This window comes from Rhinopithecus roxellana, chromosome 5, assembly GCF_007565055.1.
Source record: "Rhinopithecus roxellana isolate Shanxi Qingling chromosome 5, ASM756505v1, whole genome shotgun sequence".
Taxonomy (NCBI): Eukaryota; Metazoa; Chordata; class Mammalia; order Primates; family Cercopithecidae; genus Rhinopithecus; species Rhinopithecus roxellana.
The window spans coordinates 163256598-163325061 of record NC_044553.1 but is presented as its reverse complement, the minus strand read 5'-3'; the positions used below and the strand labels follow the sequence as shown (position 1 = coordinate 163325061).

At 58.5% G+C, this 68464-nt stretch overlaps 2 protein-coding genes across 4 annotated transcripts; one reads left to right on the top strand and one right to left on the bottom strand.

The window, feature by feature from the left end:
- The first annotated feature begins 12308 nt into the window (after positions 1 to 12308).
- TMEM179 (transmembrane protein 179) lies at positions 12309 to 25811 on the top strand. Its single transcript, XM_010376940.2, has 4 exons — positions 12309 to 12626; positions 20557 to 20694; positions 22847 to 22925; positions 24654 to 25811. Exons 1-4 carry the CDS (start codon positions 12322 to 12324, stop codon positions 24831 to 24833), a joined length of 702 nt encoding a protein of 233 aa, XP_010375242.1. The 5' UTR covers positions 12309 to 12321; the 3' UTR covers positions 24834 to 25811.
- Positions 25812 to 29101: 3290 nt separating this feature from the next.
- On the bottom strand, positions 29102 to 39509 carry C5H14orf180 (chromosome 5 C14orf180 homolog). 3 transcript variants are annotated; one of them, XM_030931750.1, is made up of 5 exons: positions 39105 to 39509; positions 32388 to 32514; positions 31050 to 31179; positions 30625 to 30660; positions 29102 to 29835 (listed from the first exon to the last, which is right to left on the bottom strand). In XM_030931750.1, exons 2-5 carry the CDS (start codon positions 32496 to 32498, stop codon positions 29645 to 29647), a joined length of 468 nt encoding a protein of 155 aa, XP_030787610.1. In that variant the 5' UTR covers positions 32499 to 32514; positions 39105 to 39509; the 3' UTR covers positions 29102 to 29644. The 3 variants fall into 3 exon arrangements, with proteins under 3 accessions (XP_030787610.1, XP_010375243.2, XP_030787609.1); XM_010376941.2 differs by having other exon boundaries at positions 29102 to 30356; positions 39105 to 39438; XM_030931749.1 differs by lacking the exon at positions 39105 to 39509 and adding an exon at positions 37566 to 37927 and having other exon boundaries at positions 29102 to 30356.
- Positions 39510 to 68464: the final 28955 nt, after the last annotated feature.

Sequence of the window (68464 nt, the reverse complement as noted above, 5' to 3'; positions counted from 1 at the left end):
TGGAAATAGAATGTATCTATTTCAAAGACAGGCCAGGAAAAATGGAATAAAATAAACCTAATTTCTAAAATAAGATGAGAAAGGGGAAAAACAAAAACACCCCAGGAAATATAAAGTAAGATTTTATTCGATCAGAAATCATAATAAATGTCAGTGAACTAAACACATGTGTTAAAAGACAGAGATGCTCAGATTGAACAGAAACAAGTAACAAATTCTAACGGAAATGTTGCTTACAAAAGACATACTTAAAGTAACCTAGAAAGTTAAAAATTAAAGGAATAAAAAACTATCAAAAATGCCAAAAATATGCAAGCAGTCCTAGCAATATTTATGTAATACAAGATAAAATTTAAGGCAAAATGTTTAAAAGGGACAAAAGGGGACATTTCATATTGACCAATGGAACAACTCATAAAGAATACATGAGGCCAGAGGCAGTGGCTCATGCCTGTAATCCCAGCACTTTGGGAGGCTGAAGTGAGCAGGTCACCTGAGGTCAGGAGTTCGAGACCAGCCTGACCAACATGGTGAAACCTTGTCTCTACTAAAAACACAAAAATTAGCAAGCCGTGGTGGTACACACCTATAGTACCAGCTATGTGGGAGGCTGAGGCAGGAGAATTGTTTGAACCTGGGAGGAGAGGCTGCAGGGAGCAAAGATCGTGCCACTGCATACTAGCCTGGGTGACACAGTGAGACTCTGTCTCAAAAAAAAAAAAAAAAAAAAAAAAAAAGAGTCCATGAGAGTCATAAACTGAAATATATAATGAAAACATACATTAAGCAAAAATAGAAAATTATGAATCCATAGTCATGGTGGGAGACCTACCCCAGAAACTGAATAATTTAATAGACTATAAATAAATGTAAGCAACTAAAGCTTGATCTAACAGACACACAGAAATACATACTCAACAAATAAAAAAAATTTTTTAGCACAGCAAGAACATTAAAAAAAGTGTACTAGATGACTAAGATAATTTTGACAACTTAAAAATTAACATGTAAGGCTAACTTCAGTGACCACAAATCAATAAAATTTGAAATCAATGGCAAAAAGAAAGTCCATCAAAATGAGTATAGCTGGAAATACACTATTAATTATTTTAGTAGGTATTAAAGCAAAAATGGAAACTGTTAACTATCTGTAGCCAAATGGCTATGAGAACATTTCATGTTAAAACCTATGGGTTATGGTCAAAGTGTTACCAACAGGAAAATGTATAGACTTAAATTGATTCATTAAAATTGAATATGAATAGGTTAAGATTTTAAACTGAAGAAACTGGAAAAGCAACAGAATAAACTCAGGGAAATAACGTGTTAATCATAAGGGGGCATGATAATCATAAAGACAGCCATGGGATCACAGAAAAAGGGAGACATTGTTGACATGCCCTTCCCAGTACTGTCCAGAGAGAGGGAGCCACTGTTTTAGACCTCAAGTACTTGTGGTCACCTGGACAGGTGGATGTTATTGGGAGATGCAAGGCAGCTCCTCTTAGCTTGAGCTCATTATCATGAAATAATCTTATTCCCCGTCTGATTCCATGCTCTTCAAGATGACTTCTAATCATGCCTTCCCAGATAGCATTGCTGATAGCAAATACAGTTTGAGTATGGACGTTGGTGTTCTAGTCTTGTAAACAGTAACTTCTCAGGGTAAATCAACACATCAACATTCTGATTTCCTGTATCAGCAATTACCTTGCCAGAATCAGGCTGCTGGTATTTTTCAAAATATGGCTGTAAGAATTTGTTAATCGTTCTTCACCCCTCATCTCTACACAGATCACTCCACCTACCCACCTACTCACACATTCATCAATGTGTGAGTAATAAATCAATACATTTATTTATCCTTCATCCTTCATCCTCCCTGCCACCCTCCCATCCATCCATCCATTCGTCCATCCAAACATCCATCCATCCCTTCATCCATTTATCCATCCATCCATCCATCACTCAAACATCCACCCACCCTCCCATCCATTCATCCATCCATCCACCCACCCACTCACTCACTCATTCATCCATTCAACCACCTACCCATCCATCTACCCACCCACTCATCCATCCATGCACCCAAACATCCATCCACCCAACCATCCATCCATCCATCCACCCATCCATCTATCCATCCATCCATCCATCCATCCATCCATCCATCCATCCATCCATCCACTCACTCATTCATCCATTCATCTACCTACACATCCATCTACTCATTCACTCATCCCTTTATCCACCCAAACGTTCAACCACACAACCATCCATCCATCCACTCATCCATCTCTCCATCCACCCAAACATCCATCCATCCATCCATCCACCCAAACATCCATCCACCCAAACATCCATTCACCCAAACATCCATCCACCCAAACATCCATCCATCCACCCACCCACACATCCATCCATCCATGCATCCACCCATGCATCCATCCATCCATCTATCCATCCATCCACCCATCTATCTATCCACCCCTCTATCCACCCACCCGCTTATTCATCCATGCATCCATCTATGCATCCATCTACCACCCACTCGTCCATCCACCCATCCATTCATCCAGCTAGTCACCTACCCATCCTCTCATCCATTTATCACTCTCCTACTGATGTATGAATTCATTTATTCATCCTCTTATCCCCCCTGCACCCAACCACCCTCCACCCATTCACCCCTCTGCAAGGGCCTTCATTTGGCAGTTCTTCTGGAGTGGTTGGCACCACTCATTTCTCTCCCATGCATGGATGACTCCGTTGTGTCATACTCAGGTAGAGTGCAGTGAGTGAGATGATGAACAGTGCCCCTCGGTCATCTTTCGGATGGAGAGCAGTCTTCTTTATATAATCTTACGTTTTCCCTCAGTAGGAGCCAAGAAAATGGAGTGAAACATGAAGACATTAGATGTTTTGTGGTTTGCTTTCTGAGTCTCCACTGACCCCTTCCTAGCCCCAATCTTTTTCAACCTTGCTTCTTCCTCCAGCCATGTCCCTCCTCCCCTTCCACCAGAGGCCTTGCAGTGCCATCCCTGGGCCCTGCTTCAAGCCCTAGGGCACTGCCTGCTGGCCTGGCTGTTCTACCTGATCCACAGTTTCCCTCATATGGGATGTGCTGGGAGCAAGGGAGTGCCTGATGAGGAGACTCTTTCTGGAGTGTTCTATTTACACCCTCCTGCTTTAGAGACATTCCAGGTGCACCTGGGCGCTGTACCACATATTTCTGGACTCTTTCCCACACCAGGCCAAAGCCAGCTGTCCTGGATCCTACCGGGCCTCAGGCAACAGGACAGACAGGCCCTGACTGGGAGCTGGCAGGAAGGAGAAAAGAAAAGCATCCCTGAGGTGGGGGCGGCACTGTAGCAGAGGACAAGGATAGGAGGCAGCTCTGCAGCCTGGGGGTCAGTGGGGAGAGCCAGACCACCCCTGAAGTTCCAGGTGGACATCCTCTCTGTAGAGGGATCTGGGAGTGTCCTCCCCTAGCCCCAGTGACAGCGGCTGGACCACAGCGTCTCTCTCCCCTCACACATGTATGCAGACAGTAGTCACAACCTGGTGAGGCTGTGGAGAAATAGGAACGCTTTTACACTGTTGGTGGGAGAGTAAATTAGTTCAACCATTGTGGAAGACAGTGTGGCAATTCCTCAAGGATCTAGAACCAGAAATACCATGTGACCCAGCAATCCCATTACTGGATACATACCCAAAGGATTATAAACCATTCTACTATAAAGACATATGCACACGTATTTTTATTGCAGCACTGTTCACAACAGCAAAGACTTGGAACCAACTCAGATGCCCATCAGTGATAGACTGGATTAAGAAAATGTGGCACATATACACCATGGAATACCATGCTGCCATAAAGAAGAATGAATTCATGTCCTTTGTAGGGACGTGGATGAAGCTGGAAACCATCATTCTCAGCAAACTAACACAGGAACTGAAAACCAAACGCTACACATTCTCACTCGTAAGTGGGAGTTGAACAATGAGAATGCATGGACACAGGAAGGGGAACATCACACACTGGGGCCTGTCAGAGGGTGGGGGGTAAGGGGAGGGAGAGCATTAGGACAAATACGTAATGCATGAGGGGCTTAAAACCTAGATGACGGGTTGATAGGTGCAGCAAACCACCATGACACATGTATACCTATGTAGCAAACCTGCACGTTCTGCACATGTATCCCAGAACTTAAAGTAAAACAATAAAAAGAATTATATCAAAAAAGATGAAATAAATAGCTAATGTCCATACGAAAAAAATGTGCTATTTGTATAACACACCAAAGACAAAAGGAAGAGTAGTTCCAGAAGCAAATCCACTTATATGTGAATTTAAAATATTTTAAAGGTAAAATTTTTAAAAAGTAAAAGAAGTTCAATATATAATTTCCACCCATATAAGAGGAAAAAGTTGATCACCTTTCACAATATTCAAAGAATTGAACTGAAAGTTATTCAAACTTCAAAAGAGATTTTGTAAACAGCAAAAGTATTAAATTTTTAAAGATTATAAAAAATAAATGGGATAATACAAACACATGAGTTTACAATTTGCTTTTTTAAATATAGCACTAGACAGATAATCCTTCAAGCCGGTACCCACAGACCCGACTCCTGTTTAATAGCTCAAAACTTTCCATTATAAGGAGGTGCTAGAATTTATTTAATTGCTCCCTGGTTTATAAACATTCTGGTTGTTTTCCATTTTTGGCTGGTACAAACCGTTGTAATAAACATTCATGTACACATGTCCTTACGAAATGAGGCTTTTCTGTTGAGCCCCCATGTTTCAGAAGTGTTGGAGCTGGGTCTAAGCAGGTGCGGCGATCTGAGCTTTTTTTTTTTTTTTTGAGACGGAGTCTCGCTCTGTCGCCCAGGCTGGAGTGCAGTGGCACCATCTCAGCTCACTGCAAGCTCCGCCTCCCGGGTTCACACCATTCTCCTGCCTCAGCCTCCCGAGTAGCTGGGACTACAGGCGCCCGCCACCACGCCCAGCTAATTTTTGTATTTTTAATAGGGACAGGGTTTCACCATGTTGGCCAGGCGGGTCTCGAACGCCTGACCTCATGATCCGCCTGCCTCAGCCTCCCAAAGTGCTGGGATTACAGGCGGGAGCCACCGCACCAGTGTGTTTAGTTTTTTTTTTGTTGTTTGTTTGTTTTGTTTTTGTTTTTGTTTTTGGAGACAGAGTCTCGCTCTGTCGCCCGGGCTGGAGTGCAGTGGCTGGATCTCGGCTCACTGCAAGCTCCGCCTCCTGGATTCACGCCATTCTCCTGCCTCAGCCTCCCTCCTGAGTAGCTGGGACTACAGGCGCCCGCCACCATGCCCAGCTAATTTTTTGTATTTTGTTTAGTAGTAACACGGTTTCACCATGTTAGCCAGGATGGTCTCGATCTTCTGACCTGGTGATCCTCCCGCCTCGGCCTCCCAAAGTGCTGGGATTACAGGCGTGAGCCACTGCGCCCAGCCGATCTGAGCTTCTGCCGACTGTGCCAGGTCCCTCCAGAAGACCACAAGGCTCCCTCCTCCCTGGGGTCCCCAGCTTTGGCAGGCCAGGAGTGGGCGTTATCAGCCTTTTAAAGCTTTGGGATTTAATTTTGGAGGCAGCCTCGGTCCAATGATGGGTCAGTGTAGGGGTAGAAAGATCCAGCTCTTGCTCCTCTGTGGAGCTGCTCTGAAGGGGCTGTTCCCAGGGGATTGCCTCTGTGTCACCGAGCATTTCTCCCTTGGCTCAGTCCTGCTGCTCTTGGTGGCTCACAGGTGTTGCTCCTGAGAGGAACCCCCACCCTCAGTGCTCCAGTCTACAAACCTCAAGGTCCAGCATCTGTTCCCCTAACTTAGGGGTGGCCCTGGGAAGCAGACACACATAGGATTTGGGGCTAGATTAACCACTGGCAGTCACTGGCTGTGGTCCCTGTCGCTGTGGCTAGTGCAGAAGTGATAGCCCTGCAGTGTCAGGGACCCTCTCACCGTGGTGCCCCAGGTGCTGTATCGGGTAGGGGAGGAAGTGCACTGGTTGGTGCCTTATCTCAGAAGCACGAGAGGCAGAGGCAATGCAGGAATCACAGAACCATGGATCAGATGGCTGTTGCTCGGTGCTACAAATTTCTGGAGAAAGATGATGGGAGCCGAGCTTGACTCGTCTCCACTCCAGGCTGGGTGTGGGGGCAGTGGGCCTGCTTGGCAGCCTGTCCCGAGAGTCTCATCCCCTACGGCTGGAGGCAGGGAAAAGTGGAGGTCCAGCCCAGGGCTTAATTCTAAGGGCAGCATAGCTCCTGAGGTGATGGGACCCTCAGCCTTGGCAAGGCTGCCATGCCAGCCTCAGGCCTCCATGGTGGGCCCCTTTAGGAGAGAAGAACTTATTCCCCAAACTGCCATATGAGCTGCCCTCGATGGCTCCTGGCTGCCAGCCTCTTCTGATGCTGCCTCACTCCAGGTCACTCCCTGTCCCAGGCCAGCTGCTTCCAGTGACTGGTCCACATGTGCTTACAAAGGCTCAGGGCCCTTGACTCTGGGGTCAGCTGAGCCACCACTGAGACTGTCTCGGCCAGCAGCCTCTCTGCCCTCTTCTGTTTTCATCTTTTCTTCCCCACCTGTGGTCACAGAGCCCTTCCAACAAGCCTCTCTGGGTACTTCTCCACCTTAGGGTCTGCTTTCTAGAGAACCCCACCTGTGACGACATGCCCCGAGGTTGGGGCTCTCCCATACCTTCTGGAAGCCTCTGGGCCTACACAAGGGGCTTGCTCCTCCACATCAGAGACAGGCACTTCCTTGTGTGTGAGTTTTCTGGGACTGCTGAGTCTAAGTGCCATAGGTGGGGGCAGCTTAAACAACATTCGTTTTCCCACAGTTCTGGAGGCTGGGAGTCCAATATCCAGGTGCCAGCATCTGCCGAGGGCCCTCTTGCTATGTCATCTCATGGTGAAAGCAGAAGGGCAGGAGAGCCCACACACGCAAGAGAAACAGGGGCTTAATTCTTTCTTTATAAGGAGCCCTTTTCCAAGGTAAATAACCCACTTTCCCAGTAAGGGCAGTAATCCGTTCATGAGCCCTCCTGACCTAGTCACTTCTTAAAGGCCCCACCTCTCAGCATTGTCACACTGGGGATTAAGTTTCCAACATACGAATTTTGCGGACACATTGAAACCCTAGCAGGAAGCATCATGCCAGTCTCTGCCTGCATCTTCTTGTGGCATTCTACTTCTATGCATGTCTGTCACCAAAGTTTTTACAAGGACATCAATTACATCGGCTGAGGGCCCACCCTAATGACCTTCTTTTAACTTGATTACCTCTGTAAAGACCCCATCTCCAAATGAGACCACATTCTAATGTGCTGAGGGTTCGGACTTCAACATATCTTTGTTGGGGTCGCAGTCAACCCATGACACCTTGTTGGAAGATGATCCATAGGTTTGCTTTGCAAGGAGAGTGCATGGCCATCTAGGGAGGGGCAACTCCATCTCTCCTGCTGGTGACCAACGTCAAACAATGAGCTCTGCTGAGAGAGGGAGGCCAGCGTGCCCCGACGGCTCTGCAGGATCTGAAGACCATGCACCAGCAGGAGGCAGGGATATGTGTGTGCCTGGACCAGAGTGTGCTGGATCCGGGCAGGGGAGTAGAACATAAATGTTGGGTAAGAAAGAATTTATCCAAAAGGTAGAGGTGTTCTGGAATACAAAGGTTTAACACCAGGCAAGAGCCGTGGGAGGCAGGGCTAACTTGTTCCTAGGATGGTGGGGCAGACAGAGTAATGCCCTGAAGACGTCCACATCCCAATCCCAATTCCTGCAACCCATGAGTATGTTACCTTTTACGGAAAAAGGGACTCTGTGCCTGTGATTAAGGTTGAGGACCTCAGGTTGGGAGGCATCCTGGATTTTCCAGATGGGTCTAATGTCAGCATAGAGAGTCTTCTAGCTGCAGAAACCAGAGGGGTGGAGCATGAGAAGGGCTGGACTGGTGTTGCTGGCTTTGAAGATGGAGCAAGGAGGCCAGTAGCCAAGGAACGCAGAAACCTCTAGAAACTGAAAAGGCAAGGAAACAGATTCTCCCCTGAAGACTCCAGAGGGAACAAAGCCCTGCAGATGCCTTGATTTTAGACTTCTGACCCTGGGGTGTTCTGGCCTCCCAGAACTGTCAGATAATCCATTTGTGCCATTGTGGCGATTTGTTGCAGCTGTGACAGAAAACTCATCTAAGTGGCTCTAAGAAGCTTGGAAAGTGGATGCTCACCCCTGTAGAATAGAATGGCCAGGACAGATGGCGGGAGAGGGGGTAAGGGCTCAGGGACAGGGGCGTGCTCGAGTGGCCGTGCTACAAAGGCTGCAGCACCCACCGAGGCCGCATTCCTGGGTGGCTGCAGGGTGGCTGCAGAGGAGTCTCCATTTACCAGAGCAAGAAAGTTGCACTGGGGAGGGGGCAGAATCACTGAGAAGCTCAGTGGGATGATGGTCGGAGCTGCCGTCACAGGACTAGGTGCCCTGAGAACAATGCGGCTGGTGGGATCCCCAGATAAGACAGAGCGGGGGTGCCACCTAATCGTCGGGAGCAAGGTGCACAGTCAAAGAAGGAGCCAGTGTATCCTGACCAACAGAAAGCGGAGGAGATGGACAATAGGACTGGGCACCCCTGGAGGAAAGGCAGAGGCATTGCTCACTCTGGTGCACTTGACACCATCATAGGACGTGAACGGGAACCGTCCCAAGGGCAGCCTGACATGAGACGTCAAGACACTTGGCCCAATTTCTGGACCTAAGCGAGGTTTCAGACTCAGAACAAAATTAACTTGCAAATTCTAATATTTTTATAGAGTATCTTGAGATTCCTAGGGATAGAATCATATTATCCTCCAGTAAAAACAGTTTTGCCTCTTTGTTTCCATAGTTACACTGCTTATTTTATTTTCTTGTCTTGGTTCATTAGGTAGAATTGCCCCCAAAATGGTCAATAATAGTTGCAACAGTGAGCATTCCTGTGTTGTTCCTGATTTGAATGGGTGCAGATTTATAATGTGGTTTAAGGTAGTCTTGACCACATTTAGGTAGTTTTATTTTACATAGAGGTTTTTTCTTTTGATATTCCTTGATACGAAAAGGTGAGTTTGTCTCCTTTATTTGTTGATGTAGCATATCATTGATAGATTTCCCAAAGCAAAGCTGTTCTCTCATTTGTGGACTAAAATCTACCCATTCTTGTTTTCTTGCTTTCTTAATACATTGGGTTGTGTTCAATGTCCCAATATTTTATTGGAAAGTGTTCTGCATCCATATTTGTAGATGAAATTTCCTATTTCTTTCCCCAACAATTTTGATAAGATTTTGGTATTAATGTAATGTTGGCTTTTAAAAGTGAATTTTGGAGTTTTCTACATTTTCTGTAGATTGGAATTTCTTCAATAAAGAGATGGTTAATTTTATGTGTTAACTTGGCTGGGCCAAGGTGCCAGCTATGTGGTCAAACATTATTCTGGATGGTTCTGTGGGGGTATTTTTGGACAAGGTTAACATTTAAATGGTGAACTTTGAGTAAAGCAGATTGTCCTTCATAATGTGGGTGGGTGCCTTAGTTGGTTTTCTATTGCTAAAACTGAATACCAGAGACTGGGTGATCTACAAAGGAAAGACGTTTATTTCTCACAGTTTCTGGAGGCTGGGAAATCCAAGGTCGAGGTGCTGCATCTGGTGAGGGCCTTCTTGCTGGTGGAAACTCCCTGCAGAGTCCCAAGGTGGGGCAGGGCATCCGTGGTGGGGAGGCTGAGTGTGCCAGCTCCTCTCTCTTCCTCTTCTCATAAAGCCATCAGTACCAGTCCTGGGACAACCCATTAATCCATTAGGCCATTAGTCCATGAAAAGATTCATCTATTCATAAGGACAGGACCAAATCACCTCCTAAAGGCCCCACTGCCACATTGGGGATGAAGTTTCTACATGAATTTCAGAAGAGACAAACATTCAAACTATAGCAGTGACCCCATCCAACCAGTTGAAGGCCTGAATAGAACCAAAGACTGACCCCACCTCCCAATCCCCCTCCCCCACCAGTAAGAGGGAATTCTGCAGCCACAGCGTTGAACCACAACATTGACTTTTCCTGGGTCTCCAGCTTGCTGGCCCACCCTGCAGATTTGAGACTTACCAGTCTCCAAAATCACATGAGCCAATTCGTTAAAATAAATCTCTTTCTTTCTCCATCTTACTTGTTCTGTCTCTGGAGAACCCTGACTAATACAAACAAGAGAAGTCTTTGATTTTTGAAGATTAAATAGAACTAATCACAGACATGCCAGAGTCTTACACCTTTGACCTTTGAAAATGGCAGATGTTTAATCATCTTTCCAACCTAGTCTGCGGTTTCCAGTGCTGGCGGTTCCCTGTCAGCTGTCGTGGTCTTCTTCATGTTGGCCAAAGCCTAGAAGTGTAACACCCCCAGATGTGTTCAAATTGGTCAAACTGCTGGATAATGAATGGATGGGACTTCCACGCCTGCCCAAGTCAGGGGAGGGGGTGAATTTCCTAAGTGGGCTCCCTGGGGATACTCCAAGAGTGGTGAAAACCCTGAGTGGATTCTCCAAGAGAAGAGTGGCCATTGCCGACCTCGTGGCTGGCCTTCAAGGCCCGATTTCAAAGTGACTGCAAAATGAAATGCAATCCACAGAAAAGAAGAAGTTGCAAATGGCAGCAAGTGTAAGAAGATATGCTCAGCCTCATGATGCCAGAGCAAGTCCAAGTTTGCAGAGCAACGAGCACATTCTGTGAAAACTGGCAGGATTTGAATACAACTGCTGTTTCTCAGCCATGGAGGGGGAGGGGTCTACAACCCAGATGTGAGGGTAAATTTGAACAACATTTTTAAAGCCAGTTTGGCAATTTTTGTCAACATTTTAAATGTGCATACCCCATTACCCAGCAATTCCTCTTCTAAGAATTTCTCTTATAAAAATGCCTGTGCAAGCTCACAAACATATGTGTACAACGATGTTCACATGACAGCATTTGAGACAGGAAAAACTGGAGACACAAAACATCCACCTTAAGAGGAATAGTTATGCAAATTGTGGAATCATCATTATAATGGAGTTATGCAGTTATTAAAAACAACGAAATAGGTGTATGTGTAGGCAGGGAATAATCTCGTTGACATTTTGTTGAATAAAATATTCAGCCTTCAAAAACTATGTATAGTATGAAGCATATTTGTTAATTGTGTGTGTGTGTGTGTGTGTGTGTGCTTATGTGCTTAGCAAAATGTCTAGAAAAATAGATGTCAGGCTATTAAAGTGGTCACCCCTGGTAGTGTGATGGGGTAGGGAAGGGGGATGAGGAGAAGGCTTTCTATTTTATTGTATACATATCTCTATTACTTGACTTAAGAAATGAGCATATACTACTTAGTCAATAAAACAAAAAGATTTTTTAGTGCTTGCAGCAAAAATGCTGATGTAACTTTAAACCAGGAGGAGCAATGTTAGGGCTTCCTCACTTGGGAAATTGGACTAAAGGTGACTTAGTTTTAAAGGCAACTAGAAAAGGCATTAATTCTATTAATTAATGCATCAGCGGTTTCCATCTCAGCAAAGATGTCTTAATGAGGCGCTCGGGGCACCCATTATTTATCTTACAAATGCAGCTCCAGGGTCCTGACCGTGTCAGGCAGTGTAACACACGTCCCCGCGGAGGGCTGGCGCTGCAGAAGCTCACGGCCCACCCCCTCCTGCCCACACCCGGCCTCACCCTCCCCTTCTCTTCGAGGATGACCTCTGTCCCAGTCCCACGGACCCCGACTCCTCCACGATCTGGCCCCTCCCCCCATACGTTGCATTCCAGGACCCCCGCAAAGGAATTACTTCAGCCTGGACTGCAAACCGCACTCCTACACCTCACTTGGGGGTGTCCTCCAACATCCCCGCCCTCTCTCTCCTGGCCTCCTTTCTTTCGAGCTGATGAGGAACTGGGAATCCAGAGTCGGCCTGTGTGAGGTCCGTACAGGTGGCTCCCGCAGTCTTTAGAGGCACAGGGTCGGTCTCCCCAGGCCGACCTGGTAAAATTCCTGCATCTCCCGCAGGCCGCCCTTCTCCGGCTTGGCCGGGACCAGCCTCTGGACCCCGCGCTCCTAGCCCGCGCGCACCAGGAGCTGTCCGCGGTGCTGACCGCAGGCGCTTCCCGCGCTCGGCCGATGCGCACGCGTCCCGGGAGGGGCGCGCGGGACCCGCCGGCGCCGCCACTGCGCAGCCTCCCGCGGGCTCCCCGCCCGGCGCAGCCTCCCGCGGCCTCCCAGCCGCCGCTCTCGCCCGGGCCGGCCATGGCGCTCAACAATTTCCTTTTCGCGCAGTGCGCCTGCTACTTCTTGGCCTTCCTGTTCAGCTTCGTGGTGGTGGTCCCGCTGTCCGAGAACGGCCACGACTTCCGCGGCCGCTGCCTGCTCTTCACCGAGGGCATGTGGCTGAGCGCCAACCTCACGGTGCAGGAGCGCGAGCGCTTCACGGTGCAGGAGTGGGGCCCACCGGCCGCCTGCCGCTTCAGCCTGCTCGCCAGCCTCCTGTCTCTGCTGCTGGCCGCCGCGCACGCCTGGCGCACGCTCTTCTTCCTCTGCAAGGGACACGAGGGGTAAGTGGGGGCCGCTCCCGGCGCGGCGCCCCTTCCATGCCCACAGCGCCCCCAGACCCGCCTCCCCAGGGAGGCGCGCGAGTCCCTCCGTCTCTCCGGTAGCTCCGAGGCCCGCAAATGTCAACAATCGGCCCTCACCCCCTCCAAGCAGACCGCCCTTTGTCTACACACACATCTAGGGACCATGACGACCACTGGTCCTGCATACAAGGCCAGTGCCTCCCTTCCCCAAGTGCGCATCACCTCCCGCTTCCGGACATCTGCCCACTTGGGTTGCAGATGTTGCACCGTCATCACCGAGCAGGCCTGGACCTTCCTGGGCGGGCTTAGCCGGGCCACACTCACCAGGACGGGCGACAGCTCCCAGCCGGGTCTAGGGCTTGCGCTGGGCTCTCCAGGTCCCAGTGACAAGACGTACTGGGGAGCCCCACCCGGCACCATCGCCCCAGGGAAGGGACGGCAGACGGCTGTCTGGAGGGGAGCCACCCAGGCACACCTCGAGCTCAGGCCTTGGTTCATGGAGAGAGACGGCAGGGTGAGGGCTGTGCCTTGTGGGCTCAGCGCCTTCCTCATCCTGGCCTCCATTTTCCTCTTTCTCTTTCCTGCTCCGGCAGGATACTGGATACTGGAGCCTATACAACCTGGTTCACCTGGGGTGCAGTGGCACCCTTAGCCAGTGGCGCCCTGGGGGCCCTCTGGGGGCCCACCCACTGCCTCTGTAGGGGCCCTTTGCGGGCTCACCCACTCCCTCTGCAGGTGCTCTCTGTGAACCCTCCGACTCCCTCTGTGCGGCCACCCGCCCCCTCTGCGCTCCCACCCGCCCCCCCGTGTGCCCACCCACCCCCTGTGCGTCCACCCGCCCCCTCTGTGCTCCCACCCGCCCCCTCTGTGCGCCCACCCACCCCCTTATGTGGCTGTCCTCTGTGGGCCCTCCCACTCCCCTGGCGGAGGCCTGCTGTGCCCAGGAGCAGCCCGAGATCCTGCAGAGGTTCGGGGAGAGCACTCATGAAACCCAGGCCCCTCCCAAACTCTGCCCCCACCCCCATCCTTTGTTGTAGGTTTTCACTCCCTGCCGGCACGTGGGAGATGAGAAGGACTCAGAGGGGTGCGGGTGGCAGGAGTGGGGAGGCCCTCCTGTTGCCCACCCCCTGTGAGCCCACCGCTTGGTTTTGGCTGAGAGAGGGGCCAGAGAGGGGAAGAAGAGGGGATCCAGGGAGAAGGGAGGGAGCCAGGGCTATGCCGAGTGGGGCTGTAAAATCTGGAGGAGGGGTGAGAATTCCAGCGCCTGTGGGTAGGAGCGCCCTGGGGCTGCTGCAGCAGAGTTCCACCAACTGGACTTAAACCCACTTGTCCCACCACCCGCTGCCTCTGTCCACACAGGGCATCTTCTCTCTGCTTCTCTGTCCTCCCTCTTTTTACAGGGACACCAGTCACTGGATTCAGGGCCCACTCTAAACTCAGGGAGATCTTATCCTGAATCCAGAGCTTAATTACACCTGCAAAGATGCTATTTCCAAATAAAGTCACAATCACGGGTACCAGGGGTGGGACTTGGGCATAACTTTTGGGGGACGCCATTCAACCCACGACACTAAGGTTCTGGGTGGCCGTCAGTAGCAAGCTGGCTGTCAGCCTGGGAGGACCCAGGTACTGTGGGGGCATGGACCCAAATTGTGTGACTGCAGCCCTGCTCAAGGTGGGGTCAGGCGAGGCGCAGGGTGGTGTCCTGTCCGTCTGCAGCCGTCCTCCTCCCTTCAGCCCACTCCAGGGCTGGTGTCCCAAGAAGAGGCTTGGGACATCATCTGCACCCATGTTGCCAGACCCGAGAGTTACCCAGTGTGTGCTGTGTGTGCAGGGCAGGCAGGTGGAAGTCTCCCTGAATGAGACATGGCGTGAAGAGGGAGTGGGACAGCCAGCGAGTAGGGTCAGCTTCCCAAGGCTTGAGGCCCTTTAGTCTCGGAAGCTGAGAGTGAAGCAGCAGGCCAGGTGGGGCCACAGTTGGTTCATTGCTCATGCGCATCTTCCCTGGCTCCTGGGTGTCCATCAGGGTGCCTGTGGTCCAACTGGGGCTGAGAGGGGGTGGCTGTCTAGATAGGCCCCGGCCATGTGGTCGGAGTGATGTGAGATTTCCTAGGGGGCTCCACCAGAGGCGGGGGACAGGGAGAGGGGAGAAAAGAGCCCCAGAGCTTGCAAGACGGGAGTCCAGGTCCAGGTCGCACAGGGCGTGGTCTATTTTGCTCACACTGGGCAGCAGACCCAGGGATGCCATAACAGCAGCTCTGCTTCTCGCTGTCTCACGGAAGGTGTCTGTCTGTCAGCCCTGGCAAACTGCCGGCACCATCTCCTTCCAAAGGCAGAAGACAGGTTCCTGGGGAGTCTTCAGGCCTTCCCAGCACTCTTTGTGGCATTCCATCCTCCCACGGGGTGGAGCCGACTGGGATGCAGGCCGACTGTGCGGCCTCTGCCGCAGCCCTGCTGACCGGCCCATATGGGATTTAGGAAGCCTTGGATGACCTGGTGTGCTCAGGGCCTGTGGGGGTTAGGGTGAGGGTTAGGGTTGTTGAGGGGGTCTACATTGTGGAGGCTCACCATGGCCTTGACCCCACTGGAGGTCAGACCCGGGCAACTCCTGCTCTCAGGGAGGGGGCCTGTGGTGGAGCATTTCAGGTTCAGCCCCTTTGCTTCAGTTCAGGGGTTCACTAATCCTCCCACCACTGACCTCTGCCCAGCCGGCTCTTTTCCAGGGACATGTGGTGCCCGTGTCCTTCTTGGCTATCAGGAATTAGTGGCTCAGGTCATGTGGTCATGTGGCCACCTGTCCCCCACCTCATGCACTGCACAGTCCATTGGCAGACAGCTTGTGCGATGACATCTGTCCAAAGTGTCAGCCCTCCATTGAGTTCTGGTTGTAGGCGTAGGTTAACGCTCTCAAGAGCCATCTCAGGCCATAGGTTCCCACCCTAGGGGACCTACGGCTGGGTGAAACCAAGGCAGGCATGCACCTTATTCATCTCTGTGTCCTTAGGGCTGAGCACAGGGGATGGTGCATAGGAGTCACCAGATAAAGTTTGTTGAATGACTGACAGAAAGATGCCTGGGTCCTGAGGCCTGCTGCCTTGTGGTCACTCACCTGGCCCTGATACCTGTGCAGACTCAGTTGTCTGGCCAACAGGTCCACCCTTCAGACTTGCCATGTCAGGAAATTCTGGACGCCTGGGAAGATTGGGTCTGCAGGGCCCAGTGACAGAGTGGCCAATTCCAACTCAGTTGTTGCTCCAGCTACATAGACTAGGCGAGCAAGTCCAGGTCGGTAAAGGGGACTCAGGACCAGTCAAGGGGCTGAGACAGGCCTTTATAGGGAGCTCCTGTGGTGGAAAAAGGCTCTCAGGGCCATCAACGGCCACTGGACATCCAGCCCATGGAGGAGCCCGCTGACCCCATCAGACTCTGGCCGCTAGAGGGCTGGGCCTGGTTAGGACGGCACACGCTCTAATCCTCTCAAGTGGACTCCACCTTCAGGGGCCACTCAGCTGCCCTCCCACCAGTGGGAGCGCAGGGCCTGTTTGAGGTCTGTTTGAGGGTCACATGGCAGGTCCAGAGCTTGTGGAGCAGAGGCCATGTCTCAGGTGCCAGCTTCTTCTTCCTACGGAGGTGTCTTTCGTGCGGAGTCCAGGCCCTGAGAGCTCGTGCCCAGAAGTGTGAGAATTAGAGTCTGGAGGTAGCTTTTTGCAGAGTGGTGTCATCTTGATGCTGCCTTATTGGCTGCTGGTTGAATGAATGAATGGGTGGAGCGGCACCTGTGCTTCAGGGGGGCTTGCCAGTTCGGGGCAGAAGGGTTTGCTGAGGCAGCCATGGGCCTGGGGCAGCTGTGCTGAGAGGGAGCATTGAGGATGTGGGCTGGCAGCAGTTTGTGGTTGGCAGGCCAGAGGGGCACTCATCTGCCTGCCTGGCTGAGCCTTCACATTGCTGGGCTTTCCAGGACAGTGGTCGCCATGGAGATGGCACATCCTGGCAGCGCACCCTGAGCGGCAGTGAAGAGAGAGGGTTAACCCTGTGTGTGCTGGGCTCCTGTTCCTGACCACTGTCCTGGCCTGGCCTTGGTGAGGGAGGGGCTGGGTGGCCCTGTGACCTCTGGGGAGCTGGATCTGAGGAGGCTCTGGACACATCCAATTCTTCAACAACCTGGAGAGCCCGGGCAGGATCCCTGGAAACCGAGCAGAAAGGAATGAGAGGAGCAGACCGAGGCTGTCAGCCGGCAGCGGCCCCAGCCTGGCGTCCCTTCCCTATCTCGTGGGGAACTCCTCCATCTGGTCATGGGAGAAGACTCCAAAATCGGGCCCATTTCATAGGGATGTGGCTGGATGTCTGAAGTCTCCAGATAATTGGCTTTTCTGTCTGTTGGAGGTTGTGTTGTGGCCCGTGCTCAGCAGTGGGAAGGGGACAGTGGGTCACCTGGGCCCAGAGCCTCTGCCGTATCTCAGGTGCGCTGGGCCAGGTATTTGCAAGCACTGGGGTCTTTCAGGGAGACCTTGTCCTTAGGGAGCCCGGCCACTCAGGGAAGCTTAGGCCGTGCACGTGCCTGTCTAGAATTTGGTATACTATAGATGTGGAGGGTGCTGCCCCACCCTCCCGAGGGGGATTGGGATGTGGCACTGGGTAACAGGCCCTAGCCCGACCTCACTGTCTGCACTGTGGTCAGCCTGGCCCTCCAGGGAGGTCTCTGGGATGGCCTGTCAGGGAAGTCTAGGAATGCCAGGTGCCGGAGGGTGCCCCTGCCGGACCAGGTCCCTGGGAGGACCGCAGGAAGGCTGTCCGGCGGGTGGAGGGCGGATGTGCCCTGCGGGAGCCTGGCTAGGGACTGTCCTCTGCCCCCACTCCAGCACCATCCAGCGGGCTGGGTTTGATGCCAAGCAGCTTCCTTGCCTCTGGCTGTGGAGCTGACCCTGGCCATGCCTCATCACCACCTCCTCCTTGGCTGCGGTGGAGCAGCTGGTCCAAGGCTGCAGAGGTGGAGTGGGCTTACTGTGGCCCGCTCTGTGACTATAGGCCCCTGGCCCCTCATTTTCACCCCCAGGCCAGATGGATTTTGGGGTTCAGAACTGTGTTCTCAGGGTCCCAGCAACAGCAGATGGCTCACCCGAGGAAGGGTAATTGAAGGAGGGCTGGGTGACAAGAGATGAAGTTGTGGGGTTCCTGCAGTCAGTGGAGGTGGTGCTGTCCCCATTCCTGGCTAATGGGACCTGGACGGGTGGGTCACCTGGAGAGCAGCAGTGACTTTCAGTGGAGGGACCTGTTAGCAAATTCCCACCTTGCTTCCCCACCCTCCCACCCCATTGCCTAAACCCAGCCGGAAGCCAGAGGGCACGGGGTCATTGCCATGGTCCTCACCTTTCAGCCTCCAGACAGAGAATGGAGAAGGAGACGCACTGCGAAGAGCAGGCGGGAGACACTGGTACACGGTGATTCAGGCTTGGACTGGGCTGATGGAGCCAGTCCCATGTATGACAGCTCTGAGACTCACAGCACACTGGGCCAGAGAGGGACCGAGAATGACCCCGCACCCATCCTGGCAAACTTTTGCCACTGCTCTTTCTGTCATCAGAGAGCTTTGGATGTGGCGCTGCGATGGGGGTTGTGGCTTATCTACTGGCACACGGTACCCACCCTCCAGCCATCTTTGACCGTGAGGCCTGGGCAGAGGCTCGATCACCCCCCACGCCTAGGTGTATGAGTCCTGCTGGTCCTGCCCTCTTTGGTGTGGTTGTTGGGATCACAGCTCATGGCTTTAAGAGTGTACCTGTGTCCTCTCCCCTTGTCTGGGACCCCTTGGGGTGGCTCAAGCCCTCCCGTTCCTGGGGGGTGGTTCTGCTGTCAGCCCAGCGATCACCAAAACAGTGTGGCTGGGGCTGGGCTGGAGCCAGTGGACGGGTTCCTTGGAGGCACCAGGTGTTACAAAGTAGCCTGGTGCCACCTGCTCTGAGTTGGATGCTGTGGCCTGGGTTTATCCTCAGCATGTTGGCTGGGGCACCTCCCGGGGCCAGGACTTCGTCTTTTGTATCACTCTGCCCTCTGTGCCCAGCACAGGGCAAGCGGGTACTCAGAAAGTGCCTGCTGAATGAATGAATGAATGAACAGGCAGCGCGCTGGCCTCCACGTTGCCTCATCAGCAGCTGCCGGCTTCGGATGATGGTGGCGTTGATGTTTTCTTGGCTGAGATTCCAGGGAGACCTTGTTTATCCAATGATCACTGTGAAGCGGTGTCGTGGGTCACCTACCTTAGATCCAGCGTGCTGACAGCACGCAGGCAAACATCCAGCCTGCTCGTAGGTGAGAGGCGGGAGCAGCCCCTGCTCAGCCATGCTGCTCGTGCTGATGTCTGCCTGGGAGGAAGTCCCCCTCGGGGCTCCCACTGGAGGGACAGTCCCTATCCCTACCCCACGAGCCTCCGTGTGCATTCCAGGCTGAGCCCACGCCAGGCCCATTCGAAGGACTTTGAGTCTTGTTGGAGCAATTCAGAGATGGTGGACGTTTGCATGCCAGGCAGGAGGCCCGGGTGGGGTGGGTGTCCCGACCACATGCCCGGTATCCTCAGAAGAGGAAACATGAGCCTCCTCTGAAAGCCATGGCCGTGTGCGCCCTGGCAGAGGCCTCAGACCGGGGCAGTGTGGCCCAGCCCTAAGCGAGCTCCTTCCTCATGACCCCGCCTCCTGTGCTCCCCATGCTCTGGCCCTGGTCAGATGGGCCCAATCACAGCCCGGCCTTTTAAGTTTAAATGGATAAACCAGAGTCAGCCCATCAAGCAAGTCCTACCAGGGGTCCAGGCCACGCGCTGATGACCTGCAGGTGAATGGATGCTCTCAGCACCACAGGCTGGGGGCTTGTAAACAACAGGCATTTACTGCTCACACTTCTGGAGCCTGGAGGTCTGGGATCCAGGCTGCGATCCAGGTTCGATGCCTGCTGAGGGCCCGTTCCTCTTGCTGTGTCCTTATCTGCTGGGAGCTCGGCGGGGTTTCTTCTAGGAGGGCACTCATTTCATTCGTGAGGCTTCACCCTCATGACCTCCTCTCCTCCCAAAGACCCCACTTTCTAACCCCCCAGCAGACTGTAACATAAGGATCTGGGAGGACACAAGCACCTGGGCCAGAGCTGCTGGTGACTGGGTGGGCGGCTTTGGAAGGGTGTCATTCATTTCCACCCTGGGTGCAACCTCTTTTATGAAATGATGGGGACCAGGGTTCCAGGTCCTGGGTCTTTGGGAAGGTGTGACCTGCAGCCCAGGGCGGGCACGTGGAGTTGCCCAAGGGACTGCAGGAATGGGGAGCAACCCCTCGAGGCCCCACAGGGCCCAACCCAGGAATCCTGAGGGTCTGGGGGTGCTGCTGGTGGGGGTCGCCCGGGAGGTGGCCTCCTGTTTCTGGCTGCAGCCTGGGGGCGGGGGTCTCCTGGGTGGTGGTATCCAGTGAGCCTGCCCCTCCTGTCTCTGGCTGCAGCTTGGTGGGGGTCTCCCGGGAGGTGGCGTCCAGTGAGCCTGCCCCTCCTGTCTCTGGCTGCAGCTTGGTGGGGGTCTCCCGGGAGGTGGCGTCCAGTGAGCCTGCCCCTCCTGTCTCTGGCTGCAGCTTGGTGGGGGTCTCCCGGGAGGTTGCGTCCAGTGAGCCTGCCCCCCTGTCTCTGGCTGCAGCTTGGTGGGGGTCTCCCGGGAGGTGGCATCCAGTGAGCCTGCCCCCCTGTCTCTGGCTGCAGCTTGGTGGGGGTCTCCCGGGAGGTGGCGTCCAGTGAGCCTGCCCCCCTGTCTCTGGCTGCAGCTTGGTGGGGGTCTCCCGGGAGGTGGCGTCCAGTGAGCCTGCCCCCCTGTCTCTGGCTGCAGCTTGGTGGGGGTCTCCCGGGAGGTGGCGTCCAGTGAGCCTGCCCCTCCTGTCTCTGGCTGCAGCTCCTTCTTCTCCGCCTTCCTGAACCTCCTGGTCAGCGTCTTCGTGGTCTTCCTGGTCTTCATTGCCAGCACCATCGTGAGTGTGGGCTTCACCATGTGGTGTGACACCATCACCGAGAAGGGCGCTGTAGCCCACAGGTGCGCCTGCCCCACCTGCCTCGGCCTCAGCCTCGGCCCACCTCCCCTGAAAATCCCTTGACACCCTGCCCTGCTCTGGGTGATCTTCCGTCATGACGCCCATCCTGAGTCTGCAGTCCCTGGTCCCGCTGTGCCCCTGCCTCTGTATACCTGCCTCTGTGTGCCTGCCTCTGTGTACCTGCCTCTGTGTACCTGCCTCTGTGTGCCTGCCTCTGTGTGCCTGCCTCTGTATACCTGCCTCTGTGTACCTGCCTCTCTATACCTGCCTCTGTGTGCCTGCCTCTGTGTACCTGCCTCTGTGTACCTGCCTCTGTATACCTGCCTCTCTATACCTGCCTCTGTGTACCTGCCTCTGTATACCTGCCTCTGTGTGCCTGCCTCTGTATACCTGCCTCTGTATACCTGCCTCTGTATACCTGCCTCTGTGTGCCTGCCTCTGTATACCTGCCTCTGTGTGCCTGCCTCTGTATACCTGCCTCTGTATACCTGCCTCTGTATACCTCCCTCTGTGTGCCTGCCTCTGTATACCTGCCTCTGTATACCTGCCTCTGTATACCTGCCTCTGTATACCTGGACAGCCCCTTTCCTGAGACCTGCCCCACAGCACTGACACCTTCCCACTCTAGGAGCCGGGAGCATCACACGTCACACACGAGCGATCATCCCTAGGGCTGAATATGGCTGGGGGTAGCTCCAGGTGGTCAGAGACTCCGGCTGCCCCATCCTTGCCACCAGGGCTTGCGTGACAGATCCCATGCAGCATGGCCCCAGGTCCTGGGAAGCTCGATGTGACCACACAGCTGGAGACCCTTGGGCTTCTGTCCTGTGCTGGCTGCATGCGAGAGCCCAGGGAGAGCATTAGGCTCAGGGCTTTGGTCCCCAGGGTGTGGGATTTGGAAGATGGTGGAGGGGACAGGGATGGTGAAGAACAGGAGCAGAGAAAGCTTCTGGTAGGGTGAGGGCCAGCTCCCAGGCGGGTTGGGGATGAAGGCCTTTGAGCCATGGTGGTCCCTCTGGGATCTTAGCAGGGGCATCATTTGGCTTGTGGGGGCCCCCAGAGTGGAGCACGGTGACTGCCTGCCCCCAACAGTGGGATGCCCAGCCCTGAGGGGCACCATCCAGTGCCCCAGGCCAAAACCCTGGAAGACAGGAACCCTCCAGAGTTTCCACGTTCTTCCTTTAAGCAAACCGAGACCTGAAACCCCAGCATCTGCAATAGATGGCAGCAGAGCCCAGGGGCTCCCTGCCTGTCTGTTCCGTGCCTCCACTCTGGGGTACCTGGGGCACAAACCAGAGGAAAGTGTGAGCACCTGGGCGTGTGGCCCTGCAGGGCCTCCTGTGCTGAGCTGTGTCCTGTGCCCCATCCTGCACTGTCCTAGCTCCGCCTGCTGGCTCTGGCCACTTGTTTCCCGAGAGCGTGGGCAACCCCTGGTACACAGGCAAAGTTTCCTTGGCCTCACGGACACCGTTTCCAGCCCTTCAGCCCCTCCAGGGAGTGCAGGGGCTGCTGGGCTCCCTGTCTCTGGCACCCTACTCCTGTCAATGTGTCCTGGCTTTATGTTTTATGTTGGGGGTGCAGGACACCGGGAGCCCAGGCCTGGATCACTCCCGGGCCCTCTGACGCCCACTGCCTCCACAGATACCTCCGTTAAGGGGGCAGAGCCTCTGGGCAGCGTTGGTGGGGACGCCACCTCCATCTCTGTGTGGCTGAGGCAGCCCTGCATCTCCTGTCTCTGAGACCCTGGGACCCTCAGAGTTTGGAGCATAGGGGCAGAGGGTCCGGGAGAGCAGAGGCTGAGCTGGTGTCTTCCAGCCGTCCAGGGCCAGGATGGGGAGGGGCCTGGCCTCTGAGACCCCATGACTCTCAGAGTGTGGGGGATGGGGTTAGAGGGTCTGGGAGAGCAGGGGTCGGGCTGGCATCTTCTGGCTGTCCAGGACCAGGATGGGGAGGGGTCTGGAGGTTTCCTTTCCCGAAGACTGTACTGCTCCACGGAGGAGGCCTCGAGGCCGATCCCCCGTGGTGTCCTCAGAGACTCCCTGCTGCCCCCAACCATTGTAGGGCAAAGTTCGTGCCTCTCTGGCCAGCGGCTCAGCCATGTCCTGCACTGGCTGTCCTGGTGGTCACCTTCCACCCTACGTCCTGCTGTTTTAGCTGTGAAGAGCTTCAGGACATCGACTTGGAGCTAGGTGTGGACAACTCCGCCTTCTACGATCAGTTTGCAATTGCCCAGGTAGGGGCTCTGGGCAGGAAGGGAGGCTTGCAATGCTGGGAATGCTGGGAGGGGGGCATTTACTGCTGGACACTCGCTGGGCTCTCCCCCATCCAGAGGAGGAGGCAGGCTCCTGTGTAGATAAGGTGGTTAGCAACGGGACCAGGCAGTGGGAGCACTCGGGAAGGCTTCCTGCAGGTGGGGGAGGGCTGGGCTTTTGTAGGTGGGTTTGGGGAGGAGATGGCCACAGTGGGTTAGAATCAGGAAGTGGCAAGGCCCTGGAGTCTGGAGTGAGAAGTGTTGGAGGAGGTGGTGTCAGAAACGAAACCAGGCATCAGATCCTGGGGGTCCAGTGCAGGGACAAGGGCCTTGGACTTTGGTGCTAGCGTGAGGTGAGCCTGTTCAGGTCAGTGCTGGAGGCTTAGGGACGTCCCCTAGCCAGAGGGTTGCTGACACGGAGTCCAAGGACGTCCCCTAGCCAGGGGGACGCTGACACGGAGTCCAAGGACATCCCCTAGCCAGGGGCACGCTGACACGGAGTCCAAGGAAGGATGCAGGGGATCCCACTTGGGAATTCAGATTTGCCACCCTACCCTTGTATAAGCTGCGTCCCCCGCCCCCTAGGAGACTTGGTGGGGGACCATGGTGGCCCCCACTCTGAGGGACCCTATTTGCTGAAATGCAGACCTGTGGGGACACATCAGTGGTCTGTGAGGGCCGGAGGGGGAACCCTGGAATTGAGTTTGCTCCTTGAAGTCTGCAGGTGTGCCCCAGAGATGACGCAGAGGAGGGGTGCCGGGTGGGGGTGGCTGAGACCAGACACCTGGCTCCTGCCAGTACTGATCAGGGCCCGCCAGCTTCAGATCCAATTCCGGACCCCAGACTGGCCTCTGAAGGCTCTTGCTGGCTGTGGCTGGCTGAGGACGCTTCTCCTGGCCAGGAACCCTCCAAGGGTGCTGGCCGTGGCCTGAGGATGCTTCTCCTGGCCTGAATGCTCCAAGGGTGCTGGCCATGGCCTGAGGACGCTTCTCCTGGCCGGAACCCTCCAAGGGTGCTGGCTGTGGCTGGCCTGAGGACGCTTCTCCTGGCCGGAACCCTCCAAGGGTGCTGGCCGTGGGTGAGTCTGAGTGTTCTTTGCCGAGATGAACTGGATCTGTCAAAGACACTTTCGTGCAAATTTAGTGAGTGGAAGAGGCCTCAGGCCTAATTTGTGCCAATTGGATTAAGGTGTGAGTGCAGTCTGATGACAAACACGCTCAAATGAGAATCAGCTTAATGTGGCTCAGGCCTGGTTCTGATTAAATTGTTTCTCCTTCACCTGTTTGGAAACAGCGGCTAAAGGTCAATTTATTCTGGTGGTTGAAGGAGCCTCCGCTTTTACCCGCCCTCCTTAGAGCCCACAGGCCCGAGCTGCTGGAGGAGAAAGCGCTCGCCACTGGCCACTGCCCCTCCCCAGGGCCTCTGGCTGGCCTGGAGTTGGGGTGGGTCTGAGTGCCCAGGGCTTTTGCTCCAGAGTGGGTTCCGGGAGGGGCGCAGGTGCTGGAAAACGATGCTGGCTGCAGGAAAGAACTCAGAAGCTTGATCTTGGGCAGGGTCTTCAGGATCCGGCCCTGCCCCATGTCCTCAGCCTCCTCCTTCCTCTGAGTCCCCTCCTTTCCCTGCAGAGCAGAGCCTAGGAGCTGGTGGGAGGGGGGTGCGCTGACAGCAGACCCCCCAACGGCCTCTAACCCTGCCCTGCCCTCTGTGCAGTTTGGCCTCTGGGCCTCATGGCTGGCCTGGCTGGCTATCACCACACTGGCCTTCCTGAAGGTGTACCACAACTACCGTCAGGAGGACCTGCTGGACAGCCTGATCCATGAGAAGGAGCTGCTGCTGGCCCGGCCGTCCCCACGCACCTCCTTCCACGAGGAGAAGAGCGCCATCATTTAGGCACAGCGCGGGCAGGGGAGCTGGCCCCTGACCTCCCGGCTGCGCTTGGGGGCATGGGCCTGCCTGGGGAAGCAGCTGGGGGGCTCTGCCTGGGCCCTGGCCACATGCAGCCCTGCGTGTGTCTCCTCGAGCGTAGGGAGGTGAGCACCCCAGTGCCCACTTGTGAGCCTAGCAGTGGACTGGGTGGGTGCTGGCTCCCTAATGAGGATGGTGCAGAGAGACTATGGGTGTGGGGCGGGGGGTGGGGGGGCACCTCCAGGCCTCGCACAGGGCCCCATGGCTGTCCCAGTAGGACCTGACTGGCCAGCCTCGGTGGAGGGCGTCCAGCTGGTCTCCCCCAACCCTGGCCAGATGCTGTCTTCATGCCAGCTGGCCCAGGGGTGGCCAGACGTCACTCAGCCCTGAACGAATTCTGCATGAATTCTGCCATCCAGGCAGAGGCTACGTGTGGGGAGGAGCTCACAGCATCTTCCAGCCTCTGACCCCGGGTTGGCCCCTCCCCGGCTGAGTCCCCCTCCTGGGTGGGTGCCATAGGCCTGGGAGACCCCGCGGCCGGGCTCAGGGAGGCTTCTAAGGTCTGTGAGTTCGCCTCACTGTGTGTGGGTCCTGTCTGTGCTTGGCTGAGGGGCAGGGAGGTGGTAATCTGGGCTCCACAGAGTCAGGGGCATCATCTGGTTGGGGATTTGGGGGGCACACTTACCACAGAGAGGATTGGGCCAGGAGCCATGGCAGGGGCCTGTGTGTGGGTGTGTATGGGAGGATGTGATTCTGTGAGTGCCTTTGTGCATGGGAGGGTGTGATTGTATATGTGAGTGCATGAGAGGATGTGACTGTGAGTGTGCATGTGCACGTGTGACTGCATGTGTGGGTGTGACAGTGTAGGTGTGACTGTACATGGGAAGGTGTGACTGAGTGTGCATGGGAGGATGTGGGTGTGCATGGGAGGATGTGGGTGTGCATGAGTGTGCATGTTAGGGTGTGACTGAGTGTGCATGTGTGGGTGTGACTGAGTGTATGTGAGGGTGTGACCGTTTTGCATGTGAGGGTGTGACTGCATGTGAGGGTGTGACTGTGAGTGTGCATGTGAGGGTGTGACTGCATGTGAGGGTGTGACTGAGTGTGCATGTGTGGGTGTGACTTGTGCATGTGTGGGTGTGACTTGTGTGTATGTCGGTGTGACTGTTGTGTGTGTGAGGGTGTGACTGTTGTGTGTGAGGGTGTGACTTGTGTGTGTGAGGGTGTGACTGTGAGTGTATGTGAGGGTGTGACTGCATGTGAGGCTGTGACTGAGTGTGCATGTGAGGCTGTGACTGTGAGGGTGTGACTGAGTTTGCATGTTAGGTTGTGACTGAGTGTGCATGTGAGGGTGTGACTGCATGTGAGGGTGTGACTGTGAGTATGTGAGGGTGTGACTGCATGTGAGAGGGTGTGACTGTCGTGCATGTGAAGGCTTGATTGTGAGTGTGCATGGGAGGCTGTGAGTGAGTGCATGTGAGGGTGTGACTGTACCTGTGGCATGAGTGTGCATGTAGGGCATGTGGGGAGGAATGTAGGTGAGTGCCTGGGTGCCTGGGCAGGTGTGTCTGCACAGTGTGTGGCATGTGCGTGAGGAACTGCATGTGAATGTGCGTGTGTTGCATGTGAGCGTGTGCATGCCCGTGCATGTGCATATGTATGTGAGCATTGTGTGCGTGATGGGAGCCATGGGTGCTGTGTGGACATCCCCTCTGCCCCTCCGATGGGCTCCCACGTCCAGCATCCACCTGAGAGAGGAGGGAGCTGCCTTCTCATTCTGCAGAGTCTGTGTGCTGAGGCCCCACAGAGGCAAGTGGAGGAGCTGGAATGTGAACCTGGGACCCCAGGGTAGGGGGCTGCTTGGCTGTGGACCCTACCCCTCAGGAGAACCCAGGGTCCACCTCTAGAGGACTCGTTCCAGGGGCGGGGGCCTCCTCACCTGGGGCTCAATGAGCGGCTGTCTGTTTCTTGGCTTGAGTGCTGCCGAGTGCTCCCTGCTGCTGTGCCCGCCCTCCCAGGGAGACTCGAGCCCCTAGCTCCCTGTGTTGGTGACCCACCCCATCCACCATAAGCAGCTGGCTGGTGTCTCTGGGTGGCTGGGCACCAGCCTCCTGGAGGCCACGTGCCTGGGTCCACATGGAGGGTCCCGGTGGGGGCATCATCTTGGGTCCCGCGAGTGAGGCTGGCAGGTGACCAGTCACACTGTGGCAAAGGCAGGTTCCCATTGGGGGTGTCAAGGCTGGGGGATCGAGGCTCTGGAAGCTCAAGGGGGCTGTGGTCTTGGGGCCCAGCTGAGTTTCCAGCTGGCAGCCAGGTCCTTGAGGGAAGGGGTTTGGACAGAATCCAAGGCCCCCTAAGCTGATGGGCTTCTCTGTCTCCCCTGCCAGCCCTGACCCACTGAACAGGGGACTCTTTCCAGCCCCGAGAGCTCCTTCTCTGTGTCCCCAGCAGAAGGTGGGGTGGCTCCTGCCTCACCCTCTGCCCAGCCCTGACCCAGGCCACAGCCATCTAGGGCCCCAGAAGGAGGGGCAGGAGGCAGGGGTGGCTTCTGGAACCTGAGAGTTGGCTCCAGTTGGGTCTGTCCTTGGGGCTGCACTGCTGGATCCCAGGAGCTGGAACATGGCCAGGGTGACGGAAATCCTTGGCTGCATGCAGACACAGACCCACCCCGGACTGGGCTGTCCCTGGAGCCCAGACACATCACCCTGGGAAGGGGCAGCTGGGCCTGAAGTGTGCTGGGCAGGGGCTGGGCGCCCTGGTTGTGGGTTCTCCAGGGGGCTGGGCCTCTCCCCAGGAAGGAAGGTGGGAAGCACAGGCATGACCCGGAGTTCCTGAGGCGGGTCCGCCAAGTTGCTTCTGAGATGCCTTCGCTTCTCTCCTGGCTGTCTGATAATGGATATCTGTTCTAATTCCACTCTGGCTAAACTGAAAGTAAAGATCCTTAAGCTTACATGTGTCTACCCCTCAGAGTCAGAATAAAAACAAAAGCACCTGAGTCTCCAGCAGGCATGAGGAGTGTGTGGGTTTCTCTCTGCCCTCTCCGCCGTCGGCTGGCCTGGCTCGAGGTTTTAACCGTCTGGAATTTGTGGGTCACAGGCAGTGCCCTCGGGCTTTGGGCCTTTCATGTCTGAAGCTTTTAGGAATTAGAAGATGGCCTTCCCAAGGTTCTGCCTTCCTCTCTGTACATTTTCTACTGGCTTCGAGTCTCACTGCTCCCTGTGCTGCTTCCCCAGGTGGGAGGATCAATTTTTTTTTTTTTTTTTTTTTTTTTTTTTTTTTTTTTTGAGACGGAGTCTCACTCTGTCGCCCAGGCTGGAGTGCAGTGGCCGGATCTCAGCTCACTGCAAGCTCCGCCTCCTGGGTTTACGCCATTCTCCTGCCTCAGCCTCCCGAGTAGCTGGGACTACAGGTGCCCGCCACCTCGCCCGGCTAGTTTTTTGTATTTTTTAGTAGAGACGGGGTTTCACCGTGTTAGCCAGGATGGTCTCGATCTCCTGACCTCGTGATGGGAGGATCAATTTTGAAGGATTTCTTGGGGGTGTGGTGCCCATCTTTGAGCAATATTTGTTGAGCACCTGAGATCGTAGCGTAGGACCCCGCAAAGCCAGGCATGTCCTTGTGTTGCCTTTGCAGTGGACAGGGAGCCGCAGCTGGGGGAGATCGGCCTAGGCGGCGTTCCCCGTCAGAACCAGGGCTGGAGGGGTGGCCCAAGCACACGGAGAGAGGGCTGAGCCTGGGTCTATGACTGCCCTGAGACCCAGCCTCTGGTAGCCGCTGCTTCTGCATCCAGAATATGGGGCAGGAACCTGCCCATCCTCCTCCCTGGGGTGGGGTGGGATGGGCTGGGCCGGGTAGGTGGGGCTATGGGGGCTGTGGGGAGAGCATGATGCTGGAGGGTTCCCGGGGGAGCCCCCACCATGGTCCCTTCTGGAAACAGCCCTTTTTGTTACCTCTAACCACAACTCTGGGCTCCCTGGATTCCAAAGCTGGAAGCGACCCTGGAGGCCACTGCACCTGTTCCCTGGCACCTGGAGTTGTGGGGACACACCCTGACTGCAGGGTGAAGGGAGCCAGCCGGGCATCCCTCAAGACCTGGGGGCTTGGTTAACCCCCCACCCGAGTGGACCCATCCACTCCCAGGCCTGCAGGAGACGGCGAGGTTCCAGGGGCCCAGGACATCCACTCTGGCCACTGAGGCCGATTCCTTAGCAAGTCGGTTCTGGTTTCTCTTGTTTCTATAAAAACACCAAGACTGAAGGAAGCCACCGTGTGTTTTAATAGAGCAGTGTCTCCCAGTTAAGTGGTGGGACAGAGAGGAACCACCAGACAGGTCATCAGCCGTGCCCTTCCCTCTCAGGCTAGCCTCGAGGACACTGGTCTGATTGTCCCTGTGTCTCTCCCGGGCAGTTCTGCCTGGTCCCTAACCGTGGGCCTCCCTGCTTTGTTCGGCCCTCCCCTCACGTAGGGTCTGGAGGGGCCCCTAGTGTTTGTCACCCACAGGGCTCCCTTCAGCTCTGCAATCTGGTGACAAAGCCACAACCACAGACGGTCTTCCGGACCTACAGGCCCCAGCTGGTGGGTGGCACTGGCTGGCCCTGGGCTCAGCTGGGTGCCCCCGGCCTGCAGAGCTGGGCACAGATGGCTGTTCTGAAGGCCAGGGGTGTCTGGGCCCCTTGCTGTCCCCTCGGCTTCTACACCTGAAGCTGCCCCCGATGAGGGGTCCTCCCCTGGGGCCTCTCCAGACTCATGGGACTGAGTAGGGGGTCAGACCTGGGCTCAGAGGATGGCACCTCACATCAGAGGGACCCACCTTGACAACCAAACCCTTCCTGTGGGGTTTCGAGGTCTGGGTTCTCCACAGGCCCTAATTGCAAAAGGCTGGGTTTGCCTCCTCCGAGCAGCCCCTCGAACACAGGCAGCATGCCCCCCTCCTCAAGCGGGTGCACACGGCAATGGCTGGGCCGGGCCCTAGCAGCAGCAGGAGTTCCTGCTGGGACAAGGGAGGGGTCTTTGGGTGAGCCTAGGGAGCCCCAACTGTTAGCAGTCGAATCCTCTTTCTAATAAAATCTCACATGGACCCAACACAGGAGACAGGAGGGCTGTGCTGACTAGTGTGGCAGGGCCGCCCGCTGTGCCCCCCATGTCCAGTCTCACGCCATGGGGTCCCACTTTTCCCAGTCGGCCCCCAGGCAGCAGCCCTTCTTGGCCTTCATGATTCACCAAGCAGCAGGGCCAGGGCTCAGGCTGTCTCAGAGCCCCTGGAGTGCTTGAGCTCTCCGGGAAGCCCTGCCCGTCCTGCCCATCAGAGCCGCAGGAGGCCGTGCCAGCAGGTGAGGGCCGCGTGCTGCAGGTGCAGGACAAGGCTGAGGAGCTGGGCCCGCAGGTCCTCCAGTGCCGTTGCCACGGGCTTGGCCCGGCCGCAGTACAGGCCCAGGGCCAGCACGAGAAGGACGCACACGCACAGCCGCAGGAGCAGGGAGCCGCTGTGTGGCCTGGGCCTGCCGGGCACTGCGGCCAGAGGGCAGGCAGGGTCAGCGCCAGCCAGCCCCACCCTTCCCTGGAGGACTGGGGCTGGTGGGGAAGGGATGGGGAGATTCCGCCCTATCCCTGCCCATGGCCCCTCCCTAGCCTCGTGGGGCCTCCTTGCAACAAGAGCCCCCCCACTGGGGTCTCCTCAGAGGCCCTGGCCCTGTGACACCTCCCTTGGGGAGGGAGTGAGGGTGGGTGCACCGAAGGAGGGGGCAGTGGGGTACAGGGATGTGGGCTCGGAACTCACCCCTGACAGTGGCCGTGGTGTTCCTGTCAGCAATGTCTGGGAAGGAGAACAGAGAGTCGGCTGGGAGGTACTTGCCTCAGTCCATCGGGTGTTGCCGCCCTCTCGCCTCACCCTGCACCCCCGAGGGACCCCTGAGACTATTCATGGGTCAGAGACCCAGACCCAGCCAGGTCCTGACGCTTCCTCAAGAGGACAGTCATGATTCGAGAAGCCGCCGCCATGTTTTCCTCCTATTGCCATTTGACAGACCAGGACTGTGTGTCCGGGTGACCCCACGGGCCCAGGGGTTCTGCCACTGAAGACAGGAGGCCATGGCCCCCCTGTGTCCTGGTCCCTGCCAGAGCTGGGTGGGTGTGGCCGGAGTCCCCGCCTCCCTCTGCCCGACCCCATCCTCTCCCAGACGCTTGCTGTGGGTGCCCTCTTACAGTGGACGGTCACCGCTGGGGGTTCTCGGAACCGCACACGCCTCGCGGTCCTCTGGGGCTCGACCCCTGGGCGGTGATGCTCCGGCCGGCTCCTTTTCAGGATGGAGGGGGGGCACTTCTTGTTGTCCTCCTTGGACAGGGGCGAAAAGCAGACCGGTGAGTCCCCGGCAGGCGGCCGACGGGGACCCAGGTCTGAGCCGTGTGGGGCCCAGCAGCACCGTCCTGGAGCCTGTACCCTGTCCCAGCTGGTGTGCGATGCTGGGCCTGTCACTTCCTGTGGGGTGAGGGGCAGCTCCTGGACAGGCACTGCCGGGCAGCCAGACTCAGCCTCAGGGGCCCAGGCAAGACAGGAGCCCCTCCTGCCCCCGTCTCTTCATGCAAGGCCCCACTGAGCCTCTTCCTCTGCCCGCTGTCTCGGATTCAGTTTTGGATTCAGGGTCCCCGGGACGTGCACAGGGCGAGGGGGCTGCATTGGCAGAGGGGCTCTGGCTAAGAGGCCAGAGTTTGCAAGCTCCATGGGGCAGGGGCCGGGCCAGGGCTGTGAGGAGGGCTGGTTGGTGGCCTTGGCCTCCTTTTCCCTGGGGCCGAGCCTCGCGTGCTGCAGGCAGGGGCAGCTCCTGCCTGTTCGCCTACCTGGGCCCTTCTGTGTAGGTCTGCTCACGTGTACGGGCCCAGCCTGAGCTTGGAAGATGGAGCAGGAGTTTCAGGCTGCTGTGAACCTCAGCATCCTTGTCTGTGACATGATGACAACTGGGACTGAGGCACCCTGGGAGCCCGGCCAGCTCTGAGGTTGTTCCTGGCTGGGGCATTGCTCGCTGCACACAGCCAGCTGCTTGGCATCTGGTGAGGCTGCCCCTCGAGGGCGTGAGGTCTGTCCATGCTGAGTCTGGCCCAGCTCCTGCTGTGCCTGTGGCCTGTCCCAGCCTGGCAGTGCCTCAGAGGCTGGATGGAGCTCAGGGTCTGAGGTCTGGGCCCCTAACCCTAACACTGACCCTTGGTGACAGTCTTGACCTGTCCTCCTCTCTCCACCCTCTTCTTTCCTCCAACACCCTCCTCCCCGGGCTGCCTCTTCCACAGCCCTCCATGACTCCCACTTCCTCTGCCAAGCGGTGTGCCCCACCTGGGGGCCTCCAACCCCATCTGCCAGACCAAACCCTTTAAGGCACCCATTGCCCCCGCCTGCTCCCTCCAGCCCTCAGTGATCCCCCTGCCCTCCTCCCATCACCCCTTGATTCCTGGGGTGGAGGATGGCCTTTCCTCCTTTGTCTGCTCCCTGCCCCCTCCAGCCCCCAGTGGAAGGCCAGCTTGCAGAACCTGCGTCCCAGTGGCCCGCCTTACCCTCTCTGCCCTGCACGCCCGTGGGCCCCACGCGTCCTCCTCATTCTTTCTGGTCTGATGTCGTGTCTCTGGCCGGGAGTCAGGGCTCAAGGCTCCTGCTGCAGTCCTCATTTACTGGAACATGGCCCTAAGATAAGCAAAGACGTTATTTATTATTTACTGCACAAGTGGCACTCAGAGGAATGAAAGTAAAAGCAGAAAATTCTTCCCCGGAAGCCAGGCTGGCTGCCCGCGCCTGCGGCCGGCCACGCTGACGAGTAGACAACCCTTTCCCTCTGTGGTGTCTCCAGCGCAGATAAATCCTGCTGCCTGCTTGTTCAGAAATGCCATCCCAAGCAATTTCCTTTGCTGCCACAGTCTTCATAATTGTCATCTTTAATGGCTGCATAATATTCCACTGGGCCGAGGTCCCATAATTGAAAGTCGCCCTCGATGACTGGGTATTCAGGAAGTCTGCATTTTAGTATTGTCATTTGCAATGATTGGAGGTCATGGATAAGGCTGTAAGAAACATCTTCGCTTTGTCTCCTTTTGGTAGTGGGAAGCCCTGGGGCTGGGGACTGGGGATTGTCAGGGCTCTGAGGCTGGGCCCACAGAAAGGCTTCCCAGAGGGTCATGCCCACCTGTTTGGGCTGGTGCTGGTGGGATGCCCCTGGGCTCCTGGGAGCCCACCCCTCAGCACGGCTCATACTCTCTCTCTGTGTCTCTCTCTGCCCTCCCCTGCATTATGTGTCTCTATCTCTCTGTCTCCATCTCTCTGTTCCCCTGCCTCTCTCTGATTCTGTCTCTGTCTCTCTGCCCCCTCCTCTGTTGAGCTGGTTGCTTCCTGGCTGTGAATGGCGCCTCCTTGCTCCGCCCCTGTGTCTTTGGCGGCGGAGGCTTTGCTCTCCTCATTCTTACTCACCGGTGGAGCCCCCAAGTGTGGATTTTCTCTCATAGCCTCGGCGGGGTTCTTGACTTTTGGGCACTCCTCCTCCCTACAGAGGGGTGCAGAGCCTACCGGGCATCCGTGCAGGTGAGCTGGCACCGAGTGTCTGTCTTTCAAGGGCCCTGGGAGGGATGAGCCTGCCTCTCTCGCTGCAGGTGGGGAAACTGAGGCCAGAGGGGGCTGGGGCTTCCCTGGGAGCTGATGCCAGGCCAGGTCCTCCCGGCCCTGCTCCCAGCTGGATAGGGGGCAGTGTGGGGGCCTCCTGCTGCCCTTCACCCCACCCCAGGTTCTCCTCTGCTCTGGGGTCCTTGGAGGGCACTGCCGCCCCGCCCCTCACAGCGCAGGTGTTTGCATTTCCTGAGGTGCTTCCCTGGCTCCCGTTGGTCCTCCAAGGACCCTGCCCCCAAGGGCTGAGAAGGGGGAGGGCGAGAGTGAGGGGCCAACATGGTCCTCAAGGACAACTCCTCCAAGGGTCCCCCAAAGGGGTGGGTGCCTCAGAGGTGCAGGGCAGGCCTGTGGGAGGAGCTGGTTTGGGTGGAGACCGCAGTGACTCCAGCAGCTGTGTACCATCCTCTACAGGAGACAACAGGGTGGCCATGACCGCATCCCTGAGCAGGCATAAATACTGCAGACAAGCAGAGTGCCCTGTTAATGATGTCTGGGCGGATGCTGTCTGGATGGGTTCAATTATTTCAAAAGAGAGCAATTTTCTGCTATCGCAGGATCAGGTTTTTATTGCAAATAGGGTTGTGGCAGGAGCCGGCCATCCAGGGGGGTGGCAGGGAGGGGGCGGCTTATCTTCAGGACCTGCTCTCAGAGAGCCGCCATGGGAGAGGTTGTGCTCGCAGGCCCAGCCGGGCTGGGGCTCCGTCCCCTGGGGCCAGGTCACCTGGAATGTGGGCTCTGCGTGATCCCCAGGGTCAGGGAAGCCGCAGAGTGCCAGGCCTGTCCTGGTGTCTTGGGGATGCTGCCTGGCATGCCCCCAGGGCAACCTTGACCGCCTGTCCATAGCAGGGCTGGGGCTGGAAGGGCTCTCTGGATGCCCTTGACTCAGTTTCCACTCTGGGTGGGACAGAAACTCTGCTAAAGCCCAGGGGTGGGGTTGGGGGTGGAGCAGAGCCCTCTAGTGATCTCTTGGACCCAGAGCCTGGGCTCTCCACTGCCTGGCGGAAGGAGGCTTGTGTATCCGGGGCCATCTCCTGGGACTGCACAGCCTGGGGCTGGCTGGTGTGCCCGGGGCCACAGCCCCCTCGCCAGATGGCCCTGCAGCAGCCTTCCAGGGGGCCCAGCGAGGTTCACTCCTCATGAGGAAACAGGCCTGGAGAGGCTTGGGCCAACGGAGTCACGCTGGGATGCAGGGCTGGATGAAGTCTCCTCCAGCTTCTGCCAGCAACTCTCGCTATTCAGCCCTCCCTGGCCTGAGGTCTGTCCAAGGGATGGTGGGACAACAATGTGTGTGTGCACATGTGTGTGAGTGAGTGTGCACGTGTGTGTGAGTGAGTGTGCACATGTGTGTGAGTGAGTGTGCACATGTGTGTGAGTGTGTGTGCACATGTGTGTGAGTGTGCACATGTGTGTGAGTGAGTGCACGTGTGTGTGAGTGTGTGTGCACATGTGTGTGAGTGAGTGTGCACATGTGTGTGAGTGTGCACATGTGTGTGAGTGAGTGTGCACATGTATGTCCCTGAGTGTGCAAGTGTGTTTGCATGCAATGGAGTGCATATGCATGTGTGAATGTGCACATGTATGAGTGTGCAAGTGTGAGAGTGAACACGTGTGTCAGAGGGTGTAAGTGTGCACGTGTGGGGTGTCTGTGTGTGTGTGTGCATTTGTATTTGTGTGCATGCATGTGAATGTGCATGTGTGAGTGAGTGTGCACATGTGTGTGAGTGAGTGTGCACGTGTGTGTGAGTGAGTGTGCACGTGTGTGAGTGAGTGTGCACATGTGTGTGAGTGTGCACATGTGTGTGAGTGAGTGTGCACATGTGTGTGAGTGAGTGTGCACGTGTGTGTGTGTGTGCACGTGTGTGAGTGAGTGTGCACATGTGTGTGAGTGAGTGTGCACATGTATGTCCCTGAGTGTGCAAGTGTGTTTGCATGCAATGGAGTGCATATGCATGTGTGAATGTGCACATGTATGAGTGTGCAAGTGTGAGAGTGAACACGTGTGTCAGAGGGTGTAAGTGTGCACGTGTGGGGTGTCTGTGTGTGTGTGTGCATTTGTATTTGTGTGCATGCATGTGAATGTGCATGTGTGTGTGAGTGCGTGTGTGGGTGTCCATGCATGTGCCCATGTGCATGTGTGTGAGCATATCTGCATATGTGTGGGTGAATGTGTGTGTGTTTGTGTAGAGTGTGAGTATGTGAATGTGCATGTGTGGGCAATGTGTTTGTGAGGGTGCCTGGCTGTGGCATTAACCATCTGTCACTGAGCAGCATAACTTGGAGAGGATGTGACTTCGCCTTCTGGGGAACAGAGCTCTGCCCGAGTGTGGACAATCAGGACTTCCTATGGGACAGCACCTCCCCCTCTTCGGGTGCGGGCTCCGGAGCACCTTGTGTGACCACGTGTGACCTTAGGCAAGTCTCCTAATCTGCCTGGGCCTTGGTCTGCTCAGCTGTGAAATGCACAGACTTGAGTCCGCACCATGCCTTTGCTCTGTGCCATCAGCCACGTTGGCATCACTTGGGGAGGGGATGTGCCCAGGAACAGAGCTCAGGTAGCTCTGGCCGTGTCTGGACAGTCAGGACCTCCTATGGGATGACACCTCCCCTCCGGGAGCCCTGGGGCCCTCTCCAGAGATGCACCTTCCCCTGGGCCACGCTCTGCTCCCAGGCAGCCTCCCTGAGCCCTGTCGTCCCCTCCCTAACTGGGCTTCATGCTTCCCCTTCTGGAAGGGAGGCCCGGCTCAAGTCCGGGGCTCTGTTCTTCTTTGGCTCTGTGACCTTGGGTAAGTGGTGTGACCTCCCTGGGCCTCGTTTCCCCCACCGGAAGCAGGGGAGGAGCGGCTCTGGCATGCTCGGCAGGTGGGGGCGGGGAGGCCTGGGGCCTCTGGCAGGGACAGTGTGTAACTGGAGGCCTCGTGACAGATGGGAGATAAAGGGCGGAAAATAGCTTCAGGGCCTGGACCTGCAAGTGTCCTGCTAGGCCCGCTGCTGGGGAGGGTGTGTCCACCCGAGGGGACTCTACCCCCACTCTGGGCACAGGACCCCCATGGTGCCTCCCTTGGTGCTGGGGGGCTGGGGGGTTCCTACCAGCTCCTCTACTGAGAGAGGGCACCAAGCTCCCTGGGGGAGGGGAAACTGAGGCCCAGAGAGGGAGAACAGCCTGCCAGGTTTCAGAGCTTGGGTTGGGACAGAGGCTGGAGTCAGGGCCTGGAGTTGTGGGCGTGACCCGCCGTGCTGCTGGTGGGAGGTGGGGCCGTGAGGGCCGAGGCTCAGGACCTTGGTCTGGGCTGTGACCCTCCAACAGTCTTTGGGGGCCTAGCCCAGTACCCCAAAGACCCCACCTTATCTTGAAGCTGTTGAGAGACATGAGGGCACTGACAGAGCCCAGCGGCCCTGGCAGCGCTGAGTTCCCCCCGCCTCGAGATCAGCCTGCAGTGGGGCATGGGGGCTGGCCAGTGGTTCTCGCCTGGTTCAGTGGCTTGGAAAACACCAGGTTCTGGGGCCCAGCCACTGCTGCTCCCTCCCACTCCTGCCCCGTCCTCCAGGACGCCGCCCACCGGCTTCCCGCCTCCTCCCAGGCTGCTGCCTCTGCCTGCCCCACGCCGCCCGCCCTTTCACCCACAGCCCACCTCCTGATGTTTCTCTGTCCTCCCTGAGGGTTCCTCGGGGTGGGCAGGGCTCCCCATGCAGCAGCTGGCTCGTGAGAAATCCTGACACTCCACCCACCCCGCACGGGGAGGGCCCTTCCTCGGCTCTGAGCATGCGGCCCCAACTCTCGGCTCACCCCTCACCTGGCACTGCGCCCATTCACACGGCAGCCTCACAGCCTTCCAAGGGCAGAGGATCCTGGGGCCTGAGCGAACGCAGGCTGAGGCTGGGCTTCCTGCCTCCCTGTTGCAGGTGCAGCCTCCCCCGGGGCAACTCACCTGGGGGCTGGAGGCAGGGGGCCAGGCTCCTGGGAAGCCAGAGACCTTCCTGGGAGAAGTTGGAGACTCGCAGCCCCCAACCCCACCACTTACACACACACATACATACACACACATGCTGTCTCTCTCTCTTTCTCTCTCTCTGCCCCTGCCCACCTGGGCTCCTGCTGGTGCTGTACCTCTGGGGTGGCTCACCCGCCTGACCGGCCCTGAGATCCACTGGCAGTCAGAGCCTTGCTGTCGCAGGGTGTGAACCAGAGCTGTTGCAGCTCACAACCAGCTGAGAAGTTTCCATTACGGTGACACAGAGCAGTGGCCTCAGCGGCCCTGAGGGCCCTGGCCGACTTGCTGCTCTTGGGACAGCCCGGTCCATGGGGAGGCTGTCACCACGGGCTTGGTGGCCCCAGGTGGCGCTGGGCCTCCTTAGTCTCCCGGCACCTTGGTAGTTTGGCCACAGGCCTAACCCAGTGGCCCTGGGGCTGCAGATGCAGGCTGTGCCTTCTCCTAGTGGAAGAGGACTGGGACCGTGGATACCGCCTTGCTGGCCTTTCCCCTGCAGGGCGGAGGCAGAGCATGGCCAGGCGGGGCAGCTGGGCTCCTGGGAAAAGCCGTGGCTCCCAGCCCAACGCTCGCCACTGGAACCATCCTGTCAGCTCCCCAGACAACATGCGTTCTCGACTTAAGTAAGAAGGAGAACTTGTGGGGAGGCCCCTGGCTGGGCTGACAGCCAGCTAGGCTTGCTCAGGTGCCTGCAGGCCCCACCAGGTAGGAACAGGAGCAGGAGCTGCGTGGTGGCCCCCTGAGGCCCCTCTCTGTGCCTAGATGGGCCCTCACATCGGTGGTGCACTTAGGGCTTAGGGTGGCAGCACCACCGGGTGATGGCTGCTCACCTGCTGGGTGCAGGGGCCACCCTAGGCCTCGAGAGCCCTGGACAGACAGGGCGGGGACCTCCCAGGCCCTCCCTCCCATATGTGGAATGGGGGTTGTTTGCCAACTGTCCAGGGCACAGCAAAGCTCAGTAGGTGCCCAAGAAATGGCATCCAGTGCTAGGTGGGAGTCCCATGGCCTCACAGGGCAGGACAGGGATTCCTTCTGACTCGGCTCAGAAAAGAGCCAGTTCTCAGGGATTCCCAAATGCTGAGAACTAGGCTCCAGTTACTGGAGTAACGAACCCATTCCTGCTGGGCTGGGCCTGCGTAGACTTGCCCTCGGAGGATGCCCCACACGAAGGCCCTTCGCGGAAGGCTGGCTGGGTTCGTGCCTGACACGGATCCCTGCATTCCCCTAAGAGTGCAGCCCCTTCTCCCCCTGCCCAGGCTGTTTCGCTCAATATCAGGTACCCTTTGGAGGCTTCTGTGTGGCCGGAGACCCACACCCCTGCTGCTAGGTTTGAATTGGCCACGTTCACTGCTTCCCCCAGGGGCGGCCTGGCCTCAGTGGGGACACAGGGCTGGCCTGGGACTGTCTCCGTTTTAGGGAAACCATCAGTCCCAGGAGAAGAGGGGAGGGTGGCCACCCTGGAGCTTGTCCAGGTCACTCGGGGTCATCGGTGTGTGCTCTTGCCCAGTCTCTGCCCACACCTGCTGCCCGACTGGGGCAGGCTCCCCACCTGCGCCTGCCCTTGGCAGTCTCTGCTCTGGCAGCTTCACACCCAAGCGGGAAGTGAGCCCCCCTCTCCCTGGGGCTGGAACTCACCTGGCTCCCTCCTGGCTCCCTGAGGGACAGAAACAGGCTCTTTAGGATCTCCCTGTGGGGCACAGTCCAGTGAGGTCCTGAACCCTCTTGGCTGGCAGCACCCCTCCCAGGCCCTTGAGAGATGAGCCTCAGGCAGAACTGCAGGGCACACAGGTGAACGGGCCAGGCCTGCCCAGGCCTCCTTCCCGAGGGCTCTGGTCGGAGGCGCCACCGCCCGCCGGCGGGGCTGGGTCTGTTGTGGCCTTCGTTCCGTCTCCAGCTCTCTCTGCTGGATTGCAAAGCTGGGCCAGCTGGCAGCAGCCGGGCTATAATTACCTCTCCCCTTTGGCAGAAATAGCAGTGACCCCGAGGACAGGCCGCTGGCCCCGGAGCAGAAGGGGGTGGCTGTTTCCCAGGCCCCCGGTAGACGACAGACCAGGATTTCAGATGAGACCAGAGTTTGATGCTCTTCCTGCCCCTCCCGGCCCAAATGTGCCCCTCTCCCAGGCCAATTCCGGAGCTGCGCAGCTCTCGGAAAAACCTATGGATTGGAATTCAGGGTGGAGTGGGAGAGGGAGGGCACTGTGGGGCTCTGAGAGGTGAGGTGATCACAGAGTCCAGCCTCCAGTAAGACCCTGACCTAGCATGGGGCCTCCACAGTAGAGAGGGTGCCCTGCCCTGCCCTGGCCCTGTGCCCCTGTGAGTCCTGACCTGGGGTTGCCAGAGGGAGAGGCAAAGAATGGGTCCCAAGCTGCTGTTTTGGGGCACACTGGCCGGGCCTTGATATTGCCCGGGCAGGAAGGGGCAATGTCTGGGTCAGTGAGGGATGGCAGGGGTGAGGGATCAGCCTTTCTCAGGGTCTGTCCTGGGTGAGTATCCAACCACCCTGCCTGGCAGCTGCTGAGTCTGCCCCTCATTTGTAGGTGAAAGTGCAGCTCAGAGAGTTGAGGCACCCTGTCCAAAGTCACACAGCCCGGAGGTGGCAGTCCGGCTCAGGCTTGGCGGCCCATCCTTGCCAGCCCCCCGTCTGCTGGTGCACGTAAAAGCAGGCCTGAAAGAGGCTAGTGAGGGCACCACCGGCACAGGGCACCACCACATGTGGGCAGACCCCTGCCTGGTTTGTGGGACTTTGACCTATTTGAGGGGACTGCTGGAGGAGGTGTGGAGAGACCCATGCTGCTCTATTAGGAGTGGGGGTGCATCTCCCTTGGGTAAAGCTACAGGACCCCTGGGAGCCCAGGGTGTGCCAGGCTGGGGGACAGTGTGCACAGAGGCTGCCTGGGCACAGTGGCCTGGAACCCACCATCTGAGCATGCACAATGCGGCCATCGGGGCGGGGTTCAGGAGACTGGCACTCCCTTTGCCGCTGTCTTCAGTACAGGGCGGGGAGAGCAAACTTTTCTGGTAGAGGGCAGTATGGCATACAGTGCGCTCTGTGTTTACACAAACGGGGCGGGCCAGATTGGCAGGAGGGCCGTGGCTCACTGACCCTTGTTCCAGGGACAGCACTGAGGAAGGCTGGATGGTCCTGCTGGCAGCTTGGCTTCCTGGGAAGAGTGAGGTCCTGGAGCCAGACAAGACCCCTCTCCCGCCTGTGCCCGATGTGGGAAGCTCTCCTTGGCTTCCCAGGGCTGGAGCTGCTCCTCCTGGATTTAAGAGGTCAGGCTGCACCGCTTGAGGTCGGGGGCCTCCAGGACAGCTCCTTCCTGACCCTTCTCGTTGACAGAAGGGAGGGAACAGCCAGCCCACAGACCTTGGGTGCTGCCCCCTCTCTGTGCTCCCTGGAAAGGTGAGGTGGGCTGCCCCTGTGGACACTGGCTCCGTGTAATTTATTAGCGAGCTGATGGCTTGGCTTGGGGCTCAGGTCCCAGCAGGGTCGTATTTCTGGCCTTATCTGATAGAGCTCGGCTGCACCCTCCTTGCCTCCGTCCACAGCGCCTCACTCCAGCCTGGGCTCTGCAAGGTGAGATAAGGCCGGCCCAGGGGAGTGCTGAGCTGCCGGGTTCACAGAGAGTCCCCGGTGCCTGTGCCAGGCAGTGCCAGGAAGGAGCCCAGCTGTGTCAGTCCTGCCCGCAGCCAGCAGGTGGGCCCATGTGCCCACAGGCAGTGGTGCCAACGACGTGGTGCCCAGGTTTGGGCCCGGCTCTGTCACTGTTCAGCCAGGTGATCCCCGCCACACCTTCATCTCTCCCCGTGAGCTGGGAATGATGGGATGCCCCACCCTCCCCTGGTCTTTGTGGTGCACCCACCCTGAGCAGTGCCCCGGGGACACAGCAGCAGAGGCCAGCTGTCATTCAGTGGGAGGGTGGAGCATGTCCGGTGACCGGGCGCTCCTGAGTGCTGGCAAAGTCCAGCAAGCTGGCTGGTCTGGGCTGTTTTCCTTGGGGTGGTCCTGGAAGGTGGCTGGGGTGGGGTGGGGTGGCACGTGGGAGCGGAGACTGCAGGGCTGGTGATTGTGGCTACTCCGGTCATGGCCATGTGGTACTGGCCCAGACTCCCAGCCCTCTCTGGACCATGGTCTGGTTGGAATGCGGAGAGCCCTGGGCCTCAGCATGGCCTCATACATGGCTCCAGGTAGGGACGGGGGTGGGACTGGAAGGTGTGGAGGCTCTAGGCTGACCTAGGCCAGAGAAGAAAGGGCCGGTGGGTCCGGGAGATGGGGATGGGGTCCACAGCTGGTTGAAGCAGAAGGACCCCAGGCATAAGAGAGGCCAGCGTTGGCCCAGAGGGTAAGAGTTGGCCATGGCGCTCTTGTGCAGAGGCCTGGAGGCTGGCCCTTCCCCTGTCTGGCATATAGCCTCGGGGGAAATTCGTGCAGGCTGTGCTGACTGAAGCACCAGGGCTTGTGGTAGAAATGGGTCCAAAGGTTCTCCAGGCGTCTCCAGGGCTCAGGGCTGCACCCCTGTCAGCTGAGGCCGTCCTGAGCCCAGCTCCCTCTGCTGTAGTGAAAACACCCAGCCGAGGCCGTCCTGAGCCCAGCTCCCTCTGCTGCAGTGGGAACGCGTCTTCGCAGTGCTCGTCTCTGCAGTGGGTAGTCAGCTGCTTCATGACCGCTGGAAACTCCCTGACAGGGCTTGGTGGAGGGTCTCCAGCTGAGGGGGGATGGTGGCTGATGGGGTCCTGAGAGGCCCCATAAGCCGTGATCACCGTGAGGGGGCCCTGGAGAGAAGGCATGGGGGTGGGAGAGGGCAGGCAGGGGTTGGGGTGGCCGGTGAGTCCAGGGCCAGTGGAGGCTGCATGAGCAGGTCTTTGCTGCTGGCACACTCAGCCAGTGCTAGGTCAGGATGGACAAGGAATGAGGTCCCCACAGGATTTGCCACGTGGTGGTCACAGGTAGGCTCGGCCCGGGTACCCTGGGGGTTGATGGGAGTGAAGCGTGAGAGTGGAGTCCAGGAGAGGAGGAGAGGAAATGGGGGAAATGAGGGAGGAGAGTGGGTTTGGGATTAGAGGGGCTGACGCATGCTCTGGGTGAGAGCTGGAATCTGGGCTGGGGCTCCTCAGGCACAGGCTGCTCTGTGCAGGGGCTAGTGGGGAGAACCTCCGGCAGAGCTGCCCACAGGAGGAACAACTGACAGTGAGGTAGTGAGTTCCCCGTCACTGGAGGCAAGCAAAGAAGGACTTGTGCCTTTGGGGACTCTTCAGGGCCCCACAGACCTCAGGTTGGGAGGGAGGTAGGAGGACGGGGGAGAAGACTCTGGGCGTGTGGGGGTGACCTGTGACGCTCTGGCTCCGATGTTTGCTCACTGGCCCCTGACATGTGGCTGCCTGGAGATATGCTGCTCTTCTGGCTTGTGGATGCAGCTAGAGTCCTGCCCCAGGTCACAGCCTGGAGTGGGAGGTCCAGGCCCCTACCAGGGAGCCTGCAGCTTGTCATTCTCAGACTGAGGCGGGGCCCTTTGACAGGGCCATGTATGGTCACTCCGTCACCAAGTCAGAGCCCTTATTAAGAATACAGGAAGCATGGGCACTCCCCCCAGCCCCGAGTGTGGCGGGGGCCCCGGGTGATGACCACACTGGTCTCCGCGAGCGAGAACCATAGCTGCTGGGGCCCCTGCTGCTCCCATCAGCCGAGATAATGGGGGCCTCTGGGCCCCTTGGAACACTAACCAAAGCGGCCCCTTTCCTTCTCCTCCATTATTCATGACCTCCAAGAGGCTGTAAAAGTCCTCCTCTCTCTACAGGAGCCATTGTTACAGTGATAAATGTTATGTATAAAGTCGGTCCCTCCCTGAAAGCCAGCTGGCTGGGGGGCCGTACATAAGCCATAACTGAGCCGGGGCTCCCGGAGCTGCCTGTCACAGCTGTTTTTCCAGCAGCATCTTAGGGGCTGACTGGAGGGGCCGGGAGATCCTTCCACCACCACCCTGGCCTGCTGAGGGTCCTGTGCTCGGAGGGGAGGCCGTGTGGGGGTCTGTCTGGGCTTCAGTGGGGCAATTGCAGACATGGGCCCCGGGAGCAGCCGGTGAACCCAGGTTCCCACTGTGGGCGCCATCCCTGGTCTCCCGGCGTGAGGACCCACTGCAGGGACCTGGCTGTGGCAGGCCCGGGACCGAGCATTCCCACACATCACACACAGCCTCATTCTCACGCCAGAAGCGTGCATTCTCTGTGACGCAGGCATGCCACACATCTGTGGACATGTGCCCAGAACTGTGCAGGCCACACTGTCAGTGTGCAAAAGTGCTGCGTGCTGTAAAATAAAAATAAAACCCTAAGCCCCCCAACTCACTGAACAGGCCCCCTCTTGGCCAAAGGGACTCCTGAGAAACCGGAAAAACTGAGTTCCCAGTCATGATGGGACGGGAGGGCAGACACGCCTCGCTCTCCCGGTTCCCTGCGGAAATTCAGGCAGGGCCGACCAGTACTGACGTTAACCTAGCGATCAGAAGACTGTGACCCTGACACAAATTACAAACAGGACCGAAGGCCCCCAGACCAGGGTCAAGTCACGCACCCCACAAGCCACTGTGACCCAGTGTATAGGTTAAAAGACTTCTTAATCTTAACTTAAAACTTTTCTTTCTGTGACTCCACATTCATAGAAAAAGCTTTACTTCTTTAACTCATTGCAAATGAAAGAATCTCTGGCCCCAATGATGACCTGTCAGCCCCCTGCTTCAAGACACCCTGCCTTTCTGTGCTAAACTGATGTAGAAGCTCCTTGAATTATGACTGCCTGAAATTCTGTCACAGTAAAGCTTGTAGGAAGCAGAGCTGGGGTCTGGCTGCCTCAGGACCACCCACTCAGGGCTCCCTGGGTGTGTGCACCTTTTCCTGGGCCGTGGTCACTCATATTGGCTCAGAACAAAACTCCATAATCGACAGAGTTGGGTCTTTCCGTTAACCATGCTCTCCAAGCGCTCGATGGGCAGGATGCAGGCTTGTGTGCGACTGGCTTAGCTCCTCACAGGGCTTAGCTCCCCTTCCCTCCCCACCGCCCCCTGAGCCCCAGGCCTGGCCTCATTGGCAGATAAGGACAGGGGCTCTGTAGGAGGAAGCTCCTTGCAGGGTTGTGAGGCAGCAGCTTACGGAGTGGGCTCAGAGCCAGGGCACTGGGTGCCGCACTTGGTCGTGACTGCCCTGCACACAGCTGCTGGGACATGGGGCACAAGACACTGGGAAGAGCTTGGCACCAGAGCCGGGGGGAGGGAGGGCCCCGCCCACACCCTGTCCTGGCTCTACGACCTTGGGCAGTCAGTGCCTGGCTGAGAGCCGCTGCCTCCTGCCCCAGGGGAATGCTCTCCTTGCAGGGCCGTGGCAGGTTCTGAGGGGCTACTGTGTGCCTCCCTGTGAAAGCAGCGAGGTTAGGCTGGCCGGGCAGGCACACAGTTCTGGTCCACATGGGTGCCCACCTGGCAGTTTCTGAGTGGCCCAGAGCCTGGGTGCCCAAAGTTCCCTCGGCCCAGGTGTGCCCGTCACTGGTGCCGCCCTCCCTGGTGCCCCCCGGAGCCCTCCGGCCCGCTGGGAAGTGCAGGTTCTCCTGATCTTTCTGCCGTGTCAGGAGCAGCTGGCCTGAAAGGGCAGAAGTCAGTGTCCAGGGCCCAGAGAAACTATATGCTGGGCAGGAGACTCTCCCAATCTTTTGGGCTGTGGGTACAGGCTCTGAGCTGGTAGTGACATCAGGGGACCCAGAACACCACCGTGGGTAGAGTAAGGGCTCCCGGAGACCTGGGGACAAGCCTGCCCGGCAGTGGTCCTGGGACCCTCAGCCTCTCGTGCCCGAGGGAAGGAGCTGCCTGTACTCTGCAGTTGGCAGAGCCCACCCGTTGGTTCCTTGACCTAATGATTATGAGCCATTTGGGCAGGAAAAAAACCCAAACAAATAAGTGGAAGCTTCTAAGACCGTGGCCAAGAGAGTCATTCCACACATCCTGAGCATCTGCAGAAATTAGGACCATCCCCAAAGACTCAAAAGATACAGGCATGGTCAATCCCGCTGTCCCCACGGTCCCCACGGTCCCCACTCTCTTCACCCATATGGTCCACAAAAGCCAGCAGCATCATGGCCGATGGTGACGGACGAACCCAACCCAATCCAGAGTCAGCCCACATGGAAACTGCACCGCCAGATGCGGTACCTGGACTGAACCAAGTTGCCACATCCTCTGGCACTGGCTGTGTGCTGTGTGTCTAGGAAGCGTGTCCTTCCCAACCACCTCAGTGTAGAGGGGCCCACCCAGCTGCCTGTGACAGACAGCAGTGCTCCAGCCACTGGTACTTGCTTGCTACTCTCGCAATCCAGTGCTCTGGGACACTCCTGGTCTGCAGAAAATGATGCTCATCAGCTTCATTTGTGATGTCAAGCTTAGTACGTCATGTGGCAGGTGGTCCAGACCTCCAGGAACCCATGCGACAGTGATAGCCATGATTAGTGGACAATGGAGGAAAAACTCTAGCCCTGGTCCCCAGGTGGTTGGCTAGGGAAGTCAGTGCAACATGACATCATTGGCTGTGGCACTGGTGACCCCTCAGGGGTCCTGAGGGCAGGGATGAGCTGTGAGCACTGCCTTGGGTGTCACTGTGGCCAAGGGAAGGATGGATGCAGGCTCCTGGGCCATGGCAGCTGGCCTGGATGACCAGGTAGGGGCCTGTGGGAAGCATAGGCTTGAGGACCAGGAGGTCTGGGGGGAGGTGTGTGGGTGGGTGTGCAGGGTGAGCGCAGAGCATGTGGCTCTCTGGTCTTGTGTCTGCTGGAGAGCACTGAGGGACAGGCTGGCTGGGGGAGGGGCTGCTGTAGGACATCCTGGGCAGCAGCCAAGGCCCTGTCCTGGGACACAGAGGGAAGGGATGGGTGAGTTCTCTGTGGGGCAGTGCCTGCCTCCCCCTTGTCTCATTCTGGGGCACGTGCACCAGCAGCTCTGCGTGAAGGAAGCTGTGCAGGGCCAAGGAGGCTTAGCAGAGTCCACTCAGCCCAGGGCCCTGGGGACTCAGGAGCAGCCCCTCCCTCGTTCCCAGGGCCTGACCTCACTCAGAGCCCGCAGGAGGCCAGCCAGGGTGGCAGGAGGGCTCCCAGAGGTGGGGCAGCCAGGCAGGGACCTGCTGACCATGTCCTGTGACCGGGAGTGGGGATCTCGGGTCTGGACTCCAGGGGCCCACTCATGGGCCAACAGAGACTTTCCCTGCCCTTTCCAGAGCCTGAAGGGAGAAGCCTTGTTCCTGAAACTGGCTTTTTCTCGCCACATCCTGTTTCCATTTCTTACGCACAACAAAATGGATTGGATGTGCCGGAAGTGCCATTGCTTGTGATTCAACACCAGCTTCCCCGGGGCTCTCGGGTCTTTCTGCAATCCCACGGTGAAGCCAGCCACAAGAGGTTCAGAGGAAGTCACTAAAAGAGGCCTGAGAAAAACCCTCTCAGGAGCTGGGCCCTGGTGGCCTCTGGCGGCAGCAGCGACGGGCTCACAATGGGGCCTCCCTACCCAGCATGGGGTGGGCATGAGGGGCCAGGCTGGGGCGCCAGGCAAGGGGCATAGGACAGAGGGCACTGCCAAGTCTGCCCAGGCCCCTCCCACCACTGCACTGGGGCTGCTGCAGCTTCTGCTGGGGAGGGGCCTGAAGCCAGGGCCGCAGGAGAGGAGTGTGGGGATAGGAAAAAACAAACAAACAAAAAACCGAGAGAGGGAGGGCTGGAGAGGGCTGGGGAGGGAGGCCAGGGTCAGACTGAGGAGTGGGAGGTGGAGCTTAGCTCTGGGAGGAGCCACCGACCCCGTCCACAGCTTTCTGGTCGTGGACGGAGAGCGTGAGGCCTTTGTACAATCAGAAGTAAGGGGCCCCCGCGGCTCAAGTGTGCCACAGAAGTTCCTCTGAACCGTCGCCTGTCTGTGTTTCATATGCGCGCAGTCACATGTGCACAACCAGGCACACCGAGTCTCACACGCGTGCACACACACACACCTTCTCTCTCTGTCTCACATCCCTGGCGGGGCCCCAGCAAGCTCTAACCCTGAGAGGCTTTGTGTGGCCCCAGGCTTCAGCAGAGGTGGGCAGACGTGCTACGTGAGCCCCACTCTCCCACTTCCCTGGCACTCAAGTTGCATGCAGCCCTGTTGTCTCCTTGCTCATAAGGGGAGGACCACGACATATGCACCTCCGGGGACCCCAGAGGCTGAGTGTGGCCAAGTGCTGCCACTGCCTTGTCACCAGTGCCCAGCACCTGCCCATTTCGCTTCGACAAGGCCCAACCCGTAGAACCCACTGGGGTAAACACAGGGAGAACGCACTGTTACAAAGTCATTCTGTGACTCCTCCCGGCCCGCAGGGAGAGGAGAGTCTGCCAATAGCCATTTAGGTTGAGAATTGCCCAAGACCCCTGCAGGAGTGCTCCTCATGCTACAGATATTGAACGAGCTATCTTTGTATGCAGGAGGTTTCTGGGCCCCATGCGTGAGCCCTGCGTAGACACCCTCACAGCTGTGCTCATGCCCAGGCAGGTGTGCACACGCACCTGGCCCACGGGTGCCTGTTCCCCTAGCATCTAGGGTGCTGTGAGGTTACTCATGCTCCCTGCTTACCCTCCCACCTCCCTTGCTCTTTTGTCTGGGGGAGAAGGCGTGTGAGTAAGTGCCCGGCGTCAGGAGGCAGCAGCAGGGGCATGTGTGTGCTGCGTGTGTGACTCGTGTGTGCCGTGTGTGTGTCATGTGTAAGCTGCAGTGCCTTGCCTGGCACCACACAGGGAAGCCAGGCTCTGGCCTCTAACTTACAAGGCAGTTTGTTGGGACCCCTGAATATTGGCCATGTACAGTTGTCCAGGTTGCACAATAAGGAATTAATTTAGGTTTACTGGAGGAGTGGTCAGATGCGCCGTGGGGGCCCCTCGATGTGGAGCACCCAAGAGAGATGTCAGAGATCAAAGGGCACAAGCAGCCTCTTGTAGGAGGAACTGTGTCCGACCCTGATCACCATGTCCATCCATCTGGCCTCACCTGCCCTGGCCCTGTCCCTCACTTGTGCTCCCTGCCCCCCGCAGCTGTCCCCATTCCCACGTATGGTGCTGCTGCTGCATCCTCGGCATCTCTTCTTCCCACTGGAGTTGGAGCAGACCCACCGTGAGCCGGTACACGCGCCCACCCTGGGGCCAGGAAAACCGTGGAGGGCAGCACCCTTGCCAGCAGGGTTTGCACAGGTGCCCGGGCTTCCCCAGGAGCCCACATGGAGGTCATTCCCGAGACCGCCAGCTCCCTGATGGGGACCACGTGTGCCTGTGAGGAATGTGTATGTCCCAGTGGGAGAGCCACAGGGAGCTGGGGATTAATAACCCGCACCCACTTACAAGGCGGGAGGCCAGGAGCCCTCTGCGGTCCTGAGCGCTTCATGTTTGGGGCGTGCTGACCACGCCAGCCACAGGGACGCTGCCTCGAGATGGTCGGTGACTTCGTCATGGTGTGTGGTCTGCGGGGGCACAAACATGCCTACTCCATAGCAGCCCGAGGAGCTGACGGTGGCTAATTAAGTTCTAGACTTTATATTACACGAAATGGGGGAATTTTCTATAAAATCAGCACTAAACGAGAGCCAGGTGCTGTGTGTGCGCAGAGCCGCCTATAAAGGATTCCCTGCCTGGCAGACACCCGAGAGGCTGTGGCTGTGGCAGACATGGGGAGGGAGTTTATTGCTCACCGTATGATAAAATAATGGAGTCATTAAGAGAAAATACTTTTCAGAGCATTAAAATTAGAGGTGAATTGATTCAGTGGTAAATCAGTCCCATTTTCCTTTTTGGGGTTTATTTAGAGCTTTTATGTGACGTTCTCGCTATGATCCTGTTTGAAAGCTGCACTGGCTGACTCTGGCTGCCCTGAGGCAGGATGGCTGCTGTGGGTGGGAGGGTGGCAGCCTCCAGAGACCCTGCACACACCTTCCTGCTGAAGGTATTGGGGAGGCTGAGGATAGGAGGGGCTTTTGGGGCGTGTGAGGGGCTTTGCTGCACAGATCCTGTCACGGTTCATGTAGCACTCTGGAACCCTGTGTCCAGTGCACTGTGGCCCCAGGACAAGCCGTGGGTGATGTCCGGGCAGGGCCTGTGGCTGAGGTGTGCCTAGGGGCAGGGCAGGGGTCCCATAGGGCTCAGGGGCGCTGGGAAGGGCTGGTGCTGGGGGTGGCAGTGGGAGCAGGACAGAAGGGGCAGCTCACCAAGCTGGGGTTGAAGGGGCTGAGTGCAAGAGCCCTGGGGAAGGGCTGCAGCAGAGAAATGGGGTGGATGAGCTGGAAAGGCAGCGAGCTGGCCTCACAGTCCCCGGGGTGCACCAGGGGTGCCCTGAAGGTACAGGGCCTACACCCAGCACCACTGCAGGGCTGCACGTAACCTCCCACGTGGACCGCGGCAGCAGCACGTGCCTGACTGAGGCCTCTGTGCTCCAACTCCCTCTGCGCTTCATAAATAGTGGCCGAAGCTCATGGCTCCCAAGGGGCTGTATGTCCCCTTTACAAGGGAGAAACTGAGGCTGAAGGTAGAGCAGACGACCCCGTGGCCACAGGCAGCATCGCTGAGCTCCTGGGCAGAGGGGCTGACCACTTAGGGTGGCCAGACAAGGCCTGAACGACCTCAGTTCCTCCTGCCCCGGCCCCAGCCTGGGTTCTGTCCTCAACTTGGTGTGGTGAAGGGGAACAGCCCTGCCCCTGGCCAGCCCCATCCTTTTGTTTTTTTTCTTTTTGAGACGGAGTTTTGCTGTTGTTGCCCAGGCTGGAGTGCAGTGGCATGATCTCGGCTCAGTGCAACCTCCGCCTTCTGGGTTCAAGCAATTCTCCTGCCTCAGCCTACCGAGTAGCTGGGATTACAGGCATGTGCCACCACGCCCAGCTAATTTTGTGTTTTCAGTGGAGACGGGGTTTCTCCATGTTGGTCAGGCTGGTCTCGAACTCCCAACCTCAGGTGATCCACCTGCTTTGGCCTCCCAAAGTGCTGGGATTACAGCTGTGAGCTACCGCGCCTGGCCACTGGCCCTGTCCTTTTTTTTTGAGATGGAGTCTCGCTCTGTCACCCAGGCTGGAGTGCAGTGGCGTGATCTCGGCTCACTGCAAGCTCCGCCTCCCAGGTTCACGCCATTCTCCTGCCTCAGCCTCCCGAGTACCTGGGACTACAGGTGCCCGCCACCACACCCGGCTAAGTTTTTGTATTTTTAGTAGTGATGGGGTTTCACCATGTTAGCCAGGATGGTCTCGATCTCCTGACCTCTTGATCCACCCACCTCAGCCTCCCAAAGTGCTGGGATTACAGTCGTGAGTCACCGCACCCGGTCCCGGCCCCATCCTTTTATGGATGAGGATGCCAGGCTTGGCAAAGGCCCTTGAGACATATGGCCATCTGGCCCTGTCCCCAGGTCCCCGAACTGCAGCAGGTGGCCCTCAGGGGCTGCCTCAGTTCATTGTCTAGCCTCCCGCCCCCATCCGGCCCAAGCAAGCGTTAGGGAGTTGGGGGCCATGTAGGGGCTGGGGTCCTCCAGAACCCCTCCTCCCCAGGCTGCCCTGGGGCTGGGAGTGGGGAGATGCCCAGGGCCGCCAGCACTCTAGAGCTGCTAGGCGTTTATCTGGGGGGCGATCTCCCTGCTTCTGGGCTGAATTACGGCTCCATTTCTGTGGCTGAGGAGCGTCGGCTTCATGGGCCCCCATAACAGAGGACCGTGCATCTTAATCTCGGCAGGGTCCGGAGAGGGTGTGTGGCCTGAAAAGCCAGTGTGATGGATTTCTCTGGTCTTATCTTCATCTCACCTGCCCCCTCAAAGACGGTGTGGCTCGGCCTCCTGCACACCGCTATCTGGAAGCTGCTTGTAAAAGTGGGAATATTTGGATTCCGGACAATGCGGGGAGAATATTGGAAAAGGAACTCTGAGAGGTGGAGTGAGCGACTGAGCTGCTGTCTAGAAGTGCTGGCCTCCCCTGGTTCCCACCTCAGGCCCCAGAGGGCCCCTGCTTGCTGCACTGCCGGCTGTGGCTCCTCACATCCCAGGCTGAGTGTCACACGCACTCCCACTCCGGCACTTCCTCTCCCAGGGGCCTCCTTTGGTGCTCACGGGCCTGGGCCTCCTGTGCCAGTGTTTGTCCCACCTCACTCCTGAGCCTCCTTCTTCGGCAAGTCTTGCTTGATGGGTGTCAGGTGTGCCCCTTGCTTGCCCGTCTGTACCCCCAGGCCAGGGCGGCCCTGGCTCCCAGGACAGGGGTTGCAGTGTCTGGGGCGCTGAGGGGTTGTGTGTGCAAATGCCTGCCCGTGTGCTCCATCTTGCAGTGTGGGTGGAGGCAAGGACGCCGGGTGCGGGGAGGCTGGTGAGGTGCAGCCCCCTCTGTCATTGCTTCTGCCAGCCCCGGGTCCTCTGCTTCCGGGGAGGCAGGTGAGGTGCAGCCCCTCTGTCATTGCTTCTGCCAGCCCCGGGTCCTCTGCTTCCAGGGAGGCTGGTGAGGTGCAGCCCCCTCTGTCATTGCTTCTGCCAGCCCTGGGTCCTCTGCTTCCGAGGGTTTCCTTACCATGCCCCATACAGACCTCAACGAGCACAGGAGAAACCACGACCCTCACGAGTCAGGTGGGCCAGGAGTCACCCCCAGATTGTCCTCTGCCCTTTCTGACTTTTGCAGCCACCTGAGCCTCCAGTGACAGGTCACTCCTGAGGAACCCTGTCCCTAGCTTGTCCTTAAACCACAAACCGGCCTCTCCAAAGCCCGAGGCAAGGCCTGGGTCTCACAGGTGGGCATTTCTGACACATTTGCTCTCTGCTGTGGTCAGCGAGTTCAGGTCACGTTCACACAATTCAGAGGCAGAGAATGTGGGGTTCTCTCCATTCAGGGTCTCTGGAGCCCCGAGTGACCTGGGCAGTGCTCACCTGCAGAGCCCGCACCTGTGACTGTCTGAGCACCTGCTCGCTCACACCTTGCCCACCGGTGGTGAGTCAGAGACCCTCCTGACAGGGTCAGTCAAATGGCATGGGGGTGCAAGAAAGCCCTGGGGAACAGTCTCCAAGGCAGGGAGGTGGGCCTGTCTGCAGACAGGCCCCCCCTTTCTCAGCGTGGAGGTGGGGCAGCAAATCGCATCTTGGCCCCTCTCTGGAGAAGGAGAGGGTACGACCGCTGCTGCAGTGGAGCCCTGAGGGCCCCGAGGGGCTGAGCACCACCTGCCCTGCTGGTTCTGTCTCCAGGGCCCTGGCGCTTGTCCTTGTCCTCAAGGCTGGGCTCCTGCCCTTGGGCCAAAGCTGAGAGTGGTTCAGAAGCCGACAGCACATGTGACCTCCATGGGGACACTGGCCAGAACCTGCAGCTGGAGGGAATGGGGAAAGGCAACCTGCCTTGGAGATGTGTCCGGGGAAGGGCACTGACAGGCCAGGCCCCCACAGCTTGCACACTCATGGTGACAAACCTGCCTGCTTCTCGCAGCTCACCTGCTGCTCCTGGGGACAGGCTCCTTGGAAGCCCCGGGGCCCAGAGCTGGATTGGCAGCCTCCCACTGGGGGCCCCCAGCTCAGGAGGAGTCAGACTCCCCAGATGATGACTAAGGAGCCGTGGGGCACTGGGTACTCTGTCCCCAAAGGCTCTCCCTGAGCCCGTGGACTGCTCCCTCTGGGCTCTGAGGATGAGGGGTGCTCAGGTCACTCATGGTGCGTGGCCGAGAGCGACTCCATCCTGACTTCGAGGTGGTGCTAATCCTGGAGTACCAGGTGGGGAGACTCGCCCCTGAAATGCTGCCCTGATAAGGTTCACAGAGTGATGGTGCTGCAGGCTCGGGCCCGGTGCGCTCTAGCTCTGTGCACGCCTGGATGTGGCCCTGACCAAAGGCATCGCTGCCGTGTGTGGGGCTAGATGGTGGCCTTGAGGAAAGCAGCTGCCTGGGGCCTCAGACGCCCTGTCCTGCCGGCAGGTCAGCCTGGCTTCCCGCTGTGCCGGTGAGGCACGCGCCATGCATCGTCGAGACAGCGGGTGCAGCAGAAAGCCGTGATGTCTTGGAGGCTTCTCAGGTCTGGCGGGCTGGGGACCGCCATGTACGCCCACGACAGGACCCCCAACCTTTCAGCGCCACCCTGGCTGCCAGAGACCCTCACGTGGAAGATACTGATGTTAATAAATAACTTTTGAGTTACAAAACCATTGTTATCACTCTGACAGGTGACAAAAGCCCCACGGTTGACGGGCAGCCGCGGGGCACGAAATGGCTCATAAATGTCCCTCCCACCAGCCCCATGAAGTTGCGGAAGCAGCGCTGGGTGCTGAGATGTTACGGTTTAAGACCAATGTTGATTAGAATTTTTTATAAGTTTTTTTTATAAGAGTAATAACAGCTCTTTCGAGACAATCACATGGCTCAGGAAGGGTTTTAAAGACTTTCAGGAATGAGAATTGGATTCGCAATCAGGAAGCCCCTCCCCTGGGCCGCTGTAGCGCTGCCTGTTTGTGTCTTTTTATTGCTGTTTGCCCTCCAGGGATGGAGCCTCTTTGATGACTGATCAAGATCAAGGGCACTGCTCCAGCAATGCCTGGACGGGGCGCCTCCCCAGCCAGGACAGGGGCTGGAGACCCCTGAACCCTGCCTTCTGCCAAAGTCTGGCGAGTTCAGGTCCAGGACAGCTGCCCAGTGTCCAACCAGGAGGCGCCAGTGCTGGAGGAGCTCGGGTTGGGCGTGTTGGCGGTCCCTGGCAGTCGTGGAGCAACGGCCACCAGGTGGCGATGGAAGACCAGTCAGTGAAGAGGGATGCAGGACGCAGGGCCTGACCCGCGGGGTGGGGGTTGGCGGGACCGGGGGCCTGTGCCACGGGGCTGTCCCACACTACCCTCAGGCCCAGGAGCCTCGCTACCCAGGGGAACCCAGGGAGAGCAATGCATTTCCAAAGGATAGGAGCACCAAGGCTGGAATCTCAGGCTGGAAGGACCCACGTGGGTGTCTGGGCTCAGGGCAGCTTTTTCATTGGGACAAACTGCAAACTCACAGGCCTGCAGTGTGCGCAGCCTCGGGACACCCGGGGGAATCCCAGTGGGGCCACGTGGCTCCCCAGTGGCATCCTCATGCATGGGCTGGCTCCACTCTGGGAGCACCAGGATCCCTTCTTCCCCTACACACAGCCTCACCTGGGTCAGGGGCCCCACAGGCAAGGGGGCTGCAGACAGTTCTGGGGAGGGGCTCCCAGCCTGGCGGCCTGGCCATTGGCCCTGGTGCTCAGTGCTCAGGGAGGCAGCACACGCCTGTGCCCCTTCAGGGCTTGTGGGCCGGTAGGCTCAGCCCTGGCTTTGGGGGTGGGGTTGTGCAGTGGGCCACGCCCACACCCGTCTTTCTTTGTTGTGCCAGGAGCCAGGCTGTGTTCTGGGGAAGGGCGGGGGCTCCTCTTCACGGTCACAGCCCAGGATCAGGGTGGGTGTGCAGTCAGTCCCCTAACACCTGGGATCCCTCGGCAGGGCTGTTAGGCCGTGTGAGTCAGCACGGCCTTCCCAGAGCGTCTGGCAGCCGTGGGGGTGTTGAGTGTTGGTGTCCTGACAGCTGTTTCCTCTGCTGGGGGTGGGGTCTCCCACTGGGATTCTTCTGTGGGACAGGAAGATGGATGAGGGTCCTCTGCCCCTGCTCTGGGGTTCGAGGATAGTGATGGCAGCCTGTGCTGGGCTGAGGGACCAGGGGCCTCAGTTCCCCCGCAGCACAGGAGGAGGGGTCTGTGGTGACTCTTCCCTTGAAAGGCAGCCCCAAGGCTCACCCTACAGGCCCCTGTTCTGTGCAGCCACCTGCTCCTGGCTGGGACAGCGTGTCCAAAGGCGGCCTCGCTCTCCCTCCCTCCCTCCCTCTGGGAGCAGCCTGGGCTCATCAGGGAGACCCGGTCCCTCTGGCTGCTGGGGAGTGGTGGGGTGGTTTCCAAGCTGTCCTTCCTGGGAGATGTGGGTCTGAGCCTCAGGTTGTCTGCCCAGCATCCTTCCATGTGCTTGGACCCCGTGTGCTGTGCAGGTCCCAGGGGACCCTGGCCACCCCTTTCACTGGCTAGACAGCTGTGTCCGTAGAGCTCTGAGGGACTCACAGCCCAGACATGGGCTGCAAGGGGGGTGGGTGGCTTCTGCAGGTGGGGAAGAGCAATGGGGCCTGAGCCGCATGGACCCAGGAGGTCCACCAGCACCTGTCGCCTGCTGTGTGACCATGAGCAAGTCCAGCTACCTCTGTGAGGCCATGCCAGAGCATTTTGACTCAGCCCCAAACTGAGCCTGGATCCCAGCCCACATAGAGCCCTGACCTCACACAGAACCCTGATATTTGCTCACACTGAGCCCTGATTCCAGACACATGGAGCCCTGATTCCAGCCCACCCTGAGTCTTGATCCCAGCCCACTCTGGACCCGGATTCTAGCCCACTCTGAGTCTTAATCTCAGCTCACCCTGGACCCAGATTCTAGCCCACCCTGAGCTCTGATCCCAGCCCACCCTGGACCCTGATTCTAGCCCACCCTGAGCTCTGATCCCAGCCCACCCTGGGCCCTGATTCCTGCTCACAGAGTCCTGACCGCCGCCTGCACAGTCTGACCTAGGCAGGGCTCTGAGGGTCTGTGCTGGCTGGAGGAGTATCAAAGTGGAGGGGACACATGGTTGGGGGGGCATACCTCCTTTGGCCATGGGGTGGGGGTGGTCTTGGAAAATGTCTCCAGGAAGTATTTAACTCCTTTTATTGGTCCTCCTCGTGTGGCTCTGGGGCCCATGCCACTTGTGTGGGGCAGAGGCTGTTTGTGGCCATTTCTCTTGGTGTGGATTCCGCCGTTAGCACTTCCTTTCCATGGAGCAAGACTTGCTCTCACCAGCAAATCCCAGCTCCCCATCCCTTGGCAGGCCCTGGAGGCTCTTTGTTGGAGGGCTGCAGGCTGGGTGGTATCCCAGCCACGGGCTGGGCATCAAGGCAGGGGCTGAGCAGAGGTGACCTCAGTGGGGCAGGAGGAGCAGCCTCCGTGGCCCCTCCAACCCGAGCCCGGGTGCCTGGCTGAGCTGGAGCTGGATGCACAGGCAGCCCTGCCTCCAACTCCATAAACTTCCCTGGTGACGCCGCCTGTCAGGCTCCCAGCCCCGTGTCAGTTCATTCTCTCTTCCACTCCACCCAGGATCCTGACCCTGCATAACCACGCTGGCTGCGTGTGAGTGGTGGGGGGCGTTCTGAAAGATTACCTGCCACCGACGCTTATGTAAATCCCAGGTGATTTATGAGCATGGACGGTTTTAAGGCCACCAGCGCGCAGAGCAGGTAGTCGGCCAGACTGCTGAACCAACAGTTTCCAAAGTGAGCATGAAGGCACCGACCCAGCGCCTGCCCCAGCCTCCGTGCTGCTCAGGGCAGCTGCCTGTGTCTCTGCTGGGTCCTTGCAGGGGACACTGGGTGGGGGGGGGGATCCTGTGGAGCCTCAGGCCAAGTGGGCTGTCGAGGGGAAGGCGGTGGCTCGGCCTGGGCATGTGAGGCTCACAAGAGCTGAGGGGCGGGTCCCGGTGGGTGCGCTGGAGTCCCAGCGTTTGTGGTGGGGCCCGAGGCAGGGAATGGGGGTCCGTTTTCTTCTGGGATGAGCAGGGTGACAGCAGGCTGGGTGGCCCAGGAAGCGGAGCTGAGCATCTCTTGCTCTGTGAGTGGATGCAGGCCAGGCATGGTGGGGCAGGCAGCTGGGGCAGGGAGGAAAGAGTCCAGCCTCCACCCATCCCCACCTGGCTGGGGAGGGCGCCCCAGCCCTCTGGCCTCTGGGGGCTGGGATGGGAAGCTGGCGCGAGAAGAGGGCGGGAAGTGAGGGGGAGACCTGCCTGGTGGCGGGAAGCAGGTGGAGAACACGGGGAGGCTGAGTCCCCACTTTGCCAGCCAGGCTGGACAGGGGACACAGATATGGAACCTCCTAACTCCTGAATGCTGGTGCCCAACTCAGACCCTGCGGAGGGGGCCACATTGCCTGCTGAAGAGTGTGTCTGGGCCCAGCTATGGCGAGGACAGGTGTGAAGGGCTGTGGGCCTTCACTTCTCCTGTGGGCCCAGGAGAAGTGGACACAGACGCTGGTGGGGCCAAGGGGAGTCACAAGGCTGGGGCAGGGGGTGAGGGCGGCTGGGGAAGGCACTGCCAGGCACCCAAACTTGCAGAGCTTCTTAGCCGCTAGCCACTGGGGGACCCTGAACCAAGCCCTTTCCCTCTCTTGGCTTCAGCGCCTCTGTGCCTGAAAGAGGGGTGCTAGGAGTGGTCCCTGTCACCCAGGGGCTCCTCAGCTGGTCCTCAAGGACAAGGCACAAAGTGGCACCACTCAGTGGCTTCGGGAGCTTGCTCCTGGCCATGTGCATGTGTGAGCATGCAAGCTTGTGCCTGTGTGCAATGCACGCATGGGCGTGTACATGGGTGTGTGCGTGTGCGGCATGTATATATCTGTGTCCATGTATGTGGGTGTGGACATATGCATACACGCTTGCATGGATTGGATGGATGTGTGTGCATTTGTGTGCATGTGTGTGTGCATGTATGTGTGCATGTGTGTGTGCACCGGGGAGCAGGGCTGACCGTCCTGGAGGAGGAGGAGCCAGGCCTGCAGGCATGAAACTGCAGGCGTTGGAGGCTGAGTGAGACGCACTTCTCCCCGTCGCAGTGGGGCAGGCTGTGGATTGGCATGGCTGCCATGTCCTTTTCAGTCCTCTTAATGTGAAGTTAATTAGGTAGAACATTCAAGAAAGACATTTGGAAGTTGATCTCAAATCAGGAGAGCCCTCAGTGTGAGGAGAGGGAGGGCGAGGAAAGTCCCTGCGGCTGGGGAGCCTGTCTGTGTGAAGCAGGATGGGCGCACAGAGGGACCGGGCTGGACAGCCTGGGTCCTGGGCTGGGTGGCACTGTTGCTGGGGGCACCCTGGGTGGGGCATTCCTTCCTGCCTGGCTTCCCCTTCCCCATCTGCCAAGGGTGGAAACAGTGAATGCAGGGCGCCCAGGCAGCCTGGGGGGAGTAGGGGTGGGTTCAGGGGACAGCCCGGCTGTCGAGTCTGGGGGATGAGGAGGGAGGGGTTTCTCTGGTGGCCCCACTAGGGGTGCAGGTCCTTCCAGGGCTCAGCTCCCTCTAGTTGGCCCTGGGGTGAGTCCCGCCCAGGTGTCCCCACTGTCCAGGGAGTCAGGGCCACAGCTCTAGCAGCCTGGGGACCTGCCTCAAGAAGGAAGGCAGCACTGGATGCCTGGGTGCCCTCCTGATCTCCCACTCCCTGAACGCCCGTGGTTGGGGAACATGACCTTGTCTCTGTGGGTGAGGCAGACTCTGCGTGTGGGGCCAGTGTGGAGAAGGTGGTCAGGAGCTGGAGGCCTGAACCTCGGGTCAGGAAAGCCCCGTGCCTATCCCTGGGTGTGCATCAGACCAGGAAGAGGGACAAAGGCCGCGGCAGCCCCGGGGAGACGCTAGTGGGTGAGTGTGCCTGGAGACGAGGATGGAGGGAGGCAGGGTGGCAAGGAGGCCTTGTAGGCCGAGGCTATGGTGCGGCCTGGAAGGCTGGTAGGGGGATGCAGGCTCTGCCTGCACTGAGGGCAGCCCTGGGCAGGCAGAGGTGAGCTGTGGCCATGGTCAGTGAAGGTGGCACTGCTGGGTCATCACCTTGCACGGTGGTCCCAAGGCCAGCATCCCCGGGTGCCGGGACAGCATGGGGCACAACAGCCAGCCCACATGGAAATGAGGCAACGGGTCACAAGTGCAAACCCACAGCTAGTGAATATTTAACGCCTAACAAAAGTGCATGCATAATTAACCAGGCGCTGGTGGAGGAGCTGGAATAATTTGTCTTCTTAAAGGGGATTTGGTAATTTGTTAAGCTATTTTGAAATCTGCAGTCTAGCTGTGGGAGCCGCTCTGATTTCTAAATTAATTTGTGTGATTTAGAAAGTGGAAGCGTCTTGGTTCTGCAGGGGCCACGGCAGCAGGGCGGCCTTTGCAGGCTCCTGCGTGTGCTCTGCATTTGTTCATTGTCCCATCCATGGGGACCCTGCTGAGGAGCTCAACCCTGGGCACCCCGCCTCTCCCCCAACCCTTGTTTCCATGCATGGAACCCAGTGGTCCCCCACCTCCCAGGTGAGTTGGTTTGCAAGCAGGTGCCGCGGGAAGGTGGTCTCTGGAGACTCAGTGTAATCCCCCTCCTCAGAGGATGCTCTTGGGCTGGAGGTGGGTGAGTCCATCTGGCCTGGAGGCGTTGGGCCTGGCTCTGAGATTGGCTGGCCCATCTGCAGTTCAAGGACCAGACTGTGAGACTCAAAGGGTGAGTTGTAACTTAAAGGGTCACGGGGTGACCACAGGAAAAGCCCCAATTTCCAGCCCCAGATCCCCAGACTGTGAGTCTCAGCTGTGTGTCACTGACCAGGAGCCTGCACTACATCCCACAGGGCCCTGGCAGGCCCCACAGGGCATCGCCACCCAGCTGGTGCCATCCCTGAGTCTCCAAAGACCACTCTGGGAGTCCGTCAGGCTGGCAGCTGCCGGACAGTGGGGACGTCAGACCAGTGGATTCTGTGAGGTTGAGTCTATTGCAGCTTGAAGGGAGATCCTTGGCTAACAGCAATGTTGTGTGGAAGGCCAGGCTGATGGGTAAAGATGGTCATTTTTGCAGAAGCCTTGGGGCCAGGAAAGACCAGTCCATATTCATATTAAGCATCTCTTCTAGTAAGAACTAAGTGCTGCCTCTTTCATACAAAAGCAGTCCAATCTCATTGCCTGTCACCAGGCTGCCCTGGTGATGGTGCTTCAACCTGTACTGAGCCTCAGTTTACCTCCCTAGCCAAACCTGAGTCCACTCCCAGCTGATCCTGGGTCCATCACCCCAGCTGAGCCTGACTCCACCTCCCAGCTGAGCCTGACTCCACCTCCCATTGAGCCTGGTTCTTCCTCCTAGCTGAGCCTGATTCTACCTCCCAGCTGAGTCTGGGTCCACCTCCCAGCTGAACCTGGGTCTATCACCCCAGCTGAGCCTGAGTCCACCTCCCAGCTGAGCCTGGGGCCACTTCCCGGCCGAGCCTGAGGTCACATCCTGGCTGAGTCTGGGCCCACCTTGCAGCAGAGCCTGAGTCTACTTCCCAGCTGAGCCTGGGGCCATCATCCCAGCTGAGCCTGGGTCCACCTCCCAGCTGAGCCTGAGTGAGTCCACCTCCCAGCTGAGCCTGGGTCTATCACCCCAGCTGAGCCTGAGTCCACCTCCCAGCTGAGCCAGGGTCTACCTTCCCAGCTGAGAGGGGCCCTTGTGATTGGAGCCTACATCCCTACGAAGCCATGTTCACCATGAGTGATTTTGGTGGTCCCTTCATTTGGTGACTTCTGGGTGTCAAGCACAGAGAGTGAAGCGAGTCCCACCTGGATTGGCTGGGAGTCCCCAGCCAAGTATGCCCATTCTCTTGGTGGCCCACTCCTCACAAGCCTGGGACACCAGACCCTTGGGCAGCTCCTGAGCCCGACACACAGGATCTGCTGGTGTGTCCTGGGATGGTGGGGAGGTGGTCCCTGGAAGAAGAGTAGGGGGAAACCTGGCACACTGCCCTCTCCATGAGCTGTGGCCCGTCAGAGCCTGAACACCTCAGGGAAGGACCCCATGGCCTTTGCCAGGCCTCTCAGCACTGGAGCTGCTTCTCTCCATGAGGCACCTGCTGCTGGCTCCGGAGGGGGGTCTAGATAGGGGAGCAGAAGTCTCTCCAGCCTTACCCTCAGGTGGGCTGTGCGGAGGAGGGTCTCCTGCTTCCTGGGGACTGGAAATCATGGCAGAGAAGTCTGTGGTTTCCTTTGATTCTGGAAGGTTCTGGGGCAACTGGGGAAGGGTCAGGTCAGAGACTCTTCCTGGGGAGGGGTGGCCAGCCGGGAGTGGACACAGCGACTGTTTCCTTCAGAGCCCGGGGGTCTGGCTCCTGTGGGGGCTCAGGGTATCATTCCCTGGGTAGGTGAGGGGGCCTGGGGGCTCCTGCAGACCCTGCCTTCCCTGACCTCCCTGTCTTCTCTCAGTGTCCCGGGGCCTTTGGCCATAATTTGGTTTGGGCATCCTCAGTCTGGGTGTGCTGGGAGGCCCTGAGGGATCTCCTTTTGGGCTCCTCTCCTTGAGCTGCAGGAAGAGGCGGTGACCCTCTGGCCCACGTGTGCCTATCTGGCCGGGCCAGCCCATTGCCAGCGTGCTGCTGGGACAGGATTTGAGGGGCATGATGGCTGTTCCTCTGAGCTCCAGGTTGGAAAAGGTTGCACAGGGAGCTCGGGTGCTCTGGGCCAGAGGAGAGCCCTGGGCCCCGGGGAGGTCGGGGGGCAGCCCAGGCACAGTGTCACTGCAGCCCTCTTGCCTACCCCCAAGTGCCCCGCCTGCTCCTGAGCGGCCCCCTAGTCCCTCGTCCTTCCAGGGGTGCAGAGCTTCCTGCAGGAGGCTGGGAGCCTGGGGTGAGGGGCAGGGCTGGGCATGTCTTCAAAGACCTGTGCTCCAGCAAAGCCTAAGCAGGGGCTCCAGCTGCCACAGCCTCTGGCTTTGAAGATAGCGGCCATGATGGCTTCTTTCCCACCTATAGTGCCTTTTTCAAGCTCTGGACTTCAAAGCCAGCCTGGTGGCTCCTGGAGAGGCTCAGCCCCTGATGGATATGGCTGGGGTGGGGGAAGAAGAGCTGTGTCCCCAGGGACAGCGCTGGCTACCACACGCCGCTGAGACTGAACTTGAGGGAAGCTGTGACCCCAGGGCAGATGGCAGGTGCTTGGTTGGGTGTCTGCTCCCTGGGAAAGCAGCAGAGATGACTGTGGATTGCATCTCCACAACCCCCTCCCTGGCTCTGCAGAGTGGCCGCTTTCCTAGGATCTCATCCAGTCTTTGCTGTATGGGTGGGGAAACTGAGGCTCAGAGAGACTCGCCCACAGCTGCACAGCAGGCAGGTGAGGGGCTGGGCCCCCTCCTGGGTCCCTCTTCTGGCAGGGCTCATGTGACTCTGATTTGGGGCTGCTGGTCCCCACCTGGAGACCCACTAGGGTGGAGCCTGCCCCGGTCCCGCAAGCCCAGAATCTCTCCACAGCGCTCTTCAGAGAGGCTGCTGAAACTCTAGCCTCCTCTTTGTTCTGCCCAGCGCAGGCCCTCAGCAGCTCTCTCCATGGCTGGATGCGTCCTGAAATTCTCTTTCCATTAAAAATAAATGCCCCATTTTATCTGCCTGAAATGGCCCTGCTCTCTGATTGTCGTTTCTGTGCCGCTGTATATGGAGAACTATAAAATCATAATACAACTATTAATCCCCTGTATCTGCTTGTACCTAATTTTTATTAAAAATATCCTGTGCTCCAGCTGCCTTGTAAATTACAGTGGGGTTGAAAAGTCTGCAGCTGGATTAGCCAGGAAGGAGAACGTATTGGATCGGAGACAGGCTCACTGTGGAGCACGGGGCCTGGCGGTGTGGGTTAGGAACATGGCAAAGCGATGCTGGGGCTACCCTGTGCCCTGGGCAGCTGGGGGGAAACTGGTGCCCATGGCTTGGTGACAGCCTGCCTCCCTCTCCCGGCCTGGGCTCCCTGGGCCTGGGATGGGCTCAGTGGGTCTGGTGCAGAGGAGCTCGAGGCCTCCAGAAGTCCTGGCCCTGCTGCTCCTGGTGTCGCCCGGTGCAGATTCAGACTTGAGTCTAGCTGCCATGACCACAGGCCATGGGACTCTTCTGAGGTGCAGTTTGCCCCCTGCACGGAGGAGTGACAGTGGTGCTGAGGGGAGGGCGGGGAGCAGAGTCTGGGATTCTCTGCCTTCCGAGGTGGGCATACCTCCAGCCCTCCGAGGCCTAGCGTGGCTCCTGTCCTTCTCTCCCCTTGAAAGGTGGCCGCAACCACTCTGAGGGCTTCCTGAGTGGACGTTGAGGCTCCGAGCTCCAGCAGGATGAGCTTCTCTGACATTATTTAATGAAGCTGGACACCGCCCCAGGCCCTCACAGTTCACGCAGACGAAGGGGAGGCCCAGGGCCTCTTCCTCCCAGCCTGAGCCCTGCCTGGCTTGTTGTATGGGGACAGGAGATGCCACAGGGGCTAGGGTGACAGCTGGACATTCCCTGGCAGCCACCCACAGCCAGTACTGCAGGAGGGAGGCCCCGTCCTGCCGGAGGGCAGCGAGGCTGAGGACAGAGGCATGCGTTCAGTGTGTTGCGGGTGCTGGGGGCCATTGTGGCTGGGTTATGGGGGTCCTGAAAGTCCAGCTCTGCAACTTTGCCTTTGAGTTGGACTGACCTCCCAAAGTAGGCTTTTCAGTGGGAGGAAGGCAGGAGGCTGCCCGATGATGGCTGCAAGGCTGATGGTGGCATAGCGAGGGGTTCAGGGACGCATGTGAGTGCAGAGGTTTAGGGAACAGCAGGACGGGGTGGCCTCTCCTCTTGGCAGTCGCCCCTCACTGTGGAGGGAGTGTTGGCCAGATCCACAGGTGCCACAGAGTTGCGGACAGACAGTGGCCATGGGGTGCCCCACCTCTGGACTTGGGACCTCCAGGCAGCTCCAGCCCTCTCCTGCCCTCCTGTCCCCTCACCCCAGGCTTTTCCTGGCTCGCCTCTCGGCCCTCCATTCTGGAGGACTGGATCCTTGTGCCTCAGGGAGTGTTTGGCTCACAACGGGGGGTCCCAGGCTGAGGACTGGGGGGGCTGCACGGAGGAAGGGCCCCTTCCCGGAGTGGGTGGGTTGAGCAGAGGGCCCTGTTGCCCCTGACACCCCAAAGTGGCCAAGCCCCGCTGCAGGTCTCTGTGTGAGCTCCTTCCTCAAAGGTGGTTGTGGAGAATTCCAAGCATACCACCGGGAGGGGACAGTGCCGTGGACTCCGTCTCCCTCCACCAGCATCCCAGTGCCGACCCCCAGTCTCCTCTCTCCTCTCCAGCATCTGTATGTCCACACCTGGGGGGTATGGAGCAAATCCCTGGCGTTGGATTCATGCATCTGTAAATATCGCTAAACAAGAAGGCTGCCTTGAAAAGTAACTACAATGTGGTTATACCTAACAATGAAAAACAATGTCTTCAAACCATCGCATACGTAGCTGCTGTTCCCATCTCCCCTGGTGTCCTGTGTCTATTTCTACGGGGTTGCGCCTCTGTTGGTCTTTTCCCCTGTGCAGTTTGTGTTTTGCAGTGGCTGGCCGTTTGTCCCAGAGCGTGCCCAGTGTCTGTGGCAGTGGCACCATGCCCGCTGTCCTCAGTCCCCTACATGGCCTGGCATTGGTAGATGCAGCTAGAGGTAGGACCCACGGGGGTGCTGCTGTGACCCCCACCCAGCTGCGTGCCCCTTCTGCTGCCCTTTCTTTTCTGGCTGTCACCAGCTGTGGGTGTCCCTGCCCCGGCAGTGGCCAGCTGGTTATTTTTGTCCCCTTCCTTCTTGGTTCTTTTGCTGATGCAGCTTCTGCAGAGAGATGCCTTCTCCACCAGGCCCTGTGCGTCACCCGTGGAGGATGCCAAGTGGAGGAGGCACACGCTCTCGGGCCCTGCGGGGGCGGCTCCCTCGGCCAGCGGCTTAACCCGGTGCTCCTATAAAACAGGTGATGCCGCCTGCCTCATCGCAAGACGTCATAGGTTAGATCGCCCAGATTTGGCAGAGGCGAGTGGAGGGCGTCTGGTGAGAGGAAGTGGGTGAGAGGTTTCCTTTCCCGCTCTGTCCTTCCAGCCGCCTTCACTCCCTCGTCCTCCCCCTCCCCAGCCTTCCCTCTGGTCCTCTCCCACTGGTTCCCAGAGGGAGGTTACCCAGGGGCAGCTGTTTGGGGTCCAGGCCTGGGGAGCAGAAGCTCTTTGGGCAATTCCAGACTTTCCCTGGCCAGGCGCAACTCCCTGTGATGCCCCTGAGGCCCGGCACCTGCTTCTGCAAGACGCACAGAGACATCAACACCGATTCCCCATGGAGACAGAGCCTTTAATCGACATTTCACTTTTATGAACAGGTTTATTACAAAGTGGATTTCCTACAGCTAATTCCCTGCGAAGGGAAGAGGCTGGGCCACAGCAGGACAACATGGCAGCTGCCCGGGCATGGACGCTGCACACCGGAGTTGTGCCCGAGGTTGGCGCCTGCCCACCTCCTGCCTCAGGTCTCGCGGGTGCCCCCAGATCTGACCTACTGGGGCTGCTGTCAGGTCTGTCCTCAGCAGTAACAGGCCGAGAGACATGGGCTAGGACAGGTCCCCGGATTGGGCTGTTCACCCAGGGGGAGGGAGGGCCGAGGGAGGCGAGCTCTGCCTTCAGGCGGGAGCAAAGCCACCCTTACAGTGGCACCCCAAAACCACCCTCACAGCAGCACCCCCAAAACCACCCTCACAGCGGTACCCCACAACCACCCTCACAGCAGCACTCCCAAAACCACCCTCACAGCGGCACCCCAAAACCACCCTCCAGTAGCACCCCCAAAACCACCCTCCAGCAGCACCCCAAAACCACCCTCACGGCAGCACCCCCAAACCACCCTCACAGTGGCACCCCAAAACCCCCCTCACAGCGGCACCTATGGGTCCTTCCTGCACTGATGGTTCTCCCCACCGTCATAGCTATTCCCCGCCCCCAACAGGAGCATCATAGGCTGGGGCGGACCTCGAGGCTGAGGGACCTTCTGGAAGACTGGTGACCCCAGGAGGAGGTGTGGGTGTGGACAGATGTCTCACACCAGTGCCTGGCTGCCAGCAGCAGGGGGCCGGCCTGCCAGAGACCTGAGGCAGAGCTGGGGTAGCCATCGGCCAAATGTGGTGGATGTTTTAGCCTCAGGGAGGAGGGGCTCTCAGGCCTGGCCTTGGCTGGAGTGGGAGTTGTGGGAGTTGGCAGGCCCAGCCCAGGAGGGAGGGTGCAGCGGGAGCCATCCTCTGGGCTAGGCTGGGCCTGGCTGATTTCAGCGGTTCCTGCTGGCCTGAGCGTCCTTGGCTGCTGTCTGGACACATCCACAGCTGGGCATTCTCCGAGTGGCTTCAAGGACCCCATTTGGGGCAGGGTCCCTAAAAAGCCCTGGATGTGAGCAGGAGCCAGTGGGAACTGTCTGCCCGCCCCTCCCAGCTCCGAATCCCTCACCCGCACACCTGGCTGGAGATTCTTCCCTGCTTTTGTTCCGGTGGCTGGGAGGGACCTTCTCAGAGACAGAAGGGCATCGCTGGGACCCTGACTGGATGGGGAGGGCAGAGGACGGGTGGGCTGTGGGATGGGCTGTAATTTTGACCCTGACTTGGGGGAACTGGCTGTAACCTGGAGTGAAGACCCCTGCTCCCGGCCCCTGCCCTCTGCGCCCCGCCCGCCCTCCACACCCCTGCCCTCCGCGCCCCGCCCGCCCTCCACACCCCTGCTCTCCATACCCCGCCCGCCCTCTGCACCCCGCCTGCCCTCCATACCCTGACATCACTGCAGGGAGCTGCCTCCCTCGGCCTGGGAGATGGGGTGCTGCCCTCCATTCTTTCTGTGGGGCCAGGAGGTGTGTCCAGGTGAAAAAGGAAGGGAGGAAGCCCAGAGAGAGGCAGGTTGGGAGTGCAAACAGTGAGAGGAAAAGGGGTCCCCTGGGGGACGTCTGGAGGGAGGCAGCCTGCTCAACCCCCTCATCCAAACTGGCCCCAGCACTGACTCCCTTCCAGTCGTTATCGGTCAGTCTCCCAATAGTGACCGGTCACCAGGGACTTCAGTTAAGGTGCCTGTGACTGACGCAGTTTCGGGAGCTGAGAATGATGTGTGGGACAGCCCAGGTGCCTGCAAAGCCACTGACGGATCAGTGCCTGCTGAGCCATTCCAGGTGAAACTCAAAGGTGAGCTGATTGCTAAGGGCGGTGGAGGGAAGGATGCTTCGAGGGAGATGGTCTGAGCACCGCATTGAAGGACCTGTGACCGTCTCAGGGAGATGGTCTGAGCATCGCGTCGAGGGACCTGTGACCGTCGCAGGGAGATGGTCTGAGCACCGCGTCGAGGGACCTGTGACCGTCGCAGGGAGATGGTCTGAGCACCGCGTCGAGGGGCCTGTGACCGTCGCAGGGAGATGGTCTGAGCACCGCGTCGAGGGGCCTGTGACCGTCGCAGGGAGATGGTCTGAGCACCGCGTCGAGGGGCCTGTGACCGTCGCAGGGAGATGGTCTGAGCACCGCGTCGAGGGGCCTGTGACCGTCGCAGGGAGATGGTCTGAGCACCGCGTCGAGGGGCCTGTGACCGTCGCAGGGAGATGGTCTGAGCACCGCGTCGAGGGGCCTGTGACCGTCGCAGGGAGATGGTCTGAGCACCGCGTCGAGGGGCCTGTGACCGTCGCAGGGAGATGGTCTGAGCACCGCGTCGAGGGGCCTGTGACCGTCGCAGGGAGATGGTCTGAGCACCGCGTCGAGGGGCCTGTGACCGTCGCAGGGAGATGGTCTGAGCACCGCGTCGAGGGGCCTGTGACCGTCGCAGGGAGATGGTCTGAGCACCGCGTCGAGGGGCCTGTGACCGTCGCAGGGAGATGGTCTGAGCACCGCGTCGAGGGGCCTGTGACCGTCGCAGGGAGATGGTCTGAGCACCGCGTCGAGGGGCCTGTGACCGTCGCAGGGAGATGGTCTGAGCACCGCGTCGAGGGGCCTGTGACCGTCGCAGGGAGATGGTCTGAGCACCGCGTCGAGGGGCCTGTGACCGTCGCAGGGAGATGGTCTGAGCACCGCGTCGAGGGGCCTGTGACCGTCGCAGGGAGATGGTCTGAGCACCGCGTCGAGGGGCCTGTGACCGTCGCAGGGAGATGGTCTGAGCACCGCGTCGAGGGGCCTGTGACCGTCGCAGGGAGATGGTCTGAGCACCGCGTCGAGGGGCCTGTGACCGTCGCAGGGAGATGGTCTGAGCACCGCGTCGAGGGGCCTGTGACCGTCGCAGGGAGATGGTCTGAGCACCGCGTCGAGGGGCCTGTGACCGTCGCAGGGAGATGGTCTGAGCACCGCGTCGAGGGGCCTGTGACCGTCGCAGGGAGATGGTCTGAGCACCGCGTCGAGGGGCCTGTGACCGTCGCAGGGAGATGGTCTGAGCACCGCGTCGAGGGGCCTGTGACTG

Bases quoted from the DNA above. Each gene is read 5' to 3' on its own strand.
- C5H14orf180 (XM_010376941.2), bottom strand. From the start codon at position 32,498: ATGAGGACTGCAGCAGGAGCCTTGAGCCCTGACTCCCGGCCAGAGACA. The intron at 30,661-31,049 runs GTAAGAGGGCAC...TCTCCTTCCCAG, and splicing joins CCCAGCGGTGACCGTCCACT to ACATTGCTGACAGGAACACC. The intron at 30,357-30,624 runs GTGAGTTCCGAG...CTCTGGCCGCAG, and splicing joins CACCACGGCCACTGTCAGGG to TGCCCGGCAGGCCCAGGCCA.
- TMEM179 (XM_010376940.2), top strand. From the start codon at position 12,322: ATGGCGCTCAACAATTTCCTTTTCGCGCAGTGCGCCTGCTACTTCTTG. The intron at 12,627-20,556 runs GTAAGTGGGGGC...CTCTGGCTGCAG, and splicing joins CTCTGCAAGGGACACGAGGG to CTCCTTCTTCTCCGCCTTCC. The intron at 22,926-24,653 runs GTAGGGGCTCTG...CCCTCTGTGCAG, and splicing joins ATCAGTTTGCAATTGCCCAG to TTTGGCCTCTGGGCCTCATG.